The following is a 72,089-nucleotide window of genomic DNA, read 5'->3' on the forward strand; positions in this document are numbered from 1 at the left end:
CCAAGGCCTGTGTGACAGGATCAGGTGAAATGGTTTTAATTTTTAAATTTAAATTTAGATTGGCCATAAGGAAGAAATTCTTTACGTTGAGGGTGGTGAGACACTGGAAGAGGTTGCCCAGAGAAACTGTGGCTACCCCATCCCTGTAAGTGTTTAAGGCCAGGCTGGATAGGGTTTTGAGGAACCTCATCTAGTGAATGGCATCCTTGCCTAAGGCAGGTAGGTTGGAACTAGATGACCTTTAGAGATCCCTTTCAGCCAAAGCTCTACCATGATTCTATGATTCTATGAAATAGGTGGCTAGTCAGACACCTACTGTCTGAGAGTAGCATAATTGACCAAGGGATTAGCTGGGTATCTACCCTATGGATTAATAGCTCAAGGGGAAGGAGCTATTACAGCTCCTAGCCTGTCTTTAGGATGACATTTCAGCCCTTACCTTGCACATTAGTCTTAATTGTTCCAGTAGAAGGAATAATCAGTTCTTATGTTCCCTGCAGGCTGGCAGCCTGAAATGTAGTCTGTAATGAGGGTAAAGTCCTCATCTGAGTCACCTTTGTTCAAGATGAAAATCTAAGGAATTTTGTTTTAAAATCTTCTAGGTGAGTTAAGATAATACCTGCAGGACAGCATGACTGTTCAATCACTTTTGCTAATTTCTCAGCACTAACAACTACATCAAACATATGTTCCACATTAAAAGCCCCTTGAGAAGAAAAGCAGTGATATGGTTGAGGGGTAGGATTAGGATCCCAATTTTGACCCCCAAATAATGACATCTTCCCTCCTCCTCCTCTGCCAGGTCTCTCATTCTCAGTTTGGTCTCATGGTGTGATGATGGTTATTCAGGCTGCAGGACCATAATCTCGGCACTGCAGCAGTGCTTACAGCTACATTTGCTAGTCCCTCAGGGACCCGGTCTGTCCCTGCTTCAAGCTGCGCAGGAGGCAGGCTTCTGTCTTTCTGGGTCACAGGTGATAAACAAGTATGGCCACCTCTTCTCCGGGGAACTCAGGATATTTCTGCTTGTGTCTGCATATGCTCTCACTCTGCAGGAAGATTAAAACATCTGTGGAGTGATCAGTACTTGAATGCATTTAAAAAAACACTGGTGACTTTCTGGAAAAAAAAAATATCCAAAACCAAACCAACCGGATTTAATTAACAGTTGTTATAATCAACAGTGTTATGTAGGGGCTTCAAAATGTCAATGATGCCTTAAGCAGTGACAAAAAAGAGGAGATTGATGTGCTACAGTAGCTACTGTTCAATAAATTCTACATTTACTCTGATTTACAAAGCAAAATAAGATTACTCTCCCTCTGTTTCCCCAAGTGTTAGTTGTTAATCTGAGTATTTCAGATATTATTAAAGCAGGTAGGTTTGCAGCCTTTACAAAGTACTCCTCATTTACTGATACCACTCACCGTTATATGAGCAGAACAAACATTGAAAGGGATACTGATCCACCTCTCCGGCCCACAGCTTCCTACTGTGCATTTCCTACATCTCCTAAGCAATTGTAGAGTGTGACAGTTGAATGAAAATTGTCCCAGTGATTAAAATCTTACCAGACCATCCTATAGTTCCTTAACAAAAACTCACACTATGACCTTCCACAAGTCCCAGGCCTTGGGGTATTCATTGGATTCCAGCAGTTTAGGAGGTTGTGGCTGCACCCAAAAGCATGATGCCTGGTTCTGGGAGCAGCCTCCACAGTCTAAATGTGGCTGTTTCTCTCTTCCTCCTTCCCCTGTTCTTGAGTGTACATCCCAACCATTATGAAATTCAGTCTACCTCCCTAGACCAGGCTGAGAAAAATGCAGGAGCACTGGTTCTGAGATGTGATTTGGAAGAAGAAAGGCAGTGGGCTGGACAAACCCTCCACAAGCCAGGAGTTGCAAAGGAGATGGAAGATAATAAGACCTAGAATGTGGATTCACTTGTGGTGAGATGAAATAAGATGGGGAAGGGGTTGGATCAAAAATAAGGTCAGAAATAGATGTTTGAGATGGGAAAGAGTAAACCATGGTTCTGCTGCAAAAGAGGAAGGCCAGACTGAAAATAAGCAGGGAGAAGAGTAAGAAAGCCTGAGTTCAGGTGGAAATCAGTCAAAAGCAGAGAGCTATCTGCTTTTCACAAACATATAATAAAAATACCCTATGAAAATACCATTCTAGAGGCTTAATGTACACACTGCCCAAGATAGATTAATCCTACTCCAAGTATTGCTCTTTTTTGTTTTCATTTGCCAAAGCTAGTTTGGTCATTAGGTTAATAAATCTGTGCACTTCCCTCAGTTTTGCCCCAAAATAAGCAACGTGCTGGCTGTTTTTTAAACTGAATTCTTTCTCTTCAGAGGAAGCCAACACCTGCTGCTAAACTCAAAAGCCAGATGGTGCAGTTGGATGCATTTAGACATGACCCACTACACAGGAGGGAGTGTTGCCAATATAAGATGATACCTTTACCCTGTGGATTTGGAAGAGGAACCAAATTTCAGCAGGCTGATAAGGCTGAATGCAGAGTGATGCCAAGCCCAGCACTGCTTACTCCAGGAGATGGATTGCATTAGCAGCTCAGCTGGGTGCATCAGGAATTTAATGCCTTCCAAGCGGCAGCTTTTTTCCACCTTAGGAGCTAATGGTTCTTACAAATGAATAAACTGTAAAAGTATCTTCTTGGACTGGCTTAAGGAAGAAGGGAAAACAGAGCCAGAGTGGATGAAAGAAGCCTGTCTTTGTTTTCACCCACATTCCTAGCTTCAACATTTCAGAGAGGTTCTAGTACTCCATTTGGCTCTCCAGCCATTTAGGAACATCTGCTCTGAGTCTCTCAAAAGGAACTTGCTAATCTGTAATGTTTCATGCACACAACAAAACAAAACCTGGAATCCATCCTACGTATCATATGTAGCTGTGTGGAATGATGCTTGTGGAATTAAGCTGAGCAAGAGGCATGTATTTATTTATTCACATCAATAAAACACAAATAATGACTCAAAATGTCCATAAGGGCCTTCACATTTCTCAAGCAATGCAAATCACTGGAGTTCACTAAGGTGGCTGTGTCTCAGAATCACAGAATGGTTACAAGGGACCTTTAAAGGTCATCCAGTCCCATTCCCCTGCAATGAGAAGGGACATCTCCAACTAGATCAAGTTGCTCAGGACCCCATCCAACCTTACCTTGAACATTTTCAGGGATGAGGCATCTGCTACTTCTCTGGGCAACCCATCCCAGTGTTTTACCACCCCAATGGTTAAAAAAAAAAAAAAAAATAAAAATCCTTATTTTGTATGTATCCTCTTTCAGCATAAAACCATCACGCCTTGTCCTATCACTACAGCTAAAAAGTCTGTCCCCTTCTTTCTTATAATCCCCCATTAATTTTGAAAGGCCATGATGAGGTCTCACCAGAGACTTCTCTCTTCATTTGCTTTTAAACCTGACACCAAATGGTTTCACTGAGTATTCTGTAGCTTTTATTCTCTGATAAACAGTGAACAGCTATTCCTCAACTCCCTTCTTTGTACTACTTATGGTATTACAAAATTTAACACATCTCTCCCCCTTCCCTCCCACAATGTGTTTTCCAAGTAGATGGTCTTGAGATTGCTTACTCTTTTTCTGTGGGAGTAGCTCCATTTTGCAGATCAATGTTGCTATTCTTATCAGCACCCTTCCCAGCTCAAGTAAAACCCTTTCTAGATCAATGGCAAGAATTTAATTACATGTGAAATATATTTGTGAAAGCAGAATGCTAACTCATACATTTGTTTCCTATTTTTCAACATGATATTCATCCCTGGTCTTCTGGTTTAGCTCATGATAGCTTTACATGCCTTTGGTAAGAAATCTTTTTGAAATATTTTTGAAAATCCATGTGTATGAACAACTGTAATCATTGACACCTTCAAAAGACTGCAATAAACTTGCAACTAAAAAGAAATCTGAGCTGATTTTTTCCCTATATCTCATATTTACACTTTGCCCACTGTCTGATTTTATTCTCTCTTGTAGTTTCTACAAAGTTGCTTGATACCAAAGTCAGATTTACTGCCTTCAGAACAAATTCTGTAGTTCTTTTGAAGACTGCTGCAGCATCTGCTTTTATTTTCAATGGAAAAAAGAAAGACCTTCTGTATCCCGGCTGCAACTTTCTTACCCTTTTTTTCATTTAAATAAATGTCTAGGATTAAGGATATAAATTATTAATTAATCAGTAATATATACTTCATGACTGGAAAATAGTTTCAAGTAGACACTTTACAACCAGTAATTTCAGTTCTCTGTCAGTCCGGGGAGGACACCTTATAGCAGCCTTCCAGTACTTGAAGGGAACCTACAAGAAAGATGGAGAGGGACTTTTTACAAGGGCACAGAGGGATAGGACAAGGGGAAATGGCTTTGAACTGGAACAGGGCAGGTTTAGATGAAATATTAGGAAGAAATCCTTTATTATGAGAGTGGTGAGGCACTGAAAATGTTGTTCAGAGAAGCTCTGGATGCCCCATCCTTGGCAGTGCTCAAGGCCAGGCCGGATGGAGCTTTGAGCAACCTGGTCTGGTGGGAGGTGTCCCTGTCCATGGCAGGGAGGTTGTAATTAGATGATCTATAAGGTCCCTTCCAACCCAAACCAGTCTATGATTCCATGACTCTTCTGCTTTGCCTTCCCTTTATTTTAGATCTCAAATCTTGTATGTGGTAGATAAATACTGTCTCAATAAAGTCTGCAAATGGAGATTTCTTTTCCCTTTAGCAACTCCAGTCTTGGGTGAAGGGTTGCAAGCTTTCTTTCCACTAGAACCTGAAATCAAATGCCATTTTTCTCTCATGGAAATTGACAGGAATGAAGTGCAGTACAGTCTTACTGTCATCATACTGAGGAGCCCATGTCTTCATTGCTGCATTTACGAAGACCTGCCAAGTCCTGGCAACAAAATTCATTATATAAAGTTAAAAACCCAAGCATATACTAAAATCTGATCTAAAAATAAAGGATCTGGTGAGTTACTGATTGAGAAATTAAGAGATGTTTCCAGGATGCTTGTAAGGATGTACAAATTATCTATGGCTACTCTGTAGCCCTTATTCAGAGGAAAACATACACAGGCGTCTCTAAGCTTAAAAGCACTAAATGGAAAACAGAGAAACCAGGGAGCAATTTTCCTGCTTGCAGGCCTCCACAAAAATTTCTTATAATCTACATCTGTGAGTCCCCTGACAGAGGAAAAGACATGAATAATGCAAAAATCTGGAAAAAGAAAGGCTTTTTTTTCCAGCTGGGCCAATATACATACATGTATGTCAGATGTATCAATGCCATGCTTTGCAGAAATATTTCAGAGGTTGGCAAGAAAGATCCACAATTTTACAAGAGCTTTTAGTTAACATTGTCCTGACTCTCAGGAACAGAGAGAGGATGAACACACTGAAGATGAAAGGTGCACCTCCAGTAATAAGACTCATGTAAGTATAAATAAAACCCACTTCCATTTTTATAGAATATTCTACCATCTGACTGATTGGAATAAAAATATCATTGTAGTCCCTGAGATCATCATCTGCAGACTTATGTAACAGCAGAAACTGTTTTTCAGGAAAAATATTAATTGCAGTCTATTATTAGCCATGAAAACGTTCTTCAGTGTTATGAGTCATGGTTCTTGTCATCAAGCTAAATGCTGTGAAATGTATTTCCTAAGAGCAATACCCTTTACTCAATGCCGTGGTTGTGTTAGCATGGTTAAATGCTGGCTCTCTGAGGTTTTAGTGTGAAATAAAATGGGTATATGTTGAAGGACTTGAATGGTATCACATATATTTGGACTTCTGAAGTGGAGGGATGATGCTGCCATAGCAACAAAATCTCTGGACTGTTTAAATTTGAAACCACCACAGTCAAACTCCCTGTTGTGATAGAAAACAGCTGTATTGGTAGCCTGTGGTCACCCTAATTTTTGCAACTACAGTTGTTTGCAGTATGACCCATATTTATATTATTAGGGGCTGCATTTCTCTAGGATTTTACAGGGAGACTGATGCTTCTGTCGTCCTTCCTCCTACCTGAGAAAGAACTTTGTCAACACCAGATTTTCAGAAGACAGAGCTCCATGTATGTGTCTGTATTTATATATGTAGATACCAAAGCTGTGACTGAAGTTGAATGTTTCAATAGTAACATTGTCTTGATGTTGCTATTGTTTGATTGTAAAGTATAATCCCTGGACTTGTAAATAAACATACACATAGTTTTGCATCTTATTTTACATATTTATATGTATGTATTGCATCCTCAATCTCAAACTAGGGGGAGTAAAATAAACCTTTTGCCAGACACATTCTTCTGATACTTCTGTTCTTTTCTTCCTGAACTTAGCAGAGGTCTGGTTTAGGAGATTTTCCCTCTGCTTAAAAATTGCGATGCTTGAAATTTGTTGATGAGATATTTTTAATTTCTGTCTTTTCTGGCATTAAACTAGTGTTTACAATATAATGCTTCAGATTTTCAGATTTTTTTGTTGTTGTTCACAATTCTTGAAGCAGTAATTATATTTATGAAATACTGATCTTCGTTCATACACTGAATTGTTACGTCTATTACAGTTATCTACCTCATGGACAAATAGCATTACAACAATATGAAGAATATATATCAATTTTTAATCTTTTTAACGTATTGAGTTACATCTTTTCATTCCTCAACTGTTAGTACTTTCCCAAGTAATTCCATATTTTCTCTATCTGCAGTCATTGCTTCTCTGAACTTGGCTCTCCTGGCTCTCAGGCTGCTTATGTCACTCTGGTGGAGTAAAGGCTCTATCTAAAGGTAGATTATATTCTAATCTACCTATTTGCAGGTCTTTTTATGTATAGTAATTGCACTGGGTATCTTTGAGCTGAAAGAGAATCAGTTGTTCTGGCGTATTATCCTGCCCTGCTGTAATTTGCAACAGTTCCCAGCCAGAAATGGTGTACACTGTGAAAGAGCTGCTACCTATTAAAATGTTTCTGGTAGGAATCCATTAGTAAAAATTTATGTTCCATTAGTGAAATTAGTTATGCAGCCAACATAGCTTTCTACTAAGTGCTGGATGAACACTCCTCTCCCTCCCCACCTTGTAATTGGCTCACAGGTCATAGCAGAGCTTCAGACCACTGCTACCCCAGGGAAATCAAATGGGAGTATTTTTGGATATAGAGTCATTGCTACAAAGCAGAAACTTGCCTGTGAAGTGAAATTATCCATATAGATATAGGAATACAGTTAGAGTTACGCTGATACTTTTAACATGGTGCGACAGCTTCTGTAGGTAGTTTCTCTCATGATTTGGAACATCTCTTCAGCTTAATATGTCTCTTCAAAAGCACTTTAAGTCAAAATAAAAACAAGCTTAAAAACACATAAAGATTCACAAGAAGACTAAAATTAACGCACTGTCAGTGATATAATTAAACTAATATAGATTAAAAACTTCCCCAGAGGAAACAATCCTTAAACAAGTTTATTAACAAAAAGAGTGTGTGAAACACAAACTCACTATCACATAAGCTCTTATATCTCTTGGTACCCCAGGGAATGAGATGGGTAGATGTGGATACAAAAATGCTGCTAGCAAGGATTTTCTTGTTATTTTCTAAGCCCGTGAGAGACTTTTCTCTCTCACAGAAGAGGTAGCAGAGTTATGTAAACAACCAAACACCTGCAGCCTTGAAAAGTCTTGGTTATGGTATAGTAGAAAAATATTTTGACAATGGATGTTTTAGGATTTTAGCCAATCACCCCAAGGGGTGGCTGATCCTTTGTCCAATTAGACTATGAAGAAAAAAGTCTGTAAAAGAGTTTGTAAAATAATTAAATCAATCAATCTTGCTGCACAATTCCTGCCTGCTGGATCTTCTCTCCTCCTCCCTAGGGCTGCGGGACACAGTGATATACCCTAGGGCATTTTTTTTTAATAGGTAGACACAGTGGGTGTGGCATCCACATGTGTTTTCATGACAATCCTGAATACAGGCATCTCAGAGGAACAGTTGCCCACTGACTCACCTTCCTGGGGATTTTTATTTCAGTTCTGGCTCCGAGACTCTGCTGGTGTTCGGGGAGCACTGGGCATCCTGGCTGCTGCATTTTCCCCATGCAACACCAAAGGTTCCTTGACCTCGGTGCAATAGTGTGGAAAATAGATGATGACGCCCAATCCTCACTCACATTTTTAAAAATAAACACCTTTTTATCTTGTGACCAGAGGCTAGCACAGGCTGTTCTACTACTCTCAATAAATTCCCATTGCCTCTAAAAATTAACCATCTAGGGAGCTCCTAATATATCATCATCATCATCATCATTACATTTGCCTTTGGTAAATTTACCTAAAATGTCTTTCCAGAGGACTAAATTGCAGCATAGCAGAGGAGATGAGAAATTGCTCTTCACACGTTACTGCCTTGCAAAGGTTAGCTTATAAAAATGTGTGCTGACTTAGGCAGTGTTCTTCATTGCCATTTTGGGGATGAAGATTCGGTTACATTAAGATTTCTTAAGATTAAGAGGGTGTCCTCACACATATGTAAATAAGAGGAATTGCTGAGCTCTGAAAACAAATCACTTAGCTTTGCTTGCAGATTTTTAAGAAACCCTAAGGGCTGTGAAGATAGAAAAATTGCTTAAAATACTTCCATTTGTCTCACAAAATGTCCGTTTTCAGTACTTCCTCTGAGGCATCTTCCAAGGATAGTCAGGACACAGCACTGGAGAAATGAGTCAAGTGCCAGTCCTTGGTTCACAAGATAGTTTGGAAAAATCAGATGCCTGACACCTATGTAGGGATCTTGTCTTGCCAGTGGCTGTTCTTTCATGGACTACATAGGTTTATCAATAATAATAATAATAATCCTTAATATAGAATTGTGGCAGCAGGTAACATTGAGGTCCTTACTTGGCCAGGTATTACAGTTTTCTGACAAGCCTTTCTTTTTCAAAAGATAAAAATCAAGTAGAAAAGAATCTCTGTAAACTTATAAATTATGAAGTTGTCTGAAGTTGTACAGATGTATTCGGATGTTATGGAAGTCATTAACATGTTACAAGGATGAAGAAAATGCCTAGGAGTTATTCTGGTGATACAGGACTTACACATGATGGCAATATGTTCCTATTATTTAATATGATTCAAAATTTTATTATGTGAAGCTGCACATCCCTAGAATTTTGCATGCAAATTACTGCCTCTTTATTCTTCCTCCCATATGAACCAGAGCATTAACTGGGCCACATTTTCAATAAGTGAAGCTCCATATGTATACATCTGTGCTTGCATGTACAAATCTCAAAGCTGTCCTTGCAGCTGAATGTTTTGGTGTCTGTTATTTGCATGAAAATCGTTGTTACTAAGGGTTAAAATATAAGTATGCTTTGTATCAAATTATAGGCCTCAGTTTCCTGGAAAGATTTGTGCACATGAATTAATACAATATGAATAATACATTGCCTGATCTGTTATCTCCTTTAGGCTCATAAAAATGGGAGAAATTTACTCTATATATGGGAAACTAAGACACCCAAACATCATATGCTGGCCCAAAATATCACTGCATCATTGCAGTCCCTGAGCCACCAAAGGCATGTTGGCTTGTTCAGGCATCTAAAGTGGAATTGTCCCATAAAAGCTCAAATTACCCTTTTGTTGGATAAACAGGGTGAAGAATTGCATACTCTTCCCAAAGAACTGCTGTAAATTATCTTCCTGGTCACAAGGCAACCAAAGGGAAAGAACATGCTTTGCAAACAGGCATGTATTTGAGGCACAGCACTTCCTTAAGCAGACCAATTTGTGTAAGAGCTTACACTTGGCTCTAAGCTCTTCCTGAGCATAAAATCTCATGCCAGAGCTTTGCAGGGTCAGAGCAACATGCACACATTATTCTTTCAAGTTATGAATTTGGTTGTAATAGTTAGTGATATTCTTATCTCCTTTTAGGGCTCTAATTTCCAAGGGCTTCTTTTATACTCTTTTTCTTTACACAATATTTCAGCTGTTGCAGACTGTAGAAAAAGTTATCTCCTTCCATTGGATATAGGATAAGCAAAAGAAGGTTAATTTCAATGGCTACATTTAACCTGTGTGATTAGCACTTAATTTTTCGGTAGGTTCTTTTTCTAACATTTCCACTAAAGGAAGCATTCTAAATAATGCAAAATATTCTGACAAAGGGAGCCACAAGATCAAGCATAGGGTGTCTGGTATCTGTTCCACTTTATCTTGCATGCTGTCATCAGAGGATAAATTTATAAACAAAGATTTTCCAGGATGTATTCCAGATTTGTGAAAAACAACATTATCTCCTTAGTCTCTATTTTTCCTCTGTGTCATATGTTCTGTAGCTTGGGAATACTGTACATTGTGTACTGCAGGCATGTGTTTTGCATGGCGGGACATGATCTAAAATTTATGTAAGTGGATTTTTGCACTGTGACAATTCTCACCTTCCACCAATCTTTCATAAGTGCAGAGGAACGGACGGTCTGAATGGAGGTCCTTCTCCGAACACCGCCCCAGGTGGCAGAGAACAGAGCCCTCTGCTGAATGGGGGCTACACTAATGTCTCCCTTCTGACATTCCTAACGCTTTGGGAGTTTACGTGCCACCTTCTGAACACCAGCGTTGTTCACAAGGTTTTATTTTGGTAAGTGCCATGCTTCACAGACATATTCTTGAGAAGGAAAAGACCTAACTCCCACAGCTCCCAAGTGTGATTCTTTCATCTATTAAGCACTGTGATCTAGAAAGGCTGTACAGGACTTTCTTCCAAATGTTAGGTAATGACTTTGGTCCTGTCTAGTATTTAATTTATTAGCTACCGAATAAAAATGTTGGGGTAATGTAATAAATTGTAAAGTACACAACAGAACCATCTGCTCCAACATGCTTTATTTCTTTAAAATATGCAAACAATATCTCTTACACATCTGGATACTTCATGCTACCATGATTAAAGTGCAAATACTTTATTACAAGTAGTTTTAAAAGGGTGTATACAAGGCCATGATGGACCCAAAAATAAAAATCACTGGAGAAAATCACAGATGAATGCAAACAGAATCTTTGCACAGCACCAGCTACCAGGCACTCTATTTGATAGATTTCAGATGAAAATAAGTAGTCCTCAGTTGTTTGTTTAGCTAAGGGAAAACACCCCCCCCCCCCAAAGAAAAAAAAAAAAAACAAACCTAAAAGAAAAAATGCTGTATTACCAACCCAGTGTGCTTTGATCCTGCAGGCAGCTCCATTCCCGGCTAAGGCAGCGGGAGCGGACGCCAAGCCCACTGGGTGGCACTAAATAACCAGGCGTGGAGCGAGCGCCGTGTCCGCGCCGCGCTCAGCGCCCTCTCCAAGGCTACCGGGTGCTGTCGGCAGAGCTGCCCCACTCCTCGCAGTATTCTGAGCCACAGCTGGATGTTTTCCGTCCGCTTGGCATTTACAATTGGCAAGTGCAGCACTGTACTCCTCTTGGTGCAATTGAATCACAGGGTAGAGACAGCAGCTGTGACAGAACAAGGCACTGCCTCAACAGCAGCCGGCACTTTGCTCATGACTGTCCATCTCTCATATCAAAGCCTGACCTTTACTTCATCCTTTCGTTTCGTGATAACAAGTCAGAATAAATCAACCTGTCAAACCTTCACAAAGAAGTTCTGATGCTGCTGTTGAACAAACCTAGTTTAATATACCGTGCTCACCATAAACAAAGAAAGGCAAACTTTGCATCTCCTAGCACGTAACAGTGCAGCCTCACAAATGCCAACCTTTCAAGCCTATGTGCATTCTTCAGGACTCAAACCTAGTTTTTTAACAAACCCTAACCTTAAATAAAACTTTCTCTAAAAGTTTCTTACTTTTTTTTATGAAGTGAACTTGTTTGAGGTGAACTGAAAATCTGAGAAAACCCTCACTGGTACTTAGTGCTTATGATTTTGCCAGCTAAAACATGGTATCAGCACAGGCCTTTGTTTTCCACTTGTATGTTAGAAAACATAGTATGTGAACATGGAACAGGCTGCAGGAGGTCACACCAAAGACCCATCCAGTCCAGCAGTGGCCAGCAGTATGTCACATTTTAATGCAGCAACCAAATACTTATGGCAAATTCTTGCTGTTCCTAGCAGCCTGGAGCTCAGGCACTCACGCAGAGGTGATGGTTGTGCTTTGTAGCCTTTGGTGGCATTTTTGTTTATTTGGTGGGGTATAAATAATGAATTTGTTTTATTTCCAGTTTCTCAACATGCATACAAAGTTGCCTTTGGACACTCTGCATGGCAATACGTTCCACGTTTAAGTACACATTGCTTGAAAAGGGATCTATTTCTGTTTGTTTTGAACAAAAAGAGTATTGCTGGATGTAAGTATGATGCTGCAGTGTTACATACAAGGGCAGAAGTTTGACAGTTTTAAATCAGATGGGAGGGCTGCCCTAACCAAAGAGACTTACATATGCTATTTGCATCATATATGATAAAGGGAGTCACAATTGTTTTTATGTCTTCTCTGAAGTCAGGTGATTACAGCATCTCTAAGGCTTAGCTACAAAGCCTATGAGCTTCAGAACCAAACTAGTATAATGTTTATCCAGGCATAAAGATGCTGTGAAAATAAAGCTCATTGTTTCAGGCTTTTCCAGACTGAGGGAGAAGTGTTATTTTCATAATGACATATGGAAAGTACAGTGATAAAAAGCATTGAGGTGAGATTCTGTGCCATGCTTGAGTCATCTTACAAGATCTTTAGATGTGAAGATAGTTTTACACCTACCCAGTTCTGAGGGTGTCTGTGCCTGAGGAGCTCTGCCTGTTAACTTAGGCTGTTTAAATCTCTCTGAGGCACTCACAGGGTCACAACACTGCCTCGTATCATCCCCTTCTTCTAAAACTTTTTCTATCCTACAAAATACATATTGTATATTTAAAGTCAGCAAAAGGTTCAGCCTCTTTGAACTGACTCTATACTAAACCCATCAAGAAGCTCTGTGGTTTCTCCTTTTGGCAGCTTAGATCTTAGTGTATTTCTTCCTCTAGAAGTCAGGCCAGGGTAATTATGAGTAAACCTGCTCTCTTAAAAGGATGGGAAAGAGAATTTTTCTTTGGAAAAGAGTTTAAAGACTGGTTTTTGAAAGTTTTTTTCTAGAAAATATAATTTAAATCTAATGATAAAGGTCTGGATGGTTTTTACATTTATTCTTAAGTGTCATTTTTATCAAGTGAAAAATGGGCCTTGGCATTTTCCCATCCTAAGGTCAGCCAGAAAGCTAGGGGCAGACCTGGAGTTTAAAATTAATTTTGAATAAATCTGTAAACAAAACTAACTGGACCAAATTCCTTCCAGCTGAACCTATGTGAAGCCTGTTGAATTATGTCAACAAGGAAAAAATTTGACATATCTTGTTTGTAAAATGTTGCGCAAATACAACAAATACATTGAGTAAACAGTTCCAGAAAGAGTGCAGCATCATCATCCAAAATATGTTCTAGGAAACATAAGGGTAGATAGCGAGCTGAAGACTTGCATCATGGAAAAAAAGCTAAATAAGGATTCAAATCTGTTCATAGATTTAGCCTTGCTGCTCTTATTTCTTTCTCTATTTTATTTAGGACAGAAGAAAAATCTACTTACCAATCAGACAGGACCATATTCACCTCTGGTTTAACTCAGCTGGATTTAAGACCAAGACCGAATCAGTATTTTGATTGCCAGAGGATGACAGAGAGTGGGCATGAGCAAAGTGCAAGATACAATTCTATCTACATACACTGAATATCCAAAACCAGTGAGAATACTCAGTGTTCAATACACGGATTGAAAACACTCCAGTGTCTACTTGCACAGGAGACCTGGTCTACTGGACTCACAGATATCCTGTTCCTGCCCTCAGCTTCTGTGTGGTATTACATCCCCCAGCAGGAGATTCTTCTCAGGTCCTGCAAAGCCTGATTAACTGGTGTGGGTACCAGAATCTGCTTCTTTCTTGCCAACTTTGCAGCTAAGCCCTGGGGACCACAGTAATGGAAGACTTCTGAGAGAATGAGCCAGTCAATAATTCAGGAAGGCATCTGTTTATGCTCAGCTTTTAGGCAAACCTCCTGTTAGCAAACAAAAATCAAGCAATGTTTAAACATACAGACCTAAACATGAAGCCTTAGATCTACAATAATACTGTGACACTGCTGCTGCATTGTGGTTTCTGATGGTTACATCATTTGACAATTCTTAGCCTCCAAGGCAGTGGTGGCTGAGTTTGACAGTTCTCCAACTTCTCCATGGGAAGCCAGAACTAAAGGGGGCATATTCTCCCTTTCCCAAGCTCCACTGTGTATCACTCGTGTTTACACATAGCTTTCCTGTGCACCAAGATCAGTCTGGTCCAAAGATTTGCTTCCTCTTTCTCTAGGTCAGAGCCAGTCTGTTCTGTCTGCCTGGCAGATTTTACACCCTTCTGTGTGCAGGTCCAGTCCAGCCTCTCCAGGTGGGTGTTTTGCAGACTGCATGCTGACCATCTGATTCAGGTCTTTTCCGTCTGCATACGATTATCTCAGCTCTACTATTTTTGTGTAACTATGCCAAGCAAACAGCTATTACACAATATTTCACTTCCTAAGTCAAACAGTCAAACACTCTCCATCTGATATGTCTGGGTACAAGGCAAGCAGGACTCCTCATGTTTCTGCTCTAACTCAAGCAGACTTGTAGCATATTTGGGTACAATGCAAACGTAATATATTTCTCAAAAAGGTCTTCTCACTGCAAAGCTATCCCTGCTGAGTCTTGCTTCCTGACATTCTGGAGGGTAAACCAGGTGATCCTGCAACTGAGTACAGCATCACTTTCCTTCTTTCGTCAAATCACCTTTTACTCAGCATGGAGCTAGTCACTGACTCATCTGAGAACAGCCTCTACTCCTCCTCTACCTGAGCCACTGTAAGCTTTCTCCTACCAGTCACAAGATAAATGTGCATGTAAATATTGGGTTTTCTAAAAAAAAGGAAAAGGTCATTCATGTGCTTAAATGTTAAGATGATGATTGTACACTTCTCTGACTTACAACTTGGTAGAGTAATGATTACTTGTTTAATGAGGGCTGGATATAAATACTAGAGGGAATTTATAATCTCCTGTTCTTCAACTGTGAACCACAGCAGATGGTTTCAGTCTATGCAGATTAAGAGCACAGTAACACATTTTGTATTTCCATAATAAATAAGAATAACTTAACACCAATTACAGTTAGATTGTGCAAAATAGGAAAGACAGCATTCCAAGCAGTGAACATCTACTGATTTGAGCAGATTTTGAGATAATAAATATTACATTTGGCAGTTTAGAATCATCCACACCACAAATGGAGGAGAAACTGTGAGAGAGAAGAATGAACCTGCCAAAACTGGGATTTGGTTCTCCTTTCCTTTACATTACTCTTCTACTCAAGTCTTTACAGTAATTTCCAATATAGCTTTTTTATGTTAGAACTAGTTTGGTCACTGGAACAGTTCCTCTGAATAAAGCCCCTCTTACAACCTATGCTGTCTCCTGGAAGTTAAATCAAAGCATTAAACAGGAGAGGACAGATGGGGAAGTGCAAGAAAACAACACATCAGTACCCCTCAGTGTGTCTGGTATCAGTTCCAGCAGTCTCAAGTGTTATCATCAGAGCAAAGAAGAACTTTAACCAGTAATTCAAAAGTTGTATTAGACATTCATATACATAGGAAATTTTTCCCTAGTGGGCAGCACAGAGAAAACATGAAACAATTGGGCAATGCATATTGTAATAGGAGATTTTCCACAGAACCCACCTCAACCAGACCAGCACAAGGGCCTGCCCAGGAGCTCCCATGCATTTGGGTTTTGTTCATGGCTCACCATTCTGCAGCCCAGGTGGCTGAATTGATGCCAAACATTAGCTGGCAATTCCAAACCAGGTGTTCTCTTGTCACTGCACAAGGACAGTATCCAAGATGGAGAGAGCATTCTCTGTATGACTGCACCTGCAGTGGAGACAGGCGTTTGTGTTGATGAGTTAGTGCCAAGGTAGGTCCTTGTTTGCCTTTGAGAAGTGATTGACAGTTAGCAAGTGTAGCACAGATTGGACCATGGATTTCAGTCAGGAAGGGTCCAGGATGCAAAATGATACCTGGTGTCTTTGCTGAATCCACAGTTCATGATGTCACCCAGTTTCTGACACAAAATAGCTGTTGTACAATTGAATCAAAATAATTACAGGTGTTAATTAGAAGAAAAGGTTACAAATGCAGCTTGCCTTGAAAGCAAAAGCAATCCTTTGGAGAATAAAGGAAAGTCAGAACTTCCCCATATTTTGTGGCCAAATTTAGGGAAATGGTGTTCGCAGCAATATTCTGAACGGCTGAGAATGGGGGAAAATGGGGGAAACTTCTGTGACAGTGACAGAAATAAATAATAGACTTAGATGTCAGCAAAGCACAAGGGCAGAAGCTGCATTAAAGTGGGGATTTTTTTGATGAAACCCCAGATAGGAATTGTATGCTGAGAGATGCAAAGAGAAAGGATGATAAGACAATAAACAGGAAAGGCAGGTGAGTTCAAGGGCACTATTTTAAGAGGGGAAGGGTTAAATCATGCCTGGATCTGTGAAGGAGACAACCTAAAGAAGAGTGACTAGAAGGCTGACGATGGCTAAAGATAGTGTGATGAGTGGGCAACAGAAACTAAAAGAGGATGAAATGAAGTTCTTAGGAACATGGTCAAAAGAGGAAGACAAATGGGAAATTTGAAATCTCACCATCGATCATGGCAGGTGCAAGCTGCAGACGGGTAAGGGCACGCGTGGTTTTGGGTCTGGAAATCTCCTCTGTCACTTCTCATGCTCTGCAGTGTGAGTGGGAATCAGTGTGTCAGCTTTCATGAGGAAGGACGGGCCCAGGCTCTGGCAGTCACACTGTCGGCACCGGGGCTTGGTGCCGGGTCCCAGAGAGGTGTGAGGGTGCAGGGGGACACAGCTGTGGGAGGCTCTCGTCTTGCAAGCATCACCTGATGCTCCTTTCAACTTGGCAGTGATTTGTTTCACCACAGGTATCAGAAGTGTGGAACAGCTGGATTCTAACAATCCACTAAGGTATCCAATCAGCACGTCTGTTCCCAACACACTTAATTATTCTCAAGGCTTTGGATGTAAGACAAGCGTAATTCCTGTGCTTGTAATTATTATCCATACAGCTGTGAAGGTAGCTCTGAGTAGGAATGCATGTTTTGGTTTACATTAGGCAAAATAGATTCCTTCCCTGAAGATTGACTTTGATGCAAGGGAAGGGCAGATCTGACCTGGTGACAGCGAGAGCTATGCCAACAGAAGCATTAAGTCCTGCAAGGACCATCCAAGGTGAACAGATCAAAGATTAAAGAACAAATGAAAACAGCTTCTGGTCATCTAGGATGGTGTCTGTGTAATACTCGGGAGCAAAAGAAAAAGTTACTGAAATACAGCATAATTATTGTAATAGACAGGATAGTAGACAAGGAGGGCAGAAACTTACTGTGCCCTAGGATATCTGACAGAATGAGCAGCATTTGTTTTTAGACAAGATACTAATTAGAAAGTCAGTGCCCTAAAAGTCTTACTAGGCAAAGTAAAAACAGCCCTTTAAACTGCATAATAATAACAACTGCATAATAATAATTTGACCAGAAGTCAAATTAATTCCTGGTAGAATTTTGCTGCCTTTAGGGACAAAATGAAGATGTTGTCTCCTTTCATGCACACATTCATTGTCTTGCATTTTTTTGTTACTGTTTTTTTGTAGCCTCAACCCCAAGAGGTGTAATGCATTTTAATTTCTCTTTAAGTAGGTCACTGGTTTTCTTTTTTTGCACTACCCTCTTTCTAAAACAACTTGTAGTCTAAACCTTTATTTATTCTCTTTAAAATGGGGAGGGGGGGGAAGCTCCACAGAAATTTCAAATCTATTTTGGCAATTCTACTGTGTTCGACTTTAACCTCACCCACTCAATACCCACCAGGCTGTTCTCAAGTTCTTGTCTTTCCATCTGCTAGCCCTTCCCAGAGAAGGATTTGGGGAAGAAGGCATCCCAGAAAGATTAATCTGCATACTGCAGAAAAGAGGAAACTTGTTCTTTAAGACCATGACAAAGCAATGCGACTTGTTACTAAAGCTGTCGCCATTCTGGACTTGCAGGACCTTTGTAAAAAGACAGTGTGCTACTGACCATCAGGAGCTTAGAAGAAAACTGCCTAAAACTCCATCCAGTTATGGTCTCCCTGTATTTGTCTCCACTGAAAATTACACTTACCTCTCCTCCCATCTCTCAGAAGACTTTCAGAACTTGGTAATACAATAACTCACAAAATGTCAAAACAATAATTTACCCAGCATGAGGTGGGGAGAGACACCAGTAAGGGATAGACAAGAATTACAGTACATGCAGGGAGTAGCTTCCTACAGAAAGGTTCATCTCTCATTGCTTGCCTGAAAGGTGGAGAGAGAGAGTGCTTCAGTAAATTCTGAGTGTGGGATGCTACAGGCTGTAACATCACTGGTTGCATTAGGTCAGCACCCTGAAGCCCAGATTACAAATCCAGGACCATGCCACAGGGACTACTGTGTTATATGGAGCTTGTGAAAACAATATTCAGACTCCTATCTCTGCCAACACAAGATGTGAGGTTCACAGGCACTGTGGGAAGAAGATATAAATAATAAATGAGCTAAATAATGATGGCTAGCTGTACCTAATTATAGTTCTAGTTGCCCTTTTGAATAAAGAAAGTTCAAAGCTGCTGCAAAAAAAGAGGCTGATCCCTTTTCTGAATGGTGTTTGAACTTCACAGATTATTAACGTGAGAAAGTGAGGAGATGCCAATGGAAGTCACACCAGCCTGTCACAGCCTCGTTGAAGAGAGAAGCAGTGTCTCTAACACCTGTTTGTTTACACATAAAAACATTCTTCAGCTAAAATTAATATTTAGCCTGAATACAGAAGCAACGTAAGAATTAAAATTAAATTGTATATATTATTTGGAAGATGTTCTTCCTTACAGCTTTTGCTACCTGACTTGGGAGACTAATTTAGGAAAGTAGCTCTGCAGGCTCTGTAGATATGGAGCACAAGGGCCAGTAAACTCCAGAAGGAGTGCACATCCCTAGCCTGGGTATTTAAGTGTCTAATGCTAAGTGTGTGAATCTATTTACCTCCTCATCACTCTATTCATTGAGAAGAATTTGTTCCTAGTGCCCTTCCTGTGCTGCAAATCAGAGATTACGAATGCCTGATCACCATGAACTGAATTTGTCTCAGATTAGGAGAAAAACATGGTCCATGGAATAGGATGCCAGGTTGGTGGGCTTGTGTTCTTTTCCAGCTCTTGGTGACTCCTTTGGTGAATTGGGGGTCAGTACACATTTTCCTCACATTTTTCTATCTGTAAAATTAATTCAATAATTCCTAATCACATTCTAAAAGAAATCATCATCTTTAGATAACAAAGTTTTAATTACATACTATGATTATTTCATTCCCAGCACAAATATCTATCTGTATGGGCACATTTAAATTATTACATATTTCTAAATAATCTGAGTAGTATTTAAAATTAGGATTCTTTTTAAACTTTACATACACTTACACTTTCATACATATTATAAAATGTACTTCCACATAAAAGCAAAATTTAAACTGCTACAGCATATTGAAACAACTGCATTTGTAGAAAGTCCAAATACAATCAAAGGACTTATAAAAGTGTACAATACCTTTGGGCAAATAGTAAACAAAATAATTGTGGGTTGTTTTTATTCCATGTTCCATGTGCCTTCTCATTTTCTTTTCAGTCTCTGTCCTCTTGTAGTTATTTCTCTGAAGAAAATTGTTCTGCAGAAGTGGTTCCATGTATAATCTCTACACTACCCATACAGTCAACTTCAGTTGGAGGAGTTCCTCCTGTGATGCTAATAAATACCCATCCTAACTTTTACAGTTTTCAAGTGTGTTAAACAAGCAGGCACTTCATTGCCTGCTTTGTCTCTACTTTGCTTACAGAAATGGGTCTCAGGTCATACTTTACACTAATTTTGCTCTTAGTACATATCATTTTTTGATTAATTAAATCTAATCTCTCAAAAGGATAACAACACTTTTTCATCTGAAACACTCCTGGGTCTAGAGGTCGGTTTCCTGTACAGTGTTGCAACATGAAGATTGCAACTGAGAATGCTTTGTTTTCCAATGGTTTATGGTCTTAATTATTTAATATGATCTCTTGTGTTTGTCCCCTGTGTTTTTACACTTCCTAAAATAGATCTCTGTACTGGTTAAATATGAACATACTAATGTATAAAATAAAAAAATATTTGGAAAGACCAGAGAGATCTTAACAGCCTTTACTTTTTCTCTTTTACATAGTTGACAGCAGAGCTGATTGAAGGTGTTTTAGTGGGATAAAAAAACTGTGATACCATTTGATAATTTTTAGGCTTTCTCCAGATGACTTGCTTTCAAAAGAATCTCTTCAAATGGCTTGCCAACATTCACAGTCCCCACACTGCAAATTACATACTATTTATATCACTTAATATTAGAGCATGTGCTTGTGGATGCCCCATCCCTGGAGGAGTTCCAGGCCAGGTTGGATGGGGTTCTGAGCAACCTGGCCTAGTGAAAGGTGTTCTTGTTCATTGAAGGGGGATTAGAACTAGATGATCTTTAAGGTCCCTTCAACCCACACCATGCTATGATTCTATGATTCAAAAATAATAAAAATCTAATGTTTTCAAGTATGATTAGTTAAAATTACTTGTACTGCTATGGGGGGAAGTATTACTTTTGAATGTCAGAAAATATACAGTGAATGCCTGTACATGTATATGGATTAAATGTATGTGTTAACAGATTAAAGATTTATGAAAGCTGATTTGTTTATTTTTGTATTTCAAAATGGAGAGCAATGTAACAGGCAGTAAACATCCCTAGTATTATTTCCATTTAAATCAAAAGCCTGAAAGCCATTATTTGGCATAATGCATACTAATAAAGAAATCCAGTGACACAGGAAATAAGTATTTGATTTCAAGAATAATTGTCTAGCCTACATTTGCAGAAAATAATAGAATTCTCTATATCCCTTACTTGCCTATGGAATTGGAGCTTGTGTGGCTCCTGGGGACAGGGTGCAAGGTTTCAGAAATAGGTGGTCTGGCCATTTCTCACCTCTACTTGCACTCCTTCCCCAAACAAGTATATCATCCACTGCATTTTCAGACACTTGGCAAAGGAGTAAACACAGGGAGTCTTTTTCTCCTTAAGCTTCCCTTCCTGATGGGTCACACTGGAAGAAGGGTTGTCTGAAATCCCTGGGGTGCATAAAAGACTTCTTAGGTATCACTGGTGGTTTGAGCAGCTGTATGCATGCACACATTTCATGGTGCTACACAAGGTCCTGTGTGGGCAGGACTTTGGCACTTCAGTGCATGGAGTAGGCAGAAAACAAAAAAGCAATGGGCTACCCTGCAGGTCAGTGCAGATACTGGACTCCCATACAAGGCCACACCAGTTTCTCAGTGTTGTCATCTCATAAACAGCCTGATTGTAAACTACAAAATTATTCCCACTTTTTTTCCTTGTCTAGTAACACATTTATGAAGTGCAACTGAAAAACAGATATTGGGCTAACATATAATTAATCAATTACTGTGATTATACATTTTATGGTCTAAAAATGAATGTTTATTAATTTATCTGCACAAGAGCAGTCCCTGAATCTAATCATACATGGCCTCTGCTATTCTTAGACTATATGCCTAGGGCAGATTCTCATCAGGATATAAAAATTTAGCTTACCAATGGACTTTGTGCTTGAACATTGCTGCACCATTATACTTGCTCTGCTTTAAGTGTTTTAAGAATTAATCTCAAGGAAGCATACAAGTAGAGAAATGAGCAAGTGAAGAGTTAATGAAAACAAGTCAATGAAAATATCTGGTAGTGGTGCTTAAACTACAAATGCTGATAGTATCTCAGCATTGAGGAAATTAAGAATAAGGAGCAGGAAGACAACCACTGACTACAGTGAACCCAAATGTAAAGGGCAGTAATCTAACCAGAGAGCTAGTACCACATCCTGCCTGATCCTCAGTGCAAATGAAAAGTATTCTGTTAAAAGGACATTAACTACAAAAACAGCTGCCAAGTACATCTGTGCACATATATACATATCCCTGTAGGTATACATACAATTACCTGAAAGAGTAATAAGTACCCTAAAATGTTCTAATATGTGCAATGCTTCATGTTTTGGGTTTTCTCTAGAGCTATCTGTTGAGATGTACCATGCACTTGTCTCCCCATATACACAGGTTTCTTTACAGGAAACCTTTCTTTTCCAGGTGCACCTACATAGGCATGGCCACGGTGGTTCTCTCTAACCTGGCCTTTTGTCCCAACAAGTGCTCTGATGGATCATTTCATCAATACAAATTCATAACATAATAATGAAGTCTTTTTAATGAAATTCAGTTTCCTGTAGTGTAGTTAATCCTGCCTTTTTGAATGTTAATACGAAATAAAAGAGGGTCTCTCAACATAAGTAAGCAGATGAAAAAATAAGTTAATGTTTTGGGTATAGGAAAACACTGTAAGGAAAGCTGAATTTTTGTCCCACCATGTATTAACTAAAAGTACTTGTTACTCACAGTGTCAGCTAGCAAATCATCAGAGTCCTTGTAAAAGTAAAATATATATGGATAGATTTTCACTGTGAAATTCATTAAATTAATAAGGCTGCCCCACTGAGAGCCAGGGTAGATGAAAGGGTGGGGAGTGCAGGGGAGATTCCTCCTCAGAAAGGAGGAGGATATGGTAAGAGATGTTGGAACATCAGGTGATGCTTTGCCAATCTGAGTACTCATTGCAATAAAAGATTTCATTCTTAGCTGCTATTTGAAAAATGTGGATTTATTTTACAGTGAAAAAAGTACATTTGCACTCCTTATCACAAAAGCTGAATGATCAAGGCTCTACACAAGGATAGACCTGTGAGCCATTTCCTAACAACCAGCAGCATCTAAGGAAGAGCCCTTTACTCACATCTAGCCCAGATAAATTGTGGATGCCCCATTCCCGGCAGCATTCCAGCCAGGCTGGATGGGGCTCTGAGCAGCCTGGTCTAGTGAGAGGTGCCCATGGCAGGGCTTGGAACCAGATGATATTAAAAGTTCCCTTCCAAGCCAAACCATTCTGTGATTCTATGATCTTCAATTCCAGTGTTTGTACGGTATTAACTGGATTACGGTGTCATACGAGAATGTTCATCAGAGGCCAAAATGACAATCAATGTTTATTGTTTTTCTTGGAGGAGGACAAGACATAGGTGCAAGCACTTCAAACATTAAAACCCCAAACAACAACTGGGTAGGAAGGTAGAAAACACAGGGCTGAAAAGAAACCTCACTGGTTTCCCGTAATTTTCCGCTGTTACAAGCACTTGTTTCCGAAGGAATCTGGTTTTTCCGCACTGGTGCGTGGCACGAAAGGCTAAAATTGCCCAGGACGCAGACGCTGAGGCCGCGCTCCCCCGCGGCCCGGGGCCGCCCCGGCCGGGAGCCCCGCACCCGCGGCACGGAGCCGCCGCTCCCACAGCGGGCACGCCCCGCGCATGCGCGCTGCGGGTCTCCTTGGCGCTGCGCGGAGGAGGGCGAGCCCAGGCCTCAAGGAGAGGGATCGGGAGAAGGAAAAGCAGCAGGAGCGGGGATCGGCGCTCCCGCCGCCGCCGCCATGCTCCTGTGCGCTGCCCTGCGCGCCGCGGCCGCACGCTCGGTAAGGGCTCCCTGCCCCCGCCGGCCGCGAACCGGAGAGGCCGCGGGAGAGCGGGGAGGCCGCGGCGGGGCGCGGGGAAGGGGGCCTGGGGGAAGGGAGGTGCCAGGAATCCAAACCTGTGCACCACGGACCCACAGTCCCGGCTCCTCTGCAAAGACAGCCTGACCAGCTCAGCCTTTCTAGCAGCAGATCACGCAGTCGCACCTGTAGTGTCACAGGATGGCTGCAGCCTTTCCCTGTCATATGACCTGTGCCATCCCTGGCAGCGTTCAGGGCCAGGTTGCATGGGTCTCTGAGCAGCCTGGTCTAGTGCAAGGTGTGCCCGCCCATGGCAGGGGGTTGGAACGAGATGATCTTTAAGGTCCCTTCCAACCCAAACCATTCTGTGGTTCTGCTTTAAGAAATCTCGAAATTGCTCAAGAATTACGTATAAAAATAAACGTAATTTAATATAAAATTAATTTTAATAGAATTAATACTTACGGTAAAATTATCAAGTCTTCGTAATACCGGCCAGAATCTCGAAATCTTGATCTGTTCTGGCATGTGAGAGAGTACAGAGAATCATTGAACAGAACTTGTGTATGGGTTTGTGTTCTGTTGACACTTCAAGTTTGGGTTTACATTTGTCCTCTTATGCCAGCTCTCAATGTTCGGTTTGATAAAAGCTGAAGAAGCATGTAAGTGCTTACTGGAGAAGAACTTCAGTAGTAATGGTGGTTTCTGCAAACTTTAAAGCATATAGGATATAAAGTCACAAATTGGGAAATTCTTCATCAAATGTTGGATGAGAATTTGTGTTCAAGGCACTTAAATTAAGCAGTAGCAGAGTTAAATCCTTTCGTTTCTACATTGTTTGGACTGGTCAAGGTGGGAGTCAAGAGATTTGTTCTCCTAAAGAGCCCTTCACAGTCTCTTCTTGACTTACTTTAAATTATTAGTGCTGGCAGTAGAATTAGTGGTTTACAGTTAGAATGGAAATCAGACTGGTTCTGAAAGCAGCCACCAGCAGTATGTGAATTATTAGCACTATATTTTGCCTGCAGGTAAGGCAGATCCGATACTTGCATGGAACGGCAGAGCGGAATGCCACTGGAGCCTTATTTGTGGTAAGTAATCTGCTTTACTGCAAGGAGGATAGGTCAGAAGAGTTTGACTCTTTTTCAAAGAGTCAAATCTGCCTAAAAGCTTCTGATGGGCAGAATTTTGCTATACAAACCCACTGGCATTTACAAAGAAGAGGGTTTTTTTCAGTAGAACCTTTTACTAGAATTGTAATGGAGTATCAAAAGGTTTTATTTTAGTTTTTGGCCCTTGTGTTTGTTGCCTTCTGTAGTCAAAATTCTCAGTAATTTTTATGTGATTTTAGATGAGACTTTGCTTAAACTTTATTTCATTATAAACCAGTTCTTGTTTCCTTTATTTATTTTAGTTAAGTTTGTAATTGAATCTTGTTAAACTTTTTGCAGGTGCAGTTTCTTGATTTCTGAAATTTGCTGCAGAATTACCCTTGGGCTCAGGTTCTAGCTGTGTTTACAGGAGTTGGAAAGTACAGTTCTTGTTCATGTTCTGTGTGATACAGCATGTCGTACAGTGACTTATAACTGAGGCCATTAGGCACTGTCATGAAAGGTATAAACAGTAGCAGTGATTGCAGAAAGTAAAAAGCCCTTGAATTTAAGTGTGTGAAGCAGCTGTGTTGTCTGTCTGCCTCTGAAGACAACCTGAAGCATCTCAAGAGAGTGTGTATTTTGTCCCATTCTGCTCCATACAGAGCTTTAGCTGGTCTGCAGTTTAACAGCTGAATAATTTGGCATTTTCCCAACCCTTGGTAAAAATCAGCCCTTGACGAGAGAGTTGACCACTGTTGAAAACAGGTGCTCAGGATTTTTGGACACGTTGTTGTTGTCCTTGCCTTTCTGCAGCTGTCTCTACAGCTTTAATCATAAAATGAAGTTAATCAGATCACGGTATATGCTTTGAATACTTTTCCAGAAATCTGAGCAGGAATTGGTGATTTACAGGGTGAGAGCTGGTGTTCAAGGAATAGAGGAAATGGTGTAGTCTGGCAATTTAGGAAACTTCAAGTGTAGTTGGAGGTTGGTGAAGACAGGCAAAAGGTGTCTTTGGCACCCTAATGATTGTTGATGTCTGAAAAATAAAGCTAGATAGCTTTGTAGGTTCTCCAGGCATTTTTTTAAGATTTATGTAATTTTGTCAATTATTTGCTGCAGGGAGGAGCCTGATAACAGAGAAAGGGAAGTAGAAAAGCTGAGTGTTTTGTAGATGTTTATTTAGTAGCATTATTGATGACAATTATCCCGCAGCAGAATTTTTGCTAGAGGAGCACAGGAACTTGGTTCTGTGGGGGGTTGGTTTTTTCTTGTTTTTTTTTTTCTCAGTTGTTTTTTAACGGGGTAATATTTGTTCTTCCCTGAAGTAAAGGTAATGGGAAGAAGACAGTTGGATGTCACTGTATGTGTGTGTAATTGTTTGCCCTAACTAAATTTCAGATGTTACTTAAAGTGGCAAATTTCAGGGGAAACCTGTGCTGCTGGTTTGAGATGAAGGCATTATTTTAATCAACACCAGATGTTCATATACAATCAGCAAATGGGACTTCCCCTGGATTTCTCTAGAGGAATAAAAAATTTTTGAAGTCTTTTTTTTTTAATATTACAAGCAGAGGAAGTGTCAAAAGTTTGTTTAAAAACTGCTTGTGGAGGAATAATGGACTTACCACACAGTAACTGTAACCTGTTGTGATGGTCCTCTTTTTATGGTCCAAAGCTTACTGCTGCTTCTTCTTGCACTTTTCATGTATAAAATCTGTATGTGAGCAAGGGAAATGCATGCAGTGTATTTGTGCTGTAACAGCAGGGGACAGGCTAGCAAGGGACCTAGCTGTCATAAAATCCAGTATTAAAAGGCATTTCTATTTGCATGCCTATGCTTCCCTTTGCAAACATGTTACATGTTAGCAGAAACACACAGAGGTAAGAGACCTTCTACTGAAATGCCTTTGTATTCTGAAATACCCAGAAAGAGCCTTTCTCCCAGCCATTAAATTCAACCAGGTGCCAGCACAGGCACCTACATCGCACTTCCAGTGAGAGGATGCCAACTACAAAATCAGATAGATTGCTTGCCTGTAGGAATGTAAGAGCAATGCTCCAAATCTGTAATTTCTCATGACTAGAGAAGGCCTGATTCCAGAGACATTTATTATGATTACCTTTCTTCATTGAAACATGGTTTCTCTATACTTGACTTTCACCTGGTTTTAGCCTTCTTAACAGCTAAAACGTAGCTCTTCTAGTTTGTTGTTTTCAATACATGGACCGAGTTTCCTTAACACATCAACAGCCCTGATGGGGGCTTTGTCATAGGGCTGCACAGGGGGTTCAGCACAAAAGGTTAAAGAATTGCTGTATTCATGTTTTAGTTACTGTTTTAGTGAAGTTGGTCAGTGAAATACTTGGGTTTGAGCCCATTTCCACCATTCTTAAAGTAAGAGGGGTTTATGTCTTGAGTTCTGTTGGAGTAGTGAATGTAGGGTACTTTCCCTTTAGAGGAGGAGTAATACTTTTTTTTCAGTGCTGATTTGATACGGATTCTGAGCAGGTTCTTGCCCTAAATATCTCCCCTGCAGACCACCCAATTCTCTCATTTTGGTTTATGGTGCTTTGGACTGGTGTTTACCATAGGGCATAGGTCAAGTTTCAGGTCAACTTCTTTGCAGTATACATGGAAACTAAATTATTCTAATTATTCTGTTTTAATTCTTGAGTGCCCTTTAATAATTTTCTGTGTCAAGAAAGATAGATGATTATATCACTGGGAAAAAAGAAATAATAAAATGGCCCAGGCTGGTATAGCAAAAAGAATGTGAGGTGACCATTCAGTAGCCTTAGTGCCTTCCATGAGAGTGCACTGGCATCTGGGAGTGCCTTCCATGGGAGTGCACAAAGGCTTGGGTAGCCTTTGCAGTGAAGGTGTTCCCACTTAAATAGGCTCTCTTCTGCAGTAGAAATGTGATACAGTCAATGTATGAACAGAATGAAAACTTCAGGTAAGACTTTGGGAAATTGAGGAGCATGAGAAGAGACTTGGAAAAATGCATGGATAGTGTTCGACCTTCCTTTTCAACAAATTTCTGTAGTTGGTAAAGACTTAATTGTCTTAGTTTGTGTATGGAGGAAGTCTTAATGTATTAGTTTCTTTTCATGAGCATATGAGAAAAGAATGGGACTGTTAGAGAAGAGAAGGCTTGGATCTTATCAATGTCTACAAATACCTGAGGGGAGGGTGCAAAGAGAACAGAGCCAGGCTCATTTCAGTGGTGCCCAGTGACAGGACCAGAGGCAATGGCCTCAGAGAACATCAGGAAACACTTCTTCACTGTGAGGGTGACAGAGCACTGGCACAGGTTGCCCAAAGAGATTGTGGAGTCTCCATTATTGGATATACTCAGAAGAAGCCATCTGGACACAGTCCTGGGCAAGCAGCTCTGGGAGTCCCTGCTTGAACAGGGGTGTTTGACCCAGATGACTTCCAGAGGTCCCTTCCAGCTTCAACCGCTCTGTGATCTAACATAGTACTCTTTCCAATACTGTGTCCTTATTTCTGATCTTGCTCTCCAGAATCTGTATCCTGAGAAACCATGGAAATGCAGCTGTGTCATTTAGGAGCATGTCAGTGCACGCAAGTCTCAGATAAGTGGCACATTGTCAGACAAATGTAAGACTAGGGAACAAATGATAAATTCCTAACTGCTCGGGAGTCCTAGAACTGTGTAAGCTCTTGATGAAAACTATCAAACTCTCCATGGCACAGAATTAGATGAAGCCATTTCAGGAAAATGGAAAACATAAAAGGTGGCACAATCTTATTTATTGCTCACCTCTGCTGTAGGCTTTACAACATATTGTGAAACCTTGCTACAGCTGTATCTATATCTTCCAATATAAAGTCTTTATTATCCCTCTTCACATGTAGGGCATTTAAGGATATCAGTTGGGAGATGATACATTGAAAAGAACTGCTGCTCTAGAAAAAGAGGGAGATATGAATAAATCAAATACATTTATTTGCAAAAGAAATTGAGATGAAGGACAATTGTTAACTGTCAAGTAGCTACAGAAGACAGAATAATAGCAAAATAGGCATGCAGACTTGAGAAGGAAAAGCTAAGTTATGGAAATACTTATCATGAATTGTGGAATTGATCTGTGGAGCTAAGACATGTAAAGGTCTGTAGGGAAAAAAATAATAAAAGTTGTACAGTATTTCCAATCAGTTTTTCCTCCATCAGCCTCTTTTTGAGAGCTTTCATTAAAATTGGTAGAAAACCAAGACTACATATGAGTCATCAAATCCTTTATCTGGAAGGGTCAGTCTAAAATAATGGGAATTGTGTTCCTAAAAGCCCTTTTATGTTATTTTGTAAATCACACAATTAGCAAGATATTAACACTTAATAAAATATTAGCATGTTAGAAGGGAATCAGTCGTCTTTCTGTAATTCCTGTTCTTATAGGAGAGTCGTCCTTGGTGGAGAAGCATTTATCACCTGTAGTTTTATATTGGCCTTGAAACTGTGGTGAGGGCATAATGCTTTCAAATTGATGGTGGCAGTCATATTATCTGCTTTGGGATATAGATGGGATAAGCAAAGGTAATCCCTGGACAGACCAGCAGATGTAATTGAAGTATTTGCCCTTGCAATATTTCCATATTAAAATGTCTAAATCCAAGAATAGCTATGGACCACACGTGTTCTAAGTTCTTCGCTGATGATAACACAATTCAGTATGCAAGTGTCTTGCAATGCTAAGGTTTTTCATGAAATCCTTTGCTACTTAGTAAGAAGAGTGTAGTGTGGTAACTGCAAAATCACCCTCAGTTACTGCAGGAAATGATCAAAGTCAAACTCAGTGGAGGGGGCTGCTTTGTTCTAAATACACTTTTAAAGCTTTTATTGTTAGCTAGTTATGGATTACTTTTAACATCAAGCCTCAAATATAGCTTGTACTTTCTCACAAACTTTCCATTTAATTTGAAACTTTCTCAATTTGAAAACTATATAAAGTTGGGAATTAAACTTAATTATAGGTATTTAAAGGAAACCAAAATGAGCTGCTTAGAGACAGCTAAAAATTTTATGCAGAAACATTTTCTGGTGGAAAAGTATTTTCATCAGAACTAAGATTTTATTATAGGAAAATGTTACTTTTTTCAAGACCTCCAAATTTGTATTTTCTGAAGATAGAAGAACTAATTTAAATTTGATGTTTCCCTAGAAGACCACCTTAAAAATAAGTTGTTAGAATACTTTATTTTGGAAATACTAATTCAAAATTCTGCTTCTTCCATTTTGATTCAGATTTGTATATAAAATGAAAATGTTGAAATCCATTACAAATCAAAATAATACGTTAAAATAGATCAAGAACGTGTTTGAATGTGCAAATGTTTTAATTCTATAGCAAACTTCTTGATGAATTCTGAAGTTTTTTAAAATCAATGTTTCATGGTAAAAGGCAAAATGGACTGTTGTTTCAGTCTCTTGTTTATTAAGGTATTAACCAGAGTGTTTTTACTCTACCTATTGTACATTTGAACATAACTGTCAAACTGTATTAACAGTGTTAAAAATATGTATTTAGATAACAACACCATGCATTTTCCCAGTATATAATTTCATGTATTTCTCCATAAAGCATTTTTTAATAGAAAGTAACAGGAATAGGTAATGATTTTTAAGAGTAATGAAATAATTATCAATATTTTTGATAGCTTTCCCAAATATATTTAATCACTTTAGTACTATGAAATTTTTATCTGGAATGTATCGCTTTTATTCCAGCAGCTCAGTTGTAACTGTCTATTGAGAGGTATTTTACAACAGTAAATGTGTCCTGAATAATTTCCCAACAACCAGTTTTTACACATTTTTCTTCTTCTTTTCCTGAAGCATAGAGATAGTCCTGAAAACAATCCAGATACTCCATTTGAGTTCACACCTGAAAACCTAAAGGTATGCAGACAAAAAAAAAATTTTCAATACACAGACTTTGTCTTTAGATGAGTACTGATTTGTTTTCCTTCTTTCCCTTTAAAAAGCGAATAGAAGCGATCATAAACAACTACCCAGAGGGACACAAGTCTGCAGCTGTCATGGCAGTACTGGATTTGGCCCAAAGACAGCATGGATGGCTGCCCATATCAGCTATGAACAAGGTATTTAGAACTTAATTATCCTTCAAGCATAATTTTACTGTTTTCTTTCAATATCTTACTAGAGTATTAGCATTAATTAATCAAAGCTTACTAACGTGGGAATTTACATGTGGCACTGTATTGTGAGAATTCCCTATGAGACTACATTTTTAAAAATTAAAGGGAAAACTAATGCAGAAAACTCGGGGCTCTGTTTACATAATACTAGCCCATTGCTTGAAACTACAGACAGAACAACACAAAAATTAAATAAAACCTGTTCAGATAGGCTCTTCTCCCAGAATGATTCTAAAATTAGGAACAGAAACTTGATTTTGTTTACTGCTGAATTTGGGAAAATAAAAAAAAGAAGGTAATGTCAGTGGAGTTTTCTTCCTTCTAGATTAATGTCACATCACATAATGCCTGGATTATACTTAATCTCTAGGCCTGTAAGGACTCTGCAGAGCAGTGTTAGTGTAGTGATGTCAGGAGTGTTGGGTAACACCTCACAGCCAACACCTGAAGACTTGTCAGGTTAATTATTAAAATTGTTACAAAATAAGCAGGCAAACAACCACACTGCTTCAAAGTGAGAGGCCGCAGGACAGTAACCAAATACCAAGAAATAAAAAAATCTGGTTTGTATTCATATGAATAAATCTGTTGTACTTTGTGTTACAATCTGGCATATCATCAATTTTAAAGTCTGTAGTTTTAAATTCAACTAAAGGTGAGGAATGGGAGCATTAGAGAAATTACTGAAGGAGTTAAATGAGCATTTAAAGAAGGCAACTTAGGTCTGCTAGTTTGTACAGCATAACATAAAGCCACAAAGCTCCTTTAATGCTTTCAGTGTATTTTTGTTTATTTAAGTTTCATGTTAATATTATGTTTAAAATGATCTTAAGGCTTTTAAGTGAACAAATATTTTCCATGATTTGTTATTTGCCTGCTATAGAAACTGGAACATAAAACAGTTACACTATTGAAACCAGAGCCAGTTCTCAACTTGCGCAGTTTGCCAAGGTTCCAGGTTAATGAGGTCAGGGATACTTGCACCAGAGCTGGCTCCTTGCAGATCATGCTTCACTCCCTACTTATTAGCTGTGACAGATGTAGCCCTGGTGCGTCACAGAACCTGAGGGAGACCTGCTCTATATGAATTAGATGAGCATAATACCACCTTACAAGTATTCCTTACCAAAAGGCTTACACGGATTAGTGTGGGCAGGCTCATACGGGTTTGTTCATTCACGCAGCCCAAGTGCAGTGTGAGCTGGAGCTGAGGAGGAAAGCCCAAACCCAGCTGACTCCTCGCATCCCCTTGTGTCTGCCAGTAGATGCTGCAGGGGAGCTGACTCGCTCCTCGCCATGCTGATCCATTAGTGGAGTTTGTGCTCGAGCGGGGTGACACCAGTCAGAGTAACTCAGGTGTCCAGTCTTGGCACTTGGAATATGTTTGTGCTTTGATACCCACCCCCACCCTCTTACTTATCTGTCACTGCAAACAGGACAGGTGACTTTACTGAAATGGTTTGCTAAATGCCTTTACTGCTGCCCTCTGAGAACTCAATATAGCATGTTTTGCCCTTGTCACAGGTTGCTGAAGTTTTAGAAATGCCTCCCATGAGAGTCTATGAAGTAGCAACCTTCTACACCATGTACAATCGCAAACCTGTTGGGAAATACCACATTCAGGTCTGTACCACCACGCCGTGCATGCTGCGAGACTCTGACAGCATTTTAGAAGCCATTAAGAAGAAACTTGGTACGACACAAATTTGTAATATACTTTTTGTATTTTCTTTTTACCTTTGTTTAATGATACTGAAGTAAAATTCTTCATATGGTGGAAGAAACTAGCCTTGTTCGACTTCGTAAGGTTCACATGGGCCCACCTCTTTAGCCTGTCAAGGTCCCTCTGGATAACATGATGTTAACATAATTTAGGAATTCTCAATGGAAAAGTCAATTCAGAATGGTTCATGGGATGTAACACTCAGGGTTTTGTGTGTGAGTTGGGGTTTTTTTCCTCCTTTTTGGGTGGTTATGGGGAGAAGAGAGGGTAAGATCAGCAACTAACAACTCTTCCCCTTCTGTGAAAAGCTGTGTTAACTTTTTCTAAGAACCAGTGGTAAGAGCTGCAGAACAGCTGCCTATTATCTGTCATTTCTTATATTCTGTTGTCTGAAAAAGGCATATTTAGATGCAATGTCTTGTTACTGCAAAGATAACTTAATTTCAACTGAAACTCTCAGCTTGAGAAATAAACCAGTAAGGATGATTCTGTAGTTTTTACCGAGACAGGCCTTACAACTTTCATTACTTCCCACCCCTTCCTGCTAATAAATGGAGGAAGACTGCTTTTCAGCATTCTGCCTTCCATGGAGTATTTTGTAGAGGTCAGACTCTGAGATGTTACTTGGACTAATCTGCCTCTGGGGAAGGTCTGTATCTAGCAGTAGAGCAGTTACATGCCATGGATGCTATGTATACAGTTCAGTAAATCATCCTTTGTGTATAAACTTGGAAGTTGTTTATGAATTTGTAGCTAACAATGCTTGGATCTTAGTTAATTTCAGAATACTCAACCCTGTATATTAATGGCTTTTCTATCAGCACATGAAAGCTATGTTTCCCTATTTTTCCATTTAATTGTGTTGATTACTAAAAATGTTCTTGAGTAGATCTGTTGTGTTGCTTAGGATTGTCATTTTGTGGTTATTTTTTAATGAATCATACCTGTAAACAAAGTCTCAAAAATGTATCCAAAAATTGACTTAATGGTTTATTAGAACCTTCTGTTTAATGGAAACATTTTGGACTCATTTAAGGGGGTTTAACTTTGCAAATGCTTTTAAGGCCAAAATACAGTGTCCTTGGGGTACTTAGAGTCATGCTTTATTACTCTTGTTCATAACCATTACTGAGCCTAATTAATTTATTGGTTTAGGTATTAAAGTTGGGGAAACAACACCTGATAAGCTCTTCACACTGATAGAAGTGGAATGTTTAGGTGCTTGTGTAAATGCACCAATGGTACAAATAAATGACAATTACTATGTAAGTACTATATTTCCCTTTTAAAATACTAAGCTTCTTTGCTGGCTTACCTGTGTTTTCCATCTGTTCCAAATTCTGAAGTTGTGGTCAGTTTTCTAATTCCTGTCAGCAGGGACAACTTATTATTTACACCATCTCTTAGTTTCTTGGCCTCTTCCTAGAACACTTCATTTGTATCAGGTGTATCAGTGTATTTTTCACTTCAGTTACTGTCTTGATTATACAAGAAGAGTGATGCATTTTTGTGATTGTGGTCTGCCCATAAATCTGGAATTTTTAATAGGTATTTGATAAGCTTTTGAAAGCACTTTAAAGCTTTCAAAAGTCTGTTGGAAAGTATGGACTAATTTAAGAAGTGCTGCCTTGAACTGTACCCAAAATTTTTTTGTTGCAGCCGACACCATTCTGCAGTATGTGTCATGGCATGTGTGTAGTGGGTGGGCAGAGATCCAGCTCCCTAATACCAGGAAGCTGAAAACACATCCTTGTACATGGCCTGCATCAACATTGTTTAACATAATTTCTGCAACTACACATGAAACAAAAATCTCAACATTAAAGTATATGTGCAGTATATGTCAGTATATGTCAATTTTAATAGGTATTTGATAAGCTTTTGAAAGCACTTTAAAGCTTTCAAAAGTCTGTTGGAAAGTATGGACTAATTTAAGAAGTGCTGCCTTGAACTGTACCCAAAATTTTGGTTACATTAAAATGACAGTAGACTTTTCAATTTTCCTCATTCTTTAAGCCAGTATGTGTGTTAATGGATAGGATCAAAGTTACCAGTGATAGGGTCACACTGAAGAGTCACTGATTTGATAAATTTGAAGTGCTGCAGTTAGCGTAACTGATAACTCTTTCAGCTTTGTCAATGATTTAATTTTTTTTTTACAGGAAGATTTGACACCCAAAGACATTGAAGACATAATTGATGAGCTTAAGGCGGGAAAAGTTCCCAAACCAGGCCCAAGGTATGCTATATTTATAATATAGTATGTAATACCCTGTATTTATAAACTATATATATTATATTGGTCACCTACACGAACAATGCTGCTTTTGAGAAACTAAATTACTTTTCCAGTGATTTGAGTTCACAGCCTACCACTAAAAAGCATTAATTAATTTACTGAACAGAAGTGCATGCATTCAAAGCCAAAACAAACTGGAAAGAACTGAGAATTTGCATGTTCTTAATGACTGACCAGAGGAGCATGAAATGTGAAAACATGAATTCTGATTTGTCTTAGTACTTAATAGGTGAATGACGTCACCTGTTGGAATTTTTGTCTAGATCATTTAAACCAACAAATTCCTGTTGGTTGGTTGGTTTGTTGGTTGTGTTTTTTCTGATTTCTGACAAAAACCAGAGATCGTAAGTTTGTGAGAGGGTTGTTATTGCTGAACTTTTCTTACCTGTCATTTCCCACTGTTCTTTGTTAGCCCACCTAAGCTTGTGTCAATGGGGAAATTAATTTGACTTGGGTGTTACCTATTCCTATTGTTTCTATAAAGATGTTTTGAATACAAGAACAATAATCTTAAAATGGTTATACTTTCAAAAAAAAACACAGGGAAGCATCTGTAAAAAACTATGATTGATAAAATTTGATGCTGCCTGGCCAACCTATAAATGAATATAAAAGAAAACAAGTACTCCTAGCTTGCTTTTCAGTTATGAAATTATTTGTCACTACTTGAATTTGGAATCCTTTCACTTTAACAGCTCCATCACACTTTTTTTGAAGGTTGAATGGGAAGAACAAAAACCAGTGGCTTCAGCCTTAAGTCAGATTGGTACTGTCTTCTATCCAATGATTAAGCAGAATCTGAGGTTTTATCAATACCAGCAATGGATAAAACTGCTTTCATTTTTCAGGAGTGGACGTTTTTCTTGTGAGCCAGCTGGTGGCCTTACTTCTCTGACTGAACCACCCAAAGGACCAGGTTTTGGAGTTCGAGATGACCTCTAAGGATTTTTGTAATATAAGATGAACTGTCTGAAAAGAATAAAGTATCTTCAATCTCAGTAAAATTATGTACATTCTAATGTTTTGGTTTTTAAAAAAAAAGTAACAACAATTAGACTATCCAGCTTACTGTGGTTTTAACTACAGCACAGTTTAATCATAATTCCAGATTTTAAGAAAAGTGGTTCTGTAGACTGTGTAAGGTGACTCCCTGAAAGAATCCGTAAAAGTTGCGTCTTTGATCTGTCATTGAAAATTCTTTCAGCTTCTTCTGAAGCTCTTTGAGGAAGCAACAAACTCAATAAATTACACATCTGGCAAATGTACAAGGAACCAAACTGAAAGATTATCTGACAAACTTTATCATGTTACTTTTATTGGCAGTTTGTAAGCAAACAAACAAAGGTTATCTCAGCCATGTTGAGTAAAAAATCTCGTAGGTTCAGTAAGAACTGGTTCTTCTTAAGCTTAATTCTTCATAGTATTACTCAGTGGTCAGGAAAAATGTAAAGCCCCAAACAGCAGTAGTGTTCTACTAAAAGAATGAATAGCAACAAAAACCAACTTCCTGTGCAAGTTTATTTAGTACAGACAAGGTATGGAGTTGGGGGAAGACAGAATACACCAGAACAGTTCAACATGTCCCTAAGGGTAATAATACCTGACACTGGATCTTTGATTCACAGATCCTTCTTTGACCTTACTGCTGTGTACCAGCTACTTTCAAGAACTAATCTGTGTGAAAATGAGGAATTTCTTTCAATGTAAAAAAGCTGAAGATAGTTTTTTTAAAAATTGACTGCATCTTGACACTTAATACCTATGCTTATAAAACTGAGCAAATGCTTTAGTTATACAGACATACATTTCCATGTAAATTAGGAAATGTGGACACATCAGTCACCTGAGACCATATGGTGTCTGTCTCTTCTAAAATCTGCATGGAACTTACATTTTTATTACAACTGAGATAGATGGATCTTAATTGCATAATTTATAATTTTATTCTAGATTATATTTAGTTTGTTTTGATAGTCTGATTAATAGTTCCTCACCAAACTATCCGCCCTCTTTCGAGTTAAATTCTATTTTTACAAATTACCTGCATAATGGCTATCTCATGTAGTCTGTTCATGTGCCACCTTTATTTCAATAGGCTCTGTGAAGTTCCTTCACATACCGTTAAAAAAGCAGTATTACTGTTGGTAGTTCTGGGAACATAATATATCTGCAAATCATTTGTTTGAAAAACTTGCTATGTTACTATATTTATAAAATGAAATAATTGAATTGCATACAAAGGGAAAAGTAAATTCAATAAATACATACAACTCCTGAGCAAAGCAGTTTCCAAACGAGCATGAAAAAAAACCCTTGTGTAGAAGTAGTATAGAACATAGTGCACAGGAGAAAACAGTACATGGGTTGAAATCTTATCTGTCATTTAAAGTTCCTGAATGCTTTTCTGAAAGGTCACTCCATGTTTGTAATAGCCACAGGCCTTGTAGCAGGCCAGGCATCTGGCACTATGTGGCACTTCTCTAGAGACATGAAATGAGGCAGATGGCATATCACATCTCGATGCAAAGACAGACTCAGTATCCCAGTCTGACTGAGCTGTTTGTTCAGTTATAACAACAAAGCTGTTCTGGTTCATACAGCCTTACCTTATTCTAACCTGGTGTGAAAGGAGGCAACTGGTTTTAAGTGTATGTTGAATACAAGTGAGGATGTTGCATGCATTGTGGAGCTATTCTGTGCTACAGTTATTCATGGTTTTGTATGTAACTGAAATCCCTTGGGATTGCATAATGGTGTTGAAGGGAAACATAGTTTTGGACCTGCCAAGCTTGACACTTCCAAGTATGCAAAAACAAAGCTCTAGAATGTCAGATTCTGCCCATTTGTAAAGCCAGACAAAATTTGTGGCCTTATCCCACTTTTCTCCCCAATTCATTCCATCTGCACATGACAATTTCAATGTCTGTCTCATGAGCAGAACGTGGACCTCAACAGTTTCCCATTTATTGGAGACTGTTTGTGATGTTCCACAGACAAGCTGTCAGTCATTTTGGTGCAACATGTAAGAGTCTGCCAATCCCTTGACTAGAATAGGGTAATTTACATTATCCCAACTGCATGGCACAAATCTGATACATCACTCTTTAAATTGAATATTGTAGGGCAGCTACAGGACTGAAATAATTGAAGAGAAATAAGAAAATAACCATTACTCTTCTCTCTCATGTTACCCACTTCATCAATTATATGAGGCTTTATGGTCTGGTTTCTCCTCAGAAAAGTTTGGGCAATCATATTAAGATAAATGGTTAAAAAAAATTCACATCTTGCATTATTTCAGGTTTTGTTGAAATTTGAACATTTCAAACATCTCAACTAGAAATACATATTCCGCATTATTTGTAGCTGTTTACTATATACAATAAATTATTTTCACAGTGGTAACTGTACACAGGATTGTGATGAGAATTAAAAAGGTCATCATTATGAAAGAGTTCCAGAAGTGCAAGAATTCTGTTCTGTGCAAGAGTTCTCTTTTCTGTGTTTTTGAATAGCTGTAGATAATGTCTTGTGCTTGCTTTTACTAGTAGTAAAAAAAAGCGTATTTTACTACTAGTAGGACATTTTTGGTAACAAACATTAACATGCCATAATTTTCATTATCCTCAATAGCAGAGGGTCACTAATATTAATTCTAGGCAGTAGCACTAACCTGTCAAATAATTACACACAGGGCTCCTACCACAGGATGTTCCCCTGGGGAGGGCAGATCAAGTAGTGTGCACACCAACAGTGTGCAGCTACAAAAGCATCTTGCAGCTGTGCTAGATGTAAAAGGGAGGGGCTGCTGGAACCAAGGGGAAGAAACAAATGAAGGGGTAGCAATTAGCAGTCAACTGACTGATGCTTTTATTAGTCCAAATAGTAGTTCTTATAAAAGGCTTAAGGAGCTGTATTTTTTCCAGTTACTGATAGATATTATTATCAAATCTTAACAGCTGCTGCTGCAGATATTGCTCATGAGACTCCTTCCCTGTTATCTTAGCTGCTGGTTGTGAACACCTTACACACACCAAACTCCTGGAACTGCACACTACTCATGCACAAGGATCAAAATGCAGTATCACAATGCAGGCCCCATCCGTAGCCTGTCATGTTCTACAGTGTGAATCCCTGTATAATACCATGAGAAGAAAAATTATTCTGCCTTTGGAAACTGCTCTTACTCCACTTATGCTGACATTCCATAGGCTGTCTACTCTTCAAGGAGCTTGCCACTTCTAGTGATAGCCTCTGCCATCAACCTAACACAAAAGAACGTGAAGGCAACTCCCTTTGTTACATGGTCACTGATGCTGGCAGAGCTGTTCCTGACCACCAGACAGTACTCACTGTACACTAACAGAATCAAACGAAAGTGAAGGCAGTTGCTTTTCAACACAAATGATCTTTACCAGCATTTGTACAGGAAGATTGTGAAAGCAAATCAGAGAACTGTGTCTGAACAGTAAGCCATGCAGCATGGGAGTAATGGGAGATTTGTGATGCCATCCTCTACCCATGCTGGTACATCATGGGTGGGGATCAGAATATACGGCAAGTCCACACAATAGGTGGCCTCAGTCAAAGCAACCTTTTGGTTCTGGGAAAGAAAAAATCACTTTTCTGATGAACAGGAAATATTAAGGAATTTCTACACAGTAACACATGAAAGTAATCCAATAGCAGAGTAACCACGGCAATTAAGACTACGCTAAAGGGCTTTGTTTAGCTGCTTTGTCTAGCTGCTTTGTCAAAATACTACACACCTGGCAGCCCTTCAGCACCTCCTAGGAAGCGATCTGGAGAGCATTAATCGAGAACCCACGAGTACAGCACCAGACAGGTTAAGTTCTGCCACGTACTATTATTGTTACAAGCAGATGCAAAACCTTTCACGAGTGCAGAGGAATGACCCGTTTCCAAGGCTGCCACTTGGGCTACATCGCCAGTCATCTCCGTAACACCCTGGATGTCTTTATATGACGTCTGGTTTATTTGTGCAAGCAGGGTACCCCCAAAAAACTAGTTTGGAAACCTAGAAGCTGTCTTGTCCTACAGCTCCTTGCCTGTCTCCGCCGGGAAAGAGCGGCGGGCGGATGAGGATTGTGCCTGAGTGGCGGACGGGGGGGGATACAGCACTGACCAGACCCCCGGGGCGGCAGCATCGGCATCCCACAGCCTTTCCCGAAGGCGAACGGCCACCCCGGGCTTTCCGGCACCGCGCCACACGCACCTGCGTCCGGGGGCTTCTCCCAAACACTGCAGGGCCTTTAGCCGCAGCCCCTCGGTTCCCGCTAGTGCCCGCTGAGGGATGGAATGGGATGGGCTGCACCCGCCGCGCACGCGCACTGCGCCACATAGTTAAAACTCACTGCGCCATCACCGCCGGAAAAAGCCCTCCCCGGGGAGGGGGCGGCAGCGGCAGGACGGGGCGAGGCGGGGCGCGCTGGTGGCTCTAGATCGGCTCCCGTCCCGCGGCGGGGACCGGAAAAGCTCTCGTCCGCCACCTCGCCCCGTGACCAGCCGGGGCCTCCACCGCCATTTCCAGAAGGTTCCAGCGGCCGCAGCCCAAGAGGATGCGCGGCTGCCCCCAGCACCTCCACCCCCCCCGCGCAAGCGCAATGCTCGCGCCCTATTCCCCGTCCCAGCCCCGTCCCAGCCCCGTCCGTCTGGGGCACCCCGCGAGCCCGTTATTTCCCGTTGCCCTGCGTGCCCGTGTCCTTCGGGATGGGGACGGCACTGAGAACGGAGAGCAGAGGCGCGGTGTCCCCTCCCGCCCCGAGCGCTGTGTCGTTGGCAGCGGCACCGCTCGCCCGCGTCCCGTGCCCTGCGCGAGGCCCACGTGGGCGGCGCGCGGCCAATGGGAGCGCCTCTGGGAGGGGGGCGGGGGGAGCTGAGCGGCGGCGCGGGGTGTGAGGAAAGGAGGGAGGGAGGGAGAGAGGGAAGGAGGGAGAGAGAGAGAGAGAGGGAGAGGGAGGGAAGGAAGCAAGCAAGCAAGCGAGCAGGGAGAGAGGGAGGGAGGGAGAGGAGGAAGGAAGAAGGGCGGGCGGGGTGTTTGCAGTCCCCGGCAGCCCCAGCGCCCGGAGCTGCGGCTGAGCCCCAGCCTGTGGGCAGTGCGGGCGGCAGCCGCTGCCCTGCCCGATTCCCCGCGGCCGCGCCGTCCACAGAGACAGGAGGAGGAGGACGTGTCCCGCTGCCGCGCTCCCGGGAGAAGGTAAGGACTGGAGCGCACCTTCCCGGCGCGGCGGGGACCCCCCCGGCCCCACCCGGTGCCCGCGGGGTGCCGCCCCCTTGTCCCTGAGCCCGGGGAGCGCCCACCCGGTGCCCGCCTCGGCGGTGTCACCGCTGCCGCCGTGTTCCCCCGAGCTGCGGGCACCGCGCCTCCCGCCCGGCTTCGTCCGGCCGCCGCTGTCAGCCCGTCAGCGCCGCGGCGGGAGCCATGGCCGCCGCTGTCACCGCCTGGCCCGCCGAGCCTGGCCCCTGCCCCGCCGCCCGGGAGGGTGTGGGGGGCCCGCCGCCTACGGGAGGTTCCCGCGGGAGGCAGGGCTGGGAATGTGCGGGGAAGGTAGGGAAGCAGCACGGGCGAGCGGGGCGCGGGTGCCGAGCGCGGCATGGCAGTGTACACACACATAAGCATACAGCACACATAACGCACAGACACACACACACGCACATAACACACACGCCCCGCCTCAGTGTCGGGAATTTCGGCTGCTCCCTGCAGCCTCGGGAGTTGCTCCGCCGGTGCCGGCCCCGCCGAGGCTGCCTGGCTGCTTGTCAGGATAACGCGTTCCCTGCCTTCCCTGCCAGCGCCAGGCAGCCACCGATGGGGATGGAGCGCGGCAACTCGCGCTGCACAGGTGACAGCAGGCAACAAAGGAAGGGCAAGGAATGAGAGAATGCCAGGCTCAGTTGCTCAGTTCTTCATTCTAGTTCCTGTCAGGCTCTCGAGGTACCATTGATAATATTCAGTCTTGTTTGGTTGGGTTTTTTGTTTTGGTGGGGTTTTTTTGTTTGGTGTTTTTTTGCCTAAAGACTGTGTATCAGATAAGAAATGGAAGGTTTTGGGTTTTTTTTTACTTTAAACTCGCAAATAAAATAAATATTTTGCAGAATCACAGAATCAATGAGGTTGTAAAAGACCTCTGAGGTCGTTGAGTCCAACCTGTGACCAAACACTATCATGTCAAATAGATCGTGGCACTAAGTGCCGTGTCCTGTGTTTCCTTACACACCTCCAGGGACGTTGATCCCACCACCTCCCTGGGCAGCACATTCCAATATCAGTATTATTATTTACCAATACCAATATTATTAGCTAGAGCTTCTGTGGAAATTGCCTGAACGCTGTCACTGTGTTCCATGCCTTTCTTCTGTGGGCCATGTGATACGGAAGAAAGGGAATCTTATGCCGCTGAATTACAAGGTAACTCACAGGATAAAACAAACCTTTAATGGAGAAAAGTGAGTGGTGATGCTTATAGGAACAAAAAGCTATTGGACAGATGTGGAGCAATCCAAATGTACTTATGTTCCAGGAAAAAATTGTCTAATCTTGGAATGCTAGGAAAGGGTGAGATCATCATGTCTATAAGAAATCATTAACTATTATTAAAATAATTTATGTTTATTGACAAGCCATGATTTGGAGGTTGGGGGCACTTCTTTTTCTCTGATTTTAAAACAGCAAGGGTTTGGGTGTTTTTCAGTATACAGGCTGATGGTAGCTTGGTTGTCCTCAAGTCTTGATTGCTGTAGGTAGGGACATGGTGAGCTACTCACAGGTGCTGTGCAGCTGCAAGGAACCAAGCATCCTGTGCTTTCTTTCCTTCTTCTGCTGTAATCCTTTGCTATAGTTCAGTGGGTGAAAGTCCCCAGAGCAACAGATCTCCAGCATTGTCTGAGACGTCAAGATATTTCAATTGTTCTTATTATTTGAGGTTTGTGCAGGTGTTGGGTGTCTCTCACTTTTCTTCATTCTGTAAGATGGAAATTCAGACTCCCTGCTGACCTTGTGACTTGATCAGCTGGGGGCCTTAATCTCACCCTCTGTGAGTTTAGTGGGTTTCTGTGCAAGCTTGAGAAACTGTCTGTTCAAACAAAATTGCAGGGTTTGAGGTACAGCAGAATATTTCTTTGGGAAGGTAATGGTGAACCCATTGACTGTCTCTGTCTTTTTACACCCTATCTCCCCCTTAATAGTTCTACCTTCCTGTATGTGTCATGCAAGCTAAAATGTCAGGGAGTACCAGGGTTTTTCTTGGCACCCAGAGGACCATGGTGGCTTTTTTGTGGCATTGTCAGTTTTTCAGTGTCTGGTGTGCGAGTCTCTTTTCCTATTTCCTGGCTTTTCTGTAGCAATCACTGAGTGTGGGCAGTTGATCAGAGAGCCTTTGGTTCTTTCATAAAGATGACAGCTCAGTCTTTCAAATATAAATATTTCTGCCTTTCTCTTGCCATCTCTTTGTGTGTTCTTCTCCCACCCAGAGGATTATTCACAATCATTTGCGAACTCAGAATACTACAGACATTAAAGCTTAGGACAGATGTTGTGTAAGAAAGCAAGCCCCATGCCACAAACCGAAGTCTGTGCACGGTTTCTTCCAACAGGCTTGCACAATAGGTGACTTCCTAGAGGAAAGGGCCTTTTAATAAGCAGGCTAAATGAGTGCATGCATGAAGCTTCTGTCTTTGCTTGGTATTAGTTGCAGGAGGTACTGCTATGTTACCACTTAACCATAGGATTAAAAGCGTACGCTGAAAGTTGAATATCTATGTTTATAAATTAGTGATTACCAATCATTCTCAAAGAAGTTTCTTTGCTTGCTTAGTTGTCTGTTTAAATTCCTACGAACTCCATAAGTTGTTGCAGCTTTAACTTAACTAGATAGAAGGTCCTGGATATCGTTTTTAGTGGAAATATGGGCAGCTAGAAATGACTGAGCTAGAACTTCTTTGTCAGTATTCAGAACCTCTTTCTCAGTATCGGGCTTACAGACAGGAAAACAAATTCTATTTGTTGAACTGATTTACCACATTTAGGCAATCTTAGGCCAATGAAATTGCCTGGGAGACTAGTGCAGTTGGTCCTCTTTAAAATTGGAAAGAACTATTGATCACAAAATACAAAATGATTAACCTGCTACCACACTGTTAATATACACACTCAGAACAACCTACTTCTGACATTTTTTGGATCTTATCTTATGAAGTGGTGGGCTGGGCATGAATGTTTGGTGTTTCTTCTTTTCCGTGTTCTATTGCAGATGGAGTATTATAAATGTTGGTTGGTCATTTAGTCTCCAAATCAAACTGTTTTTTTAACTACATCATTAGACTCTACTTAGACTCTAGTGACAGATGGTATGAAATAAATATTAGCACAATCTCAGTCTTGCATTTTGTGTTATTACACTGAATGATTTTATTAACAGAATAACAGAAGTCAGAGCTCTGCTAACATCTTTAGTTTTTTTTTATTGTCAGTTCATTATTATTCCAGAACCTAGAAGAGTCTTAGAAGTTCTTCTGTAAGTTTATGGAGGCAGTTGAGGACCTTTACTGACACCTTGCTTAAAGACTAAATATTAATGTAGAGACATGAAGCCCTTCAGAGTATGACCTTGCCTTGGTTTATTTTAGATTATTTCTCTGGATCTGATGAAGCATCCTTATGTCTGCTGCAACTGCTTTAGCGAACAACAAATGAATATATGCTCCTCAGTTTCATGGTTTCTTCTCAGAGTGCTCTAGGTAGTGATAATGTCACAAGTGGATTGATTTCACGCTGGTTTATATTAAGAAAAGCCATTAGCAACATTAGAGACAGAATTACGGGCTATATTAGAGGCAAAATCTAAAAGTGCACTCTGAGGAGGAAAACTTTATGTATTTTCTTCTCTGGTCCTGTCATCTGCTTTCTACCCGTGAGTAGCTTGCTGGAGATAGAAAGTATTGAAACAACTCTTTTCTTGCCTTACGTCTTGCATTCATGAGGCTGGAAAGCATCAGAGGTAGAAAGCACTCCCTCCCCACACTGGGCTCCAGAATGTATTCAGTGCAACAAACCTCAAGTAACTCTTACACATTTCCAAGCATGTTGTGGTAGGTCTTAAAAAATTCCAGTGTTTGATGACAGTAGAAATGAGCTCATGTGTGAAGACATTTCCTATGATTTCCCTTCTATTTCCAAGCCTTTTGTATTAGTCCTACTTAAGAGGTGTCTGGCTATCAAACCTTTCAAGCTCAGCTGGCTAGATAGCCCTTAGCTGGTTTGTGGAAATGTCTTCCTCTTGTTTGTTTCCTTCAAGATTGTGTGCAACGAACAGCTAACAGAGAAACCAACTTTCTGTGGTGCTCTGCACTCTTCAGCAGCCTGCTAATCTGGGTTCTTCCTACTAGTTCAATGATAAAGGGAAAATGGGCCTTTCATTTAGTGTTACTCTCTTTCATGTGTGGGTAAAGCTAATCTATTCATCTTTTGACTTCAAGAAGAAACAGGTGTCTTGACACCTGTTTTACCTTTTTTTAAGCAAATAAATCCTGTCTTTAGTCTTGAAAATAACTGGTTCTTTGCTTTCCAGTCCCTTCGATTCTCCAGATGACACAGTAAAACTTTTAATGAAAGTTAATTGCAGTACTCACTGTAGTTTTACAGCCCTAAATAGTTACACTTGTCTGCAAACAGTATTCTGCTTGTTCTCTCTTTCCACTCCATCTGTTCCCTTGCTATCTCTTTTCCCCAGAAGAAAGATTATTTCCATAAAGGAGCTGACAGATGATTTTGTTGTTATTTTTGTGAGATTTGGCGATGGCCAAGAGGTGGCAATAAAGACTGTTAAATATTTTGCATGTCTTCACAATTTTGCCAGGACAAAAACCTCTGTTATCCAGTTAGGAACCTGTGAGTAAGCCAAGATTGCTTTCTGTTCTTCCATCTACTGCTTTAGATTCTTCTTATGAATGGTAGCACTTCAGTTACCTGCTGTACCTGTCCTGAATCCTGCTAACGTTGAAGGACTGTAAGTAGGTGTGGCAGTTCATCTGTTTTTAGCCTGTGAAGGGCCTTCGTGTGTATTTTAAGTAATGTTCTTTCTGGCAGTGCTGCAGATAAGTTGTGCATTTTCTTGGTTTTAGATTGATAAATTATCATTAGTTTATGAAGATTTGAATAGAAATTACTGAGGTTCTAGCAATAATGTATGGGTGTATGAAATCTTTTGTCTTGGCTGTCTGTAGGTTTCCGGAGGGAAAGTAGATTCCTGTGGAAGGAGTTGAAAATTGTTTGGCTGTAGGTTTTCTTATCTTATGTTTGTCAAAGTACTGATAGAAAGGCTTTTAAGTGTTATTTTGATAGGTTCTGCATATGCAATAGTCTTTCTTAATTGAAAAATATTTACTTTGTTACATCTTTAGGGAATAACCAGTAGATCAAACCTGACGTTTACAACTCCACTTCTCCATGTAGTTTAAAGAGTGTATCATATTAGGCTAAACTGTGCAGGTGTTTCCTTTGAACTCATAGCTCATCCTAAAAAAGACTCAAGAGGAAGCACCTGTGAACACACAAGTTTTTAGATATGTAGATTAAAAAGGAGGACTAATGGATTTTGCAGTAAGTCTCTTTGGCTCCTGAGAGCCAGTTCTTGGGCTAGCATATTCTTTTATTTCCCTGCAAGAGAATTCCTCTTTGTAGAATCAAGGATCTCCTTTACTTTGAGAGACTGTTGAGAGTAAAGGGCGATCCCTTCAGGCACTCCAGAAGCTTATCTGTGTCTGATTCTAAGATGTGAGGTTGTTTCTCCGTGTAAATGTTTATTTTGACACCTAGGTATTTCCCACAGTAGGAATATGATGTTTGCATTCTACACAATTGTCCTGATATGATTTGACACCCATACTCACTAGCTACACAGGTTCTCTTGGCCACCTGTGTGATTATTTGTTAAAATAAATGCTGCCCTGACTATGTAGTATAAGTTTCCGGAGAGTGTAGAAGACGCAAACTTGTCCTATGCTGCATGTATCAGCAGGAGGAGAGAACTGCCTATAGACATCCTGCTAAGGTAAAGAACATCTGCATTTCTGATTCATGGGACAGAATCACAGACTAGCTGAGGTCAGAAGGCCCCTCTGGAGGTCGTCTGGTCCACCCCAGGCTCCCTGCAGGCTCAGCTAGAGCACTGTGCTTACGGTCATGACCAGTTGAACCTGAAATTTGGCCCAATAGTGCAAGTAAAATACTCTGTTCTGATTTTAGTTAGTCTGTTGGGATACCTTGCTGAACTTACTGTTGAAGGCTTGATAAATTATAAAACTGTCAAAATTTTTTCTGGTTCAAATATGTAATAGAACTTTTTTTTCAGCTGTTGTAGTTAATGTGTTTTTCTTGATTAATTTAAATTTTAATAGTCAAAGGATGCATTCTTCTTGTACTGCCTGTGTGTGGTAGTCTTGTAAAGCTGTGGTACATTCTACCAAGTTCTGCTATACAGATTCTTAATTAAGTTATTTTAAAAAATTATTTAAATTACTAATTAGCTGATTGCATAAGTAAAACTTCTTTGCATTTCATTTTGCCTGTTAAAAATGCAGATTCTGGTATTTCTTTTTAAAGAAAGAGAAATCCCTATATGTCTTCTGTACATTATTTGTGCTATAACTTGCTGGAAAAAAGTCTCTTCCGGTGCTTGACTCTGAGTAAGCTTACGAGTGAGAAACTGAAAGTGAAACAATCTTATTTGCTGTTGACAAAGGAGAAATACGAAAAGTAGCTGAAGTATAATTAGCAATAAGAGAATTTATTCAGAAATTATTATTTGAATATTGAGAACATCTGCAAAGGAACTTAGTCCTTTTTTTGATCCTTTGGAATTCTTTAAAGCAGAAAAACAATTACTTATTCAAGCCGTTCTGTTTGTACTGGTTCTTTGTTTGCTTCTTTCCAGTGATTCCTTGCAGAGCAGCCAGCCTGTGTAAGAACAATAATGCTAGTATCCTCCATGAAAAGACAAAGGGTTAATCTGAGAATAGAGAAATGCACTTGAGAATAATACAATACTGACAAGTGTCCTTCAGATTCATCTTGAATTCTGGCACCGCTTCAGTTCCTCACTGGCCTGCATGGAGGAATGCTGTAGAAATAGTATAAGTGGTTCAGAAGGAATGATGCCCCTTGTCACTATGTGGGAGCCACTCCTGCCACACTGAAATGGGGTTGATGTCTGACTTCTGAAAGGAAGATTCGTCACCGTTCTGGGGAGAAGCAGTGCTTTTTATTGTCTGTTTCTGTTTGTTGATAATGTCAGGAGATAACCAGAGATAACCCTATTCTTAAACATTCATGTCTTACATCTTATCACTCCCGTTTTGTGGTAGGGGATATGTGTACTTCTATGCATGAAGAGAAGCTTCAACTCAAGTCTCTCCGAATCAAGGAGTTTCTGCTTTTAAATAATTCCTAACCATTCTTTAAAGAAAATATTATCTGGTTTGTTATGCAAGTTCCACAAACTTTCAGCTTTTGTAATTTAATTTGTTCAATTTAAAATCAGTTTTTTCATAAAATGTAAATGCTTTCAATGCAGCACTTTTCTTGGTTATTGAGAGGAAATTGTGATTAAATATAGTGGTATAGTGATAGTGGTAATAGAATGATCTGCTTTTTTTTGCAAGATAATATGAGCTCATTGATAAAGATTCTGCCATTCCTGTGCAATCTGGGACGCCATTGTGATATCAAATGCCCTACTGTTTTATACTTTTTTGGAAAAAGTAACCTTTTTCCAAGCCTGTTGTGAAAGTTGTTAATTATTTAAGACTATGGTTTTGCAAGTTCATTTCTAGTATATGTATCCAGCCTGCATGCTTCATTATTAAGCAAGCCCACAGCCTTTCAAGAACTTCTCTGAAATAATGGAGAATTCCATAGTCTTAAACTGGCAGGATTTCTGTTCTGAAAGTTTGTCCTGAATACAGACATCTATACTATTTCTGTATAAATCGGAGAGTACTTATTGTAAAGAGAGTTCCTTTGTCTTGGGTGTTCCTTTTAGTAAATAACTAATATTTAGGATTTCAGACTTGTGAAACTATTTCTGTTCAAAAATTAAAAAAATAAATCACAGTATTTGGTCTTACTTTTTTGTTCCTTCTTATTCAGTGCTTTCCTATTTCAACTGTCTGTTTATATCAAATCTTCTTTAGGGATCCCTGTTGCAAAGCACCATCTTCCCCACTCACCTCTTTTCAGGGTAGTGCCATCCTGTCTGTTTAGGCCGTGTTTGTCAACATTGTTTTTTCACCCTAAATAACATTATGTAAACAGATTAATTCCTAAGGCTTCTTTTTTTTAAGTCGGGAAGGAGTTCAGCATCCTAGAAGGGAGTTGTATGAGAGTCAGCTGGGAAAATAATTCATCTCCTACCTCTTTCTTTTGCTTTCTACCTTTCCTCAGCACCTTACAGGGCTTTGGTGGCACTCTTGGTGTCTGCTTTTGGATGGGTCTTGATGCAGATGGGTTTACCCAGGTTTAGGGTCCATGAATCTAAATAATTACTTGAGAGTGTCCCATCCTTTGAAAATTACCTTTTTGGATACTTGGTCTTCAGTACTCAGTATACTGCTGTGAGATGTTAAAGTAGAGCCTACCACACTCGTTTTCTTTAGTTCTTCTCTGCTAAGTTATCCGTGTGGAAGAACTTTAAAGGTCATTAGGTAGGTATCCCGTAGATACCTGGGATCCTTCTTCTTTTCCTCTGTCATGCTCTGCTAGTAATTTTTAGGTCTTACATGCCAAGCAATATTTGATTGGTTGATATAGCACCTGCAAGGATATTTTGACAAAATGTTAGTTTTCATGCGTTTTTTGCAGTGCCTTGGAAAGACATAAACAGTAATTAATTCCATATGAGTTTAGAAGTGTGATACCAACAAACTGCTTTGATTTTTGTTTTTTCATAATCTTGATGTGTGGAGTGACATTTGCAGTGGGAGGATCTCTGAATCTGTTTGAGACTGGAACTTCAGAGAAAGTAAAAGAAGGAAATGGGAGGAGTTCGTTGCAAAAGAAGTGAAACGAGTGCTTCTTGTCTGTATTTGCATGACTTCTTGCTGTGTGCTACAGTGTGGCTAACCATTACCTCCTGCTGTGCCAGAAATGCTGTCTGCCCTGTGTTAGAGCAGCGCTGCTCATTTGCCCTGCTGCACACAGCAGAATTGCATCATGAGTTGATGGAGTTTTGGTTGATATTCCACTTTAAATGATTGATTGTATGCATCTCTGGGGTTAATGCATTTGTACAGTCTAGGTTACTGCTCCAAGAAGAGTCCTGTGGCAGAAGCTGGAATCAGTTCTCTAACTTAGGAGAAGGTTACAGGAAAGGAGGGTCCCATGTTGAAGGAAGTTGAACACTGACCGTGAAAGTTACCTTTTCTCAGTCTGTTTTGGAATTTGTGTGAGATACAGGCTTTTTATGAGCACATGCTAAGTGTTTTCCGCACATGGGGATATCTGCTTTGAGACTTTTACCTTTTTCTTTTAGCAGTGGTAGGAAAGAGTGGTTGCTTGCAGAGGTTGAAAATGAAGTCAATAGTAGCTATGGTCTAACCAAGTATAAACTACTATCTAATGCAAAATAATCTGAAAAATAAATTCTTTGGTGTTACAGGTGTGGCAAATTGGTCAAACTCTTCACTTCATTATTTCTGTCAACTTAAGTTGCCATCTGTAAAATGAAGGAAATAAGGCATTTTCATCTTCCAGCAATATTGTGAAAATAAATTAATATTTTTGAAGGGAGTGGGAGCATTCCCAGTTTTGATTTATGAATAGTTATTTCTCTGGAGTTGTCCAGGATAGGTGCTGCTTTCTATTTAGGATGTTGTTGGGTTTTTTTTAAAAAAAAGGTGGTGTAGACATTTTCTTCCCTTTAAGAAGGTAGAAATCAAGACAAGCTAAAATAGCAGGAATCATGTTAAGAATGAGAAGTAGATTATTTTTCTCTAGAAGCAGGTGAAGCCACTTGCTGCAGCTGTTTGTGGTCATTGGTTCCTCAGAACTTCACCAGGTTGTCAGCATGTTGGTGTCATTCTGACAGGTAGATTTTGGAATTTTATTAAAGAATTTATGAGGCAGGAAATGTACAACTTACTCCAGTAAGAGGTTCAGTCCTTAGCTTGTTGACACTTAATATAATGTAGTTGCTAGAAAACCTTTGGGAAGACGCACAGGTGTATTTCTAATGACAAGCTGTGGCATGAAAGAGGAGTCTCTTGCTCAGATACTGCTGTTACTGAAGCATGACCTCTATGATGAACCATATGTATGAACCCATTGTACCTTTAAATTTCATGTCAGTCCATGTAACACCTCTCCTTGTACTTTCCATTATTTCTTTTTACTGTGTTTTCCTGCTCAAGTAACAAACTCAGCCTGGTCTATGTAAAGTATGACTAAAGCTGAAAATGTCTGAGTAGATAACTGAGAGACTTAAATGGACCTCTAAATGTCTCTTCACCTCAACTATTATTTAATTCTATGTATAATGAAGTTCTTGTAATCTCTGATAAGCGTGTGTTTAGTTAAAAAAAAAAGAGGAGAAAAACCTTACTAAAGGTTAATTAGAAAACTATAGATTCAGTCACGCTCTTTAGTAGAGGATATTTGTTATAAGGAAGTTGACAAGTCTAGGTGGTACTGCTACCACAGAAATCAGTGGAAGAGTGTTGTGAAATCTGTGGAACTTGACGCTTGAAACCAAGCACAGGTAAACACAGGCTCTTAAAAGAGGGGTTATGGGAAGGAGCCCAAGGTCCTATATAGGCAAGTGCAACAAAACCCCTGCAAAGGTTTTGTTTGTTTTCTGCATAGGAAAGAGTTGTATGTTCTTTCAATTTTTTTCTCTTCCTAGTAGAAATTCCTAGACTATGAGATACATTCCTTATTTTGGTAGGAAGTAGTGGTGAGTTCCAGCTGAAGTATTGGAAAATCTTTCTTGCTGCCTGAGTGTTGGCTGTTTTTTTAGGGACTTCATCCTATCCCTGTGTAGTGTAGTCTGGAATGCAATGAGTAGGTACTTCAGAGTATATTTAAAAACTGTTCTGGAGATTGTGAGTAGTCACCGCCCATGCCTGTTTTACTGTTACACCATTTTATAAAGGACACCTTTATAAAATGGAGTTCAAATAAATAGTTTATTTTGCTTATTGCAGAAAGATTTGTACAATTCTTATGTGTTTGGATGTTAGGTATCTGAACATTTCAAATTAAAATGTAGGAATGCTCTCTGATAGGACAATGAATCTGTTTCATCTATTAGCTAGTATCTGAGGAGTCTCCAAAATACATATATCCAATTTATATCATGACGCCTATTTCTGAAATGTGTGTTTATGTTTTGTTTTCTTTGATTTTTTGATATATCCTCTAAAATCTGGTAGGAATAACTGCTGCAGGGGAGAGGTTTCTGAGATTGCACAATAGGTACAGCAAAGGAGTAGAACTAATCCCAGCATTGCATGTTCTAGCCACAAAGTTGTCTCAAGTATTGTGCAAATCTTAAAGAAAAACTGTAATAAAAAAGAATTTCTCACTTCTGAACCAAGAATGTTTTGTCATATTTTTATTGTCAAATGCTGTAAAATCTGCCAAATTTGTGACTCATGTCCGTGCTGGGTACTGCATTTGCACTTAATACAGCAACAGACTGTTGCCTTGGGCACATTAGTTTGAGACTGTGTTGGAGCTTAGTTCTTTCATCATAACCCTGACACTGGAATGTGCATGCACTGAACCGTCACAATTGTGTGAAAAGACCTTGTGAATATTTTCCAAATAAAAATGTTCTTGTCACCTTTCATCTGCAAAAGCCACTGCGTGTATCATTCAGGCAGTGCTCTCTCTAACATACTAAATTGCTCTGCTACCTAGAGCCAGTAGTGGTTAGTAATTTATTTGCTGGTTTATTTGTCTGCCAGAGAACTGAATTGTGAGTACAGTGAGACACCATGGGGAGTGCAGGGCAAAAAGGGCTTGGTAAATTGTTCTGTTCGTTGTATTTGAAGGTATTATAATGTATACCACACACAGGAAGTGGGGGTGGTAAAAATACGGTCTCAAATAGTACAGTGTACACAAATAGCCTTTTATTTCATCTTTTCTTAAGCGGAATGGGTTCTCTTTTGAACTTGTAAAGGATGATTTGGTTTTAACTTGCAGCAGGAGGCAGGCTTGCCAGTAGGGTTGTACTGCAGTGTATATTTAGTCCATTATAGCTACATATGTCTAAAGTGTTATAAGCTTTTTGGAAAAAATGTTTTACTCTCTAAGTCTCGTACCTATTCAACTTTGACTTTAGCGCCCAGGGAGTTAAAATGTTCCATAATCCTACTTTGCAGTAACATTGGTGCTGAACTACAGCAGCACCCTCAGTGGCTAAATGATTGAGAGGAAGTCTCTTTTGGGGGGATTCATGTACCACTCCTTTCATAGGACTTACACAAGAAACCTAAAACTATTTTTGCTCAAATAAAGCCTGCAATAATCTTTTCAGTGTCTTCATTGTAGAGATCAAATAAATTGCTCTAATGATTGTAGAATAGCTGTGTTGATACAGTTCTCTGCAATGAAGACCTTGGTACAAATATTTTTGTGGCTGCAGTCACTCTGAAATTTTGACCTTTCAGAACAGTATTTTGTATAATGTCCTGATGAGATTTTAAAGTGCTTGCTCTCAGCAGTGTCCCATCCTTTACCATCATTTTGACATTTTCGTGAGACATCAGCAGTGTTTGAGACTTCATTTCTGCAAGTGTGGGTGTCCAAGGAGGTAGTGGAAAACGGACCACAGGGATAAGCTCGTCATTCTCCATTTAAACGAAAAGGGTATGGAATGTTTGTGCTTTTTTACAAGGTCATAGGAATGGCAAGACTAAAGACTTCTGGTTTGTGTTCTGTAACACAGAAAAAAGTATTCTGGGGAAAAATATTTGTGTGTTGATCATGGAGTCCCCTGTGCTTTCCTCCCAGACACAATCCCTTTTTAGCCTTGTCCTCTGAAGTCTCTCTCTCTCGCTGCCTCCTTGTCACAGTCACATTCTGTCATTTGGCTAATCTGAAGCTTTAGACATGTTTCTGTATGGGTAATACCAGGTTAAAATACAGACAGATATTCTTTTTGTAGACGTGGTGTTTAAATTGCCAACCCAGAAAGGCCTGGCCCTGTACTACTGGATTTCACTGCCCTCCTGCTGTGTGTGTCGTAACCTGAATGGTCTCTTTCCCCACACCACCAAATTGCTGGTCTTGTGCCTCTTAGCACATCCCTAGCCTCTAACCAAAATATCTTGAATAATCTCTTGCTCTCTCTCAAGCCCTTTTTTATTACTGGACAGTGTAGGTGAAAAGGTAGATGCTAATCTGATAACGTTCATTTGCCAGGAGCCATTTCATTGTGTAGCAGTTGACTCTGGTTGAGTAACTGTGTGTAGCAGCACTGAGTTCTATAGAAGAAAATAATTGGCAATGCTGTTACATCTCCCATCACACATTTCATTTAGCATTAATAATTAGTTAACCTCTCTTTTGGAAAGAAATCACTTCCCTGAGCTGTTTGCTGAAGGATGCTTTTGTTGTGAAATAAAATACTGAAGTCATTTGCACTTTCCTGATAAGAAGAAAAAAGAACACAGAGTGTTAAACTTAGTTAAATGAACATCTTTTTGCTAAAACTCTGCTTCTTACAGGTTTTAAAAATACCAGTTTTCTGTAGCTTTTTGGTCCTTTGTACTATACCCATTCCCTTTCTCCCAGTGTGTTAACCTCATCTGTCTTTGACACACTCCCACCAGAAAGCAGATAACATTTGGTATGGCTAGGCGTGAGCTACCTACATACTTCTTAATTAGCCAGTGTGTGCATACGGGTTGGCCAGCTGGCTTTCTCTGAACAGAATATGTAATGTTGGCTTTTGCCTGCCTTTCCCTCAGTTCAGCTGTTCTTAGACATCTCTCTTATACTCATCCACCAACTTTTTTTTTTTTTCCCTTTTGTGGACTCTTAATAGCTTTGAGATCTAGATCATACCAGTCATTTCAAAATAAACTTGGAGGAGACAAATTTCTAGGGATGGGAAGTAGGAGATTTCTAAGAGAAAATCAGGTCAGTCTTAATTTAAATCAGTAACTATCCTCTCTCCTCACTGAAGTTTAATTTGCTATATGTAGTGTTTTCAGAGCTTGATTCCTCCTGTTTTAAGCTGAGAGATGTGTTTAGGAATTTGCTGAATGTGCTCCAACCTTTAATGTGCATTTAGTACATGGAACTGCACTAGGAGTAGTCCAGAGCAAATCTGCTAAATGTGACTAGTGTAAATTCGGGTTTTTTGTTAGCAGCTGTTCCACTCTACAAATCCACTCTTGATAATTCTTTACTTCTTGCTAATGTAGATGTAGCCATAGTTGTTGTTTTCAGTAGTTTAATTTTATTAAAACATTTTGAAGCATTCCTGTCAACTATTTATAGCAGGAATTTGGTATCGTTGATTCACTGTTTCCCAGTCTAGAGTAAATCCTTATCGAAAGAGAGGGATATTTATATTTTTTTTTCTTTTTTTGTTGTTTTTCTTCTCTCTAGATGAAATAAGATATGGGAAATACAGGAAAGCAGAGGTAGTTGAGAAGATAGCTTTACTCTAGGTCCCCTGCTTTTTAAATGCGAATGATTTCTAGAGCATGAGGGTAGATGCAGTGTCTTGGAAATTAACTCATCAACTACTGATATTCTCATAGAAGTTTAATCTTGTGCCCCCTTGATTTGATGTAGTACTAGCAGTCAGCTAACCTTCAAGATCAGCTGTACAACAGGGCTATCAAGGAAAACCTTCCCAAAGCATCCTGTAATGTTTTGCTGTAGGTTTCACAGGGGGGACATGTGCAGGAATAAGGAGGTAAGCATACACTCCGAACCAGAAAGGAAAAAAGTAGTTCTGTGAGCACCAGAACTAATGATGCTTAATTCCTTAGCAATTTATGTCTTGTGGTTGATTGACTCTGGTAATGTGCTGGTCTCAACTGAAACTTCCCCCCCCATAACTAAGGGAAAAAAAGGGAAGTGGTTTATAAAGGCCATCTCATGTGGAGTTGTCTTACAGGCATGTAAGACTGTCATGAAGCTGATATTGAAACCTTCCCTTGCAAAAAACAGTGATGGATTATTATTGTTATTCTTATTATCCACTAGCCACCTTTTCCCATGAAATTTGTGAATGCTTAATATATTTGAAAATTTCTGCTGCTGTCAAATTTAAAGAAAATCCATCTATAGGCTTGGAAGTCATTAGTGAATCATACATATGCATCTAGCACAAACACAGGGGCCTTAATTTCTCAGAAGATCGGGCTGAAAGATGTAAAGGGTTTGAATGACAGTGGTGGCAGCACAGTTGTAGTGCTGCATGAATGCTCTGGTTTTTTACATAGGTAAAGACAAGCTTTTCCATCAGTGCTAGATGTAAGCTTATACAAATTAATAGAGTAACTTGTTGGCATTAGAGATTTATTATATCACTAATTTTCTGTAGCTAATTATATCTGAAATTCTGGTGGTTGGTGAGGTTTTTTTGGGGGTTGGTTTTTATGTCCAAGGTTTTTTATATTAAATAATCCTAGCTTTCTTGTCACTGCTTGTAGATCTGTCCAAATGCTTACCTTTGTTACTTCAAGGAGAAAATAGAATTTTTAGTTCCGTAGTTGAAAAATGACTGAGAGAAGAGTTCAACAGCATTTCCAATAGTATGACTGATGATTGGTAATGAGTGTGCAGGAAAGATGTCCAAACATAAAGCAAGAATATCTGATTTTGTTACATACAGAGAAGTTTCTTTAGTAGGAAGCAGATTCTGTTTTATTGAAAAGCTTGAAATCAGTTTGTTATAGAGAAAGCACAGCTGTGCCTATGTGTCAGATGAAAAGTGATGGCACTGCTTGTTGTGACAGAGGAGAATAATTTGAATGTAAAGAGTTTAACTTTTAATTCAGGGTTCTGGTGATATAAAATGTGCCACCAATATTGCCTAATAAACCAGTAATTGCATTAAGAAATGCCCCTGAGGAAAACTCAAAGCAGACAGATCTAGGTTTCCCTGGAAGACCCTGTTAATGTTCTACATTTTCACTATGAATGCAAATGTTTGTGTTTAGAACTTGAATCGAAATGGTACTGAACTCCAGAAAAATGGAAAAAAAAGTCAGTAAAAACACTTCTTCGGCAGAAAATTTTATTGCTATATATACTATGTAATCACAGATTGAATAGTTCGCCTAATTTCTGTGCCATAGTGGTATTTTAATAATTTTTTTTAATCTACCTTTTATGCAAAGTATTTTTTCTCAAATATTTGAAGCATCTATGTCTGTTTTAAATTCCGCACAGCGATTGTGCAATAGCAATCTGGTACTTGAAACACTTTATGGAAATACTGCTGATTGTTAGTCTTACAGTGTGGTGGTTCTGCTTTGATAATCCAGTATGTGACACTCAGTTTTAGTGAACTTCCAAAGCAGTTTGGTTTTTTTCCAAAACATATTTGGCTTGGGTCAAGAATTTAATGAATTCACATTTACTTTTGGTCACAGAATCACAAGAATGGGTGAGGTTGGAAGGGACCATAGTGAGTCATCTGGTCCAGCCTCCCTGGTCAAGCAGGACCATCCCAGAGCACCTGGCACAGGATTGTGTCCAGACAGTTCTGGAATCTGTCTCCAGTGAGGGAGACTCCACAGCCTCTCTGGGTGATCTGTCCCAGTGCTCGGTCACCTGCACAGTAAAGTTCTTCTCATGTTCAGGTGGAGCTTCCTGTGCATCTGCTTCTGCCTGTTGATGATTTGCTAAAGAAAATGGAAACATCCTATGCTTTCTGCTTTCATGTACTTGTATTTGTATACTAAGCTAACCGTATTAATAAAAATACCTTTAATTAAAATCTATTTTGAACGTGTTTTCATAATCCTCTTGCTCCTATACAATACTTGAGGTTGGGGTTTTTTGTTCTACCGTTTTAAAAAGTATACTCTTGCTGTCCAGGTAAGACATGCAGGGAGGCTGGGCCTTTTGTGAAGGGCAACTCTGTTCAGTTCATGTGGTTTAGCCCCTGCTGGTGAGTCAAATGACATCAAGGGAGCCAAGCCTGAGCTAATAAATTTTACTAGGCTCATGAAGTTTGGCTTCTTGCTGTCATACACCAGGGAATGGCATATGAAAATGGAAAGGAAGAGAAGCAAAACAGGAATGAAGGTAGTGTCAGGGAGCCAGGTAGCAGAAAAAAAGGAAGGAAAGGAAACAGCAGCATATGCAATGAGAAATACATTGATTAAAATAGTGCACCTGTTGATCTTTTTTAAAGTAGTTGTAATCATGATATATACAATGGGAATTGTTACAAGTGAAACTTACAGAGAGAATTTGAGAGGCTAAATGAGCAAAGGCAAATTTATGACTTGTCGCTTTTTAAACCCATGGAAACAGGTATTTGCTACTATAATAATACACTGTGTTTGGTCTAATCAGCACAGTAGTATTCTGTGAAGATAGTAACTTGTTGCTTCTTTTAGGATTAAGGAAAGTTTTAGTAAATTACAGGAAACTCAGTGTAGTGTTTGTTTCTGTCTCTCCTTGGAGCCAATAACCATTTTTTGTTCCTGCAGCTGTTACAAAGGCAAGTAAAAAGAGAAGGCTGATAACCATGTGCTTTGATGTTCATTAAAACTGAACAATTACTCTCTGTATCAGGAGGGCTGCATAAATCCTGTTAACACTCCATAAATTAAGGGAATAAACTAATGTTTCTTTTGTCTTAGGTAGAACAGTAGAAATTTCACAATATTGTATCTTAGTGGAGACAAGATTCTGGTTATTGAGTGTGAGATTGTTTCTAATTAATCTCTTCCTGTTTTTCATAAGCTTGTGGTTAGTGTTAAAAAACCCCCAACAAAACAAAAAAAAACCCCTCCTCAGGTGTAGGGGAAAGGGAGGAAAAGAGCAGACCTTAGTGCAGCATTTCCTACTTCTTTGACTTGAGGATTGAGCATTTTGAGCTTTTCTTCCCTTCCTATTCTAGAAGATTAAGAAAGTAGTATGTTACATTGTTGTATACAACAGAATTAATCTTAGACAAATACTCAAATTTTCCATAGTTAAAGCCTTGTGGGGGATGGATGGGTGGGCAGGATGTAGAAATTTGTTTGAATATCAACATCTTGTGTGTCAGGCATAGTGTGCAATACAGTTTTCTCAAAGTCGTCTGCACCAGTTTTGTTGTCAGTTAGCCATGTCAAACCAAAATAGTAGCCATGGTCCTAAAACAGCAACAAATTCTCTTATGTGATGATCCCAAAATCTTAATGGTAAAGCTACAATAGGAGTGTTGCATCTGAAATGATGACTTGCTCAGGCATGAAATTACTACACCTCAGTAAGATTGTGATCACATAAATACTTATAACAAAATACATCAACTCAAAAAGACCCATTAAAAAGTCACCAGCTTTGAAGTGCTGTCAAATGCAGTTTTACCTTTGTGTGACCTTTCCTCTCAGGCATTCTTACAAAAAGGGTGGCTCTTCCTTCTATGGAAGAGGCAAGTCAGACCTCTTCCATTATGTGAATCTGTAATGACACTTTTTTGAGATGGAGATGAAACACTACACAGCTCTTGAAGCTTTATATAGATACATATCTGTCTCTAGTGGTGACTTATGTATATAATTTGATAGACCGTGGAAATTAAGGTTTCTAGTTCCAGGTCTAAGCTTTAGAAGATTTTTCTTCTAGCAGGCATCTCTTGATCCAACAGGAAGGATAATAAACCACAAGACCTGACTTTCTTTTCATACAACTTTGAATATACAATATTTCAGTTTCTCAAGCTAGAAAACCTAAATTCTCTTCCCAGTGTTTCTAGAAATCTTGTGCATCTTTCCAAGTCTTAGTGCATTTAACATGAAGTGAGATACTGAACCTATGGACCTATTAAAATAACCAAAAATGTTAAGTCTTCCAAGAAGGTAAGCTAGAGGGGTGAAGCAGTTCAGCAGCTGACTTGGTGCTTTTTTCACGACACCATCCCCAGCAACAGCCATGTTAGACCTTTTGGGGTTTTGCCCCAAGGTTTGAGCTGCATATGAGGAGGATGCTTGAAGGCTGGTGTCATTATTAGTCATCTTTTTTGGGGTACTATTCAGCTCTTTACCATCTGCAGTAATATTTGTCCTGAAATGACACCGCAGTGTGTATATTTATGTAATGCTGTTTGTTTGTTTTTCAGACACAGGATGAACCCGCTGATACAAGATACAGCTAGCTAAACAGCTATAAAATGCCCAAATTTGGGTCTACAAAAACAGTTAAAGTTGAAAATTCTGACAGCAATAGCACCATGGTGGAAAAAACAACTGCAAGAAAGGTAACAAAAATTATGTTGATGCCCATTTAACTTCAGTAAAATGAAGTATATGTCATTTTTTTTGTTGCTGTAATGGGAAGAAATAAATATGAATTTGTGTTCTGATATCTTCAGTATAGAAAAAAAATTATACATTTTTACATTGCTTTAACTGTAAGTTAAACTGTGGGACAGAATTTGACTTTTATTGTAACTTGCAGGTTAATTTAAAAGGAAGCTGGGTGCTTTGGTTTTATTTGATGTAAGCTAGTGTTAGCCTCTACATCTTAGCTAAAATGAAGTCTGTATATACTCACAAGAAGAATGATCCATATTTTATTTTATTTTACAACATGTTACTCTCTGTAACAAACACACAAAACATTCGTGAAGGTGTGACAGAGCACAGACCAAAGAAAAACACCAGTTTCTTATATTCCTTTATAACACGGGGACTTTTTCACTCTGTGAGGGAGGACTTAAAAGCCAAATGCTGCACAAAGCTTGAGAGTAGCTCCTGTACAAGGGAGTCCCATTTAAAAATTGTACAATCCACTTTTGAGTGTTAGAGAATGAAGGAATATGGGAAATCCAGTCATGCTGAAGAGTGGTTTGTTGTTTATAAATGTGAAGTATCCCATAATTTTTAGAGTTCTGGAGCTAAGTTGCAAATCACCCAGTTCTCCAATGTGTCTGGCTAGTACACGTGTACAGTAGACCATGGGTTTATCTGTACTGCTCATGAATAACAGAAGCTGGAATAATACTCTGCATTGAGAACGATGAGTTACATGTATGTTGCCCTAGGGAGAGAGAATCTGTTTGTTTCACAGCAATCTTTAGAACGGTCTTCTCTAGAAAAGGATTTTTTGTGTGTGTGTGGTCAGACTTACTCTTTTGTTGAAATCTGTGTTCTCTGCAAGACCATTTGATGAATGGATGCAGGACAGGAAGAGGTTAAAAAATAGAAAAAGATTAGAAGATTCAGCATCTACTTGCAACTTTTTGCCTTCCAAAAAAGTTCATAGAAACCTTTAGACCTTTTGGTCTTTTTCCAGTTTGTTTCATTGGTCCCAGTAAAGTGAGGCAAAGGTAATTCTTTCTGCTCGCTCTGCTGAACTACTTAGATAAGAAGGGAAAAATAAGAGAGTAACACGTGGAAAGGAAATTGGCTTACTAGTAAAGGGATGAAATACTGTTGGGTTTGGTTTTTCTTTCTTTTTATTCTGGTCCTTGTTTGAGATATGATCAATTGAAGTGTCATTCAGTAATTTAGGTAAAGAGGAGGGAACAGAAGTTTGACCAAGTGTATGAATATGGAATCCCAGTGATGGACTGATGAAGTTGATACCAAAAAGTAAATTGATAAACTGCTTGCACTGTTTTATCCGGTGTTGCTCAGTGTCCGCCCTGGTACAGTGTACGACTTGAGATTAGAATAGTGTAGGGTGTGGTTTGGAATTGTATGTGTAGTGCTGAAAATATAAGATCCTAAATAAAAATGGAGTATTATTATTATTAATAAAGAACATAAGTGTCTCAGTTGATATTCCTGTATTCAGGTTTTTAGCATAATAAATACAGTTGTCATCTTTTGAGAAGAACTGAATACATGGTTATGTTAAATAGTCACTTACTCTGTCACATACTTGTTCTCTAACACACAGACAATTGTGAGAAGTGTTCAGCTGGCCTTCGACTAATCTCTACTCTTTAGAGTGTATTAGAAAAAATAGAGAAAATATTGCCAAAATGCCATAATTTAGATCCAGCCAAGAAAATAATTTAGAATTTGGCAGGAGATAGGCTAAGAGTAAAATGTGAGTTTGAACAACACAAAGTCATGAAGGCAAATCTGTACTATATACACAAACATAGAACTCTGAAATAAAGATTGACCAGGCCAAATCAACAGTGATAATTTTAATGAAATGTCTTTAAAAAGTAGTGGAAATTTCTGTAAAGCAAATAAAGATTTTTCTCAATGCATAAACATTTGCAACCATGAATTTAAAAGTAATAGTTCTTAAAGCTTTAAAAGTTACTATGCAAAATGTTAGGGATTCATTAGCTAGTGTAATTGATGTAAGGAAATACGAAAGCCCAGTGTGAAATAATGTTCATACAAAACTGTGCCTCTTACAAGTGAACAGTAATGCTAAAGGATACCACTCCATTAAAAAAATCCTCATTTTTCTCAAAGTAAAAGCTGTAATGGCCTAAATGGCATAAGACTATTCCAGTGCTTAACATAAGATAAAAGAAAAAACACTTGCAGGGTTTGATTTCCCTTTCATAGTTGTTACACTGTTTAGCTAGTTCTGGTTGTGCACTCTTAACTGTTGACAGAGAAACGTAGTGAAGTTACTGTTGTTATTATCAGGCATAATCTTTCATATTTGTCCAGAAATTAATGCTTATAATACAGCCTCAACAACCAGTGAATAGCTATGTAAATCAGCTATGTGTTCAGGTCTTCTGAGAACTCAAAAAAACCCATTAGAAATAACATTCCTGTTAATAAGCTGAGTTTATATCATGTATGCTTTAGGGTACATGTATTTTTATTTCAGTTGCTCATCTGGCAAGCATTAAAAAACAGTATGAGTGTGTACAGCAGCTAGGCCATCTAATGTTTGCATAAAATATTTCATAAACATACGAACATAATGAAATTTTAATTTATCTGAATTTATACTTTATATGGCCAAACTCAGGAAGTAAACAATGGATATGTCATCCAAAGGAGAAACACATTTGGAGTTTGTAAGAATTAATTCTCTCCTTGGAAGACTCCAACAACAGTGCCAAAAACCATTTAATACCATACAGAACACGCTTCAGTATGTAATTATCTTTGATAGGCAGAAAAAGAATGCTTGTTCTCCCTGGGCTTAGTACATCTGCTAGATTATATGGCTCTCTGTTGTCTCCTTTTGTGTCTTGTCATTGATTGTAGCAGTACCAGACAATAGAGCTGGAATGGGATATCAAGAAATTGTCCAGACTGCTGTTTGTGAGCCTTCTGAGACAGTTCCTGTTGAACAGATTAAAAATGTGTTCCTCATCACAGCACACTAGTATGGTTTTGTTGACAGTGAAAATTTTTCCTTGTTACTACATCCTCCAGTGAGGCATGCATTAAATGTTGAGACATGCAGATCCAGTTCATCCATTTGCCCCAGAGTAGAATAAGCTGTAAGCAGTTCCTGACAGATGTTTGCCAGACCTTTTCTTTAAAGGCTTGCCTGATGGAAATTCCTGTCTCCTTGGGCAGTTTATTCTGATACTTAATTATGCTGACTGGCATAGAGTTAGATGTTTAGTAGAAGAATAAATAACCTTTGCTAGTCTCCTGTTGCAGTCTAAAGCCATTAAATGTTCTCTAACTGTAGTGGACATGGAAAGTATGTAATGCTTTTGACTTTGCAGCAGTAGTTTAGTTTTCTGAACATCAACATGTCTGCAGTGTTTTATCCAATTAGCAGTTTTCACTTTAGGTTAATTAATCTCTTTAGAAAGTCCGCAGGACTTACAGGTTATTTTATGAAAAATGTCAACTCCATTTTGGGTTGCTTCCATGGATCACATTAAAGTAATGCACAGACCTGTTGATGCTGAGTTTTGAGCCTTGCTTTGGACCCTGAAAAAGAGATGTCCATGCTGTTGCAATGACCAGGAGCAACTGGAACAGTGAATGCCCACTCTTTAAAATGGAATGCCTGGTCTAACCTGCAGGATTTCTACTTCTTCTTGCCTTCCTTTACTTGAAGTTGAATCCAGGATGCTGTTTAGAGTTTTCTGTCTTTTAACACAGCATTTTGGGATTGTACAGTTAATTTTTTTTATCAGTTTGGAAAACCTTGGTTTTACCCTGGCTTTTCCTCTTTTGTTTTGTATTAAGACTGCTTTTCAGATCAGTCAGTCATTTTACATTCTCCTTGCCAGGGCTTTTTGCTTCTCCCTCTCAGTTGTGATGATGTCTGCATATCTGATTGTATCTCTATTTCAGCATTGTCACCAAAAATAATAAATAGCATCAACTTTGTACAGACTTCTCAAACACCCTGTTCATTGCATCTTTTGGATTGGAAAGTCCACCGCTGAATGCTGAGTGCTTATTTCCACTAAGGAAATTAGCATCTAAGGAACAAAATAGTGTCTTTTTTTTTTCTGTTTCTGTGTATTCTATAGATAGCCTTTTTTTTTCATTTTCAATGTGTTCTTATTTATCTGAAAGTATGCATTTTGAACTACCTCTCCTCCTAATTAGATCATTACAAAATTAATTTTCAGTCATTACTCAAAAACTAGTGCATCAGTCGTAATATTTAACATAATACATACAAGCAATTTAAGAATAAATGTAAAGCTATCAAATTACTTAAGCAGCTTGTGCCTCTTTGTGAGCACCTACAAATGTATTTTACTGATGAGTGCCCCCAAAAAAGGGTTTCTTTTTAAAGATTACCAGCAGCAAAAAGTTGTGGGTTTGTTGTTTTGTTTTTTTTTTTTTTCTACAGAACAAGTTGAAACCAATGTTTCCTGTTTAGGAATTATAAATTATTTTTAGTTCATCCTTTCTATTGCATAATACCTAACATAAGATAATATTCTAGAGAAAGCAATACATTTTTAATGCCACTTTATAATATTGTGGGAAATTTAAATACACAGATATGGGAAATAATTGGATTGTTTGGAACAAGGGATGAGAAAGCCCGTGGTGAGATTGGGGTCAAGTGGGAAACTTGAGTGTGTAGTGGAAGCAATCAGAAAAGGCTTAATGGAGTTTGGATCTGCTTTTATCAACTTACAGATGCATTTGCAAATGATGACTTGTGTTAGATGGATTAGCTTGTTCCATAAGTAATACCACAGGCACTGTATTTCCCAAGGGCTGTGGGGAATCTTAAAGGGTTTAGGTTTTTAGATTTTCTTATTCTAGCATGTAAAAAATGTAAAAAAAACCTCCATTGGGGTTTTGAAGGAGGGTTGGCTTTAGTTTTGGTGTGTGGGTTTTTATTCTGCATTTTGGTTTTGGATTTTGGTCTTTTGGGTTTCTAAACTCGGAGTGAAGAAGGTATGTGTTCTCTGTGGGCAGCAGCCTTTATACCTCAGGAATTCTGTTGACATAGACTAATGGCTTATTTGTCATTTTCCTGGCACATTTGTCTTCTGAAGGTTATAGAGTTTGCAGGTTCTTTTTATAATCACTTCTTCTTACCTGAGTTTTTTTTTTTTTTAAAAAGGAAAGGTGCCTTTGAGAACAATACCTTTACTTGAAGCTCTTTTCTAGTTTTCCTTCAATCAGAATAAATCTTCAGAAGTACCAAGGACCAGCCTTTTGATTTTCAGTGATTGGCAAGACAGTGTATGTTCTTCTTCTACGTTTAGGAGATGAATCTGTTAGTGATTTCATCTGATCATGTGTTAAGAATGATATAAAGCTGGGGAGTTGTGTTAGCTGACATAGCTGGATAATGTGTTTCTGCAGCATGTAGTGAACAGAGAACATGGTGTCTCTGCATTGCATCTCGATTGGTAGGCTAAAATGTTGGGGTTTGCAGCGGGTTCTCTCAAGCAGTCTTTAACCTGGTATCTTTTACATTCTTTCCTCCTGTATTAGTGAAGTAATCCAAGTATAAATTAATATTGGGCCCGTTTAGGCTTTTCTCTGTTTATTTGAAATATGGTTTATAAGACAAAAATCCCTAGATTTATATACCTCAAAAATCCAAATAGCTTGTACCTGTTTTTTCTAAATTTGATATGAACTTTAAACGTTTCTTCACAGATTTTCTAAAATGAAACATTAGACTATTATTGTTGAAATAGAAAGGGAATTCTTTATGGATGCTTTACAGGGTGGGAGTAGAGGCTGGGGAGGGTAATTAGGGGGGTTTGGGGGCTTTACAATTCACAGTCTGAATTGCAGTGTGGGCTTTTAATGTGCTTTTAGTGGGATTATTATGTTATGGTCAGGGAAGGAAATTGGGGTGGTCATCAAGACTTGGCAAATTTTTGTTTAGTTTGTGTTGTTCCTTTGCTAATTAATGAAGGCTTTAATAGTGAACAGCATTTCTACAGTGGTGTATCTGAAAGTAGAAATGACATAGAAGTTAATAATTTTAAAACAACATGCCATTGATTATTTTGTTTATTCAAAAAACTGGGTAATACACAAACTTATACACAAGCACATACATTCACACATATCAGTCCTTTCAGTCTGTATATATTATAAGACTATTCTGCTTTATGCAAAAATTACTTAGTATACTTTTTATTTATATTAGAGCAAGGACAAGATTGCATCCTACAGCAAAACTCCAAAAGTGGATAGGAGTGATGTGGGGAAGGAGATGAAAGAAAAGTCTTCCATGAAACGTAAACTTCCTTTTACTATTAGTCCATCCAGAAATGAAGATCGCAATTCAGACACAGGTAGAATCTTTTTATTTCCTTAACTAATTATTTGTCGGTAAAATACATCCTGACTTAATTAATTGTATAGTATGTTTTTATATTGATTTCTTTTTCTCTTTAAAAAGAATACTAAGTATAAAAGTTGCTTGCTTGCTTCTGATTGTTGCATCTCAGTCTGATAGGCTTTCATCCTGTCATTAGCAATGGCCAGCATGCCACCACAGTTGATCTGTATCCCCCAGTTGTTTCCTAACCTCATTCTTTCCTTCTGTTTCAGTAACAAATCTTTCTTTGTATTGTCATCTCTAGAGGTCCATTTGTTTAAATGAGTAAACGGATGAAAAACCATGTCGATGCCTTGATTTGAGACACAGCTGTCAGCCTTTCATAGCCTTTTTTTGGGAGGGAGCGTCAGATAGATTGGTAGATGTACTGTTCTTCATACAAAAAAAAGGTTGCTAAGGTGACAGAGCTAATTAAACTGGTCGTGGAGAGCACACTTTCCTTCCAGTTTAAGTTCCTATGATCTGTAAATTTTCTGCACAGGCTGAGTAGTTCTTCTAATAGAGTAAGCTTAAGCTTACTCTATTAGAACTGATTTCAAGGCTTCAAACTACCATTCTTAACAGAGTTCTTTTCAAATCAAGATGGAGGGAGCTGGATACATTCCAAGAGGTACAGTTATCTCTGGGTTTAGGTAACTAATTATCGATGTCATTGTGCAATAACAGTAATAGTTCAGTTGATAACCAAACAGTATCCGTGGCCAGCAGAACGCATGTTCCCAAATTTCTCAAAGGCTCAGTGCTACACTTTTTTATGCATTTCTTATTGTACATTTGAATATTTTCAGGACTGGGTAGTTCCGTTAATGTGCTGAGGTTTAAAGGCAAGATGGAGGTGTATACCTCAGTGTGTGTTTAATTTTTGTTCAGGATTGATTTCATGCAGAAGACTTGGCTTTTTGATAATACATACATATTACTGTAAAGAGACTGTAGTATGAAATCCATATTGAAATAATCACATTACAAAACGATGCTCCTAGCTTTAGTTCTGTTTTCAGTGGTTTTACAGCATTCTTGAGTCTTACACTATTCATGATACCACTTGATTCTGAAAACACCATGTCTAAATTAGAAGTATGCTCCCAACATCTGCTTTATTAAATTTTTTGCTTGGTATTAGACCATAACTCTTTTTTTCATAATGGAAATAAATGTGTGTAGATGTAATATCTAGTATTTATCAAAAGTTTTCTGTGTTGAAAATCTTTTGTTGTGTCTCCCCACCCCCATCAACTTTAAATAAGTCATTGTCACAAGCATCTTGTAAAGTAGGAGAACTTTTTGTGTGTCTTGTGCTATAGCCTCTATTGTCACAGCTGCTATAAACAAGATTGGTTACTTCAGACATGTAGACGTGCACAATAAGACAGTGCTCACGCTACAAAATCTTTTTGTCACAAGTTGTAGCAGGGAGATGAAATAGACAATTCAAGTATGGGCAAGAAATACTTAACATAAAAGTAGAAGGCACGTGGCTCTTAACTATGGTAGCAAACATGACAGCTTGGCAAACATTTCGTTTCTGCTGAGGTAAGGAGGTAAGAGCAACTGCCCTTTGCAGGTGGGAAACTTGGTGCGTAAGCCTTCCAGAAACTTTAGAGCAGGAGCATTACTGGGATGAAAAAACTGTTCCTGTAATGCTGATTCTGTGCCTAACCAATTAGATTAGACCGCTGGGAATTAGATACTTAAATTGGTGCCAAGTTTGTCACTGACATGGATTAGGACTGACATGAGTGATCATGAAATGCAGTGCTGCTTCTGGCACAAACTTGGCATTAGACATGGAAAAGGTTTGCTCTCAGTGAGCTAAGCTGTTACCTCTGAGAGAAATGTCTCCCTGATAGCTGTGTACAGAGAATGGAGAGTGTTGAGAAGGAAGAAAGTAAGTTTTTGGAAATGAGAATGTAATCAGAGACAGAGGGGGGAAAAGAAGAGGTGATGAAAAGCTTCTTATCACCTTTAAGGTCATTAAAAATGTGTCTGAGTTAGAAAAAAATTGCCATAAAAGTAGCTAGGGGATAAAAAAATCTAATAGTTTAATAAATGGTTTATCCCCCAGATACGTGGGAGGGTCGCTAGCTGATTGTAGGAACTCCATGATGACTGGATTTCATCCTGTTTAGGCATGTAAATGAGTCATAGAATGGGAATACCTAATTTTTAGAGCTTTACATCATTAGAGCTTTCTTGGTTGTATCTCTGGGTCTTCCGTAAACTAACATTTTGTCTTTTCTTTACTGATTTTTGTAAAACTTGCTCCTTTGCTTCTCTCTCTGGTGAGCTTTTTTTGTTTTCTACTTCAGGTATTGTCTAAATACTGCAAGTGGTAATGAACATGGACAGCCAAAATGAATGTTAACATAACACTGAAATGTTTGGGGATTTTTTTTCCATTTGATTTCTGCAGCACTATACATAAAGTACATTTTGCACCCAGTCAGTTTTGGCAAAATTGAAACCAAATAGCATTTGTATAGTACTGTAAGAGTCCAGAACAATTATAGCCCACCTCTTTATCTAAATGTAAATTTAATTTTTTTTTCTTAAGAAAATGCTGCAATAAATTTGTATTCGATATTTCAATATTGAGCCTTTTAGTTACTTTCTTAATAATTTAGTAGCCACGGAGACTGCATCCAGTTGTGTAAAGGCAGTCCTGCAATGCCAGTTGAGATGGCTGAAGTAGCTGCAAAGTCTGCACAGGTCTGAAAGAGAACATGAGTCCCAGGAGAGCTGTGGCCTTCTGAAGAGGCCCCTGGGAACAGGACACACCTGGAAGGACACTCTGTCCCTGTGTTTATCAGCAGCATCCTGTTGTGTTTCTTCTGTTGTGTGGCGCTGTCTGTGACACTCCCCTGATTGTGGTGGCTACCCTGAACTGAGGGCTCTCTCATGACATCCCCGTTCTTGGTCAGAGCAACCACAAAAAGCTAATACAATGTATACATACTGCAGACAAATTTATTTATACTGCAGTATAGCTTTAATCTGTTTATAGGTAAGTCTTACGGAGGAGTCTGTGTGCAAGCTTTGATTGAGACTGCTGGATTGGATGGTCAAAGCAGAATTATTTTTCTTATCTTTTAAAATAAATTCTCTGATATTAAATCTCCCAATCCAAAACCATAATTGGATTGAAAAGCCATCAGTTATTTAAACTACTTAAATAGAGTTATTTGAATTTTCTTAATTTATTTAAATAATCTGGTTAGTTTTAAATAACCTCTGATGCCTACTGTTCTTATTCCAATAACCACAAGTGTTGATTTTGCAGAGGTCAGATTTGTTTGCTTTCTCCACCTTATTAGTCTAAAGAGATAAATTTGAATTTTTCATAATAATTAAATATAGCCGCAGATCCTAAAAATCTTTTCATTGTAAAGATGTTACACAGTTGATTATTCAGGAACGAGTTACAATTACACTGAACATGGTAATTTGTTGATCTTTCTTGAAAATTATGTTCTCCAGATTTACTGTTTATAGTAGGATCTTGGTTTTGTTCTCTGATCCCTTCAATTTCAGTCTTTAAAGTAGTCCAAACGTGGCACAGTCATACTTCTTTTAGCACTTAGCTGACATCCAGAAGAGCAAAGCAACTGACCTCTTCATGTTGCATGGGTACATCGCAGTTACACAATTTCTGTGCTTGTGCTTCCTGTAGTTACAGGGGTGAGTGGGGGTGTTGAAGAGACTGTTGACGCACCACTTGCTGGATTTGGGCTTATTGTTCAACTATAACAAGTTTATTTAACTGTTGTTTGGGCTAGAGGCAGGCAAGGGGAGGTGGTTTTGTGTGTTGGTTTTGTTAAATAAATGTCATAAACTTGATTAATTAGGTATCACAGTAGTACCTTGAAATCTCTGCATTGTTAAGTGCACTGTGAGGTCTCTGCATCACATTCTGAGCTTTCTCTTTCCCTGAGGGTAGGAACCACAGCCAGTCATGATGTGTTTCTCTTGGAAAATAACTTCAGTCAGGTTGCCATGATCACGCAGAGCTGAGTAATTCTGTCTCTGAACTTCATCATCTGCAGTTATCTTGACCCATCTTGTACAATCATTAGCAATGAACATGTTAGTCTTTGGCTGTATATCATTCAATCTTATAACTTCATAGCATTTATTTCAAGCAGTTTCTATTTTAATTTTGCATGGTCCTATTTTTTGATCCTGTTATTCTTTACAATTTGGACTATGATAGAGTCTTTTACATGAAAACAGACTATCGTGAGCCCTGAAGTTTGAATTTGGTGAGGTTTTTTTCCCTAATTTCTTTTGTCCACTTACTAAGGTGATTATTTTACCAAATGAAATACTTTGTTAGTTTGGCATGATTTGTTTTGAGAAATCCACATACTACATTACTTAATAATTTAATTTTCTAAACCATTAAAAATTACTTGAGTGGGTATTTGTAATTTATCCAAGTAAAAAAAAAAAAAAGGCAAACAAGAACCCAGATGTATTATTGGTTGCCTTGGGACAAAATCTGTCATGCATAAATTATCCTAAAATAATCAGTGGTGTTTCTGCTGTTCCTTGTGCCAGTACGTTTTAAGTATTGTGAGTGAATTTCATTGGGCTACTTTACAAATAAGTGCTCAAGTGCTCCTAAATTCCTCTTTCACATAACCTGAATATTTCAAAATTATTTTTTTAAGTGTTTGGTGAAAAGCTTGTGTTGCAAAGGGAAAATCTTAAAAAGATACTGTCCAGATGGATTTGGCTGTGTATTATGAAGTTTATTTAATGAAGGTGGTTAAACATGAAGCCACTTGAAGAGTTCTTGTTTTTATTTTTTAATAAAAAGTAAAAAATTCCCTTATATACTATTTTTAAGTGCTGAAGAACAGCAGACAACAATGAGAATGTGAATGTAAAAGAAGGTATTTGCATTCCATAGAATCTGAAAACAAAATGCTCAAAATCTAAAAAAACACCCACCAAAAAACCCCAATAACCAAAAAACCA

General features: G+C 39.2%; 2 protein-coding genes across 3 annotated transcripts in view; both read left to right on the top strand.

The window, feature by feature from the left end:
- The first annotated feature begins 23,692 nt into the window (after window positions 1–23,692).
- NDUFV2 (NADH:ubiquinone oxidoreductase core subunit V2) lies at window positions 23,693–36,183 on the top strand. The gene is made up of 8 exons (XM_042031311.1): window positions 23,693–23,855; window positions 24,902–24,964; window positions 30,832–30,894; window positions 30,981–31,097; window positions 32,679–32,847; window positions 34,033–34,142; window positions 35,040–35,116; window positions 36,025–36,183. The coding sequence occupies exons 1-8, from the start codon at window positions 23,814–23,816 to the stop codon at window positions 36,116–36,118; spliced, it is 735 nt and encodes a 244-aa protein (XP_041887245.1). The 5' UTR covers window positions 23,693–23,813; the 3' UTR covers window positions 36,119–36,183.
- A 4,925-nt stretch (window positions 36,184–41,108) lies between these two features.
- The window catches only part of ANKRD12 (ankyrin repeat domain 12), a 59,576-nt gene continuing 28,595 nt past the window's right edge, over window positions 41,109–72,089 (top strand). The window contains exons 1-3 of one of the 2 annotated variants that reach the window (XM_042031323.1): window positions 41,109–41,393; window positions 60,499–60,636; window positions 66,915–67,062. In XM_042031323.1, coding sequence (XP_041887257.1) covers window positions 60,550–60,636; window positions 66,915–67,062 — 235 coding nt within the window. In that variant the 5' untranslated portion in view covers window positions 41,109–41,393; window positions 60,499–60,549. Of the gene's footprint in view, window positions 41,394–60,498; window positions 60,637–66,914; window positions 67,063–72,089 lie in introns of those variants that run through there. The other variant, XM_042031331.1, reaches the window with a different exon arrangement.

The sequence above is a fragment of the Corvus kubaryi genome, unplaced genomic scaffold, assembly GCF_017639235.1.
Source record: "Corvus kubaryi isolate FWS band 111438036 unplaced genomic scaffold, C.kubaryi_AGA036_p1.0 132, whole genome shotgun sequence".
Taxonomy (NCBI): Eukaryota; Metazoa; Chordata; class Aves; order Passeriformes; family Corvidae; genus Corvus; species Corvus kubaryi.

Coding starts and splice junctions, on each gene's coding strand:
- NDUFV2 (XM_042031311.1), top strand. CDS start 23,814: ATGCTCCTGTGCGCTGCCCTGCGCGCCGCGGCCGCACGCTCG. Junction 30,895..30,980: donor TCACACCTGAAAACCTAAAG/GTATGCAGACAA, acceptor CCCTTTAAAAAG/CGAATAGAAGCGATCATAAA. Junction 32,848..34,032: donor AGCCATTAAGAAGAAACTTG/GTACGACACAAA, acceptor TTATTGGTTTAG/GTATTAAAGTTGGGGAAACA.